This window comes from Rattus rattus, chromosome 11 (genome assembly GCF_011064425.1).
Source record: "Rattus rattus isolate New Zealand chromosome 11, Rrattus_CSIRO_v1, whole genome shotgun sequence".
In the NCBI taxonomy this organism is placed as follows: Eukaryota; Metazoa; Chordata; class Mammalia; order Rodentia; family Muridae; genus Rattus; species Rattus rattus.
This window is the reverse complement of record NC_046164.1, coordinates 21,914,007-21,985,572: the sequence shown is the minus strand read 5'-3', so window position 1 is coordinate 21,985,572 and position 71,566 is coordinate 21,914,007. Positions and strand designations below refer to the sequence as shown.

Below are 71,566 nucleotides of genomic sequence, written 5' to 3'. Positions count from 1 at the left end.
CATTCACAACAGGCTGCAGCTGGCTATTAAAACCTAATACTCCACAACAGGCGGGCCCAGAAGACACGCCCTTCACTAAAACTGTAAGATACAACACGGTGGGAGGGGCGGCAGCACTTTGGAAGGGCTTTACCACTGCCCTTCTCCTTTACAACCTCAGGGTTCAAGACACTGCTGCTCAATTGCATGAATTAAATGTAATGGGTTTAATTGGGCCCAGAGCGGCTTGGTCCCCAGAGTAGCATTGAATCACCGATGGCCAGGTGAGCTGGAGGTCGTTACTGTAACAGGCAGTGGAGACAACAGTTTCTATGGTGGCATGCATGACTCTATGGACATTGGTATGGCTAGTCAATCAGATACCTGCTAAGTATTTATTCTTTCTGTCTTTGTCTAATACATTGTTTTGCTAACACATTTAAGGTCCAGGAAAAACCATCACTTCTTCATTCGTTGTCTCCCACCTAGATTTAATATTTCTTCTGAATTCCCAGAAGGCTTTGCTTCTGCTTCATCTTGGACAAACAACTATCTGAATAAAGTTACTTGAGATATTCTTCTTATTATACTGAAAATCCAAGGGAGACAAGGATCTTGGCTATATGTAAAATATTATATTAAGTATGATTTTCTCAATTATCAATGCATTATAATATATTAACATGTGTATTACACATGTGTTTCAGTATATATTAGAAAGCTCAAGAAACATGTTCAACACTTAAGACCACACAGAGAAGGCCTTATGGCAGGTAGTTTCAAATGACACTATGATGAGACAATCCTTCCCATCTCAGATGTGCTCTGCCACTATAATGAATTCCTGAGATAGTCAGTCTGTGGAGATGAAAGGGTTACTTTGAGTCACACCTTGGGAGGTCTGTGCCCAGTTAGTCCCTAACTTTGGAGTGAGGTCTCACACTTGTAACAGGAAAGAATGTCATTCTGGGGCTGGTACCTCTCACTTCCCAGTCAGGAAGCAAACAGATGAACTGGGTCTCGCTCTCCAGCGACTGGTGTTCCTCCTCCTGGGTCTCACCTCTGAAGTTCCCACCTCCCTCAGTGCCAACTTAGGGACTAAGCTATAAGTACATGGGCCTTGGGAGGAAACTCTGCCTATAAATTCTAAAATTAAGTTAGAATATCTCCTTTTAAACCGAAGTTGGGATGTCAACACTCCTGAAAGCAAGTCTACAGCTGGGAAAGCCAAAGGTTGTTCATGCTGCTCTGACTGGTGTCTGAGACCTAAGGCAGTCAGTGTTGGGTGTGGGAGATCAAGGAGTCGGTCCAAAACCCTGCTGAAGCAGTAAAGATGGCTCTGGGCTGAGAGAGGATATTATGTTGGGTTAAGGGAGCAAAATGGAACGGACTGGACATCAGGGAACACTTGCAAAGTTATTGTCAGTGGGGAGCCAATAACAAGAACTTCTCTGTGAGTTGGGCCTGGCAAAGTACAACCTGCTGGTCAAATCTTGCCCTTTGCCCTTCTGTGCCTGGGCAAATAAAATTTTATTGAACGTAAGTGAGCCTTTCTGTTCACATGCAGTCATTACTTCTCGATAATGGCGGACCATTGAAGAGGCCACATGGACCATGTGCCTGTAAAGCCGCAGACACAGAAATACTTACTGCCTAAGCTAGCACACGGACTGATATCTAGCCCCAGAGTGGGCTCCCAAAGAGTGAGAAAGATCTTTCTTACTCTTGTCTTCTTGCCTGATCTTCCAGATATAACCTAGAGATCCAGAAGAAACAGCAAGCACATCCACACATCAACATCATTTTTATCTCTGATTTTGTTTGTTTTATTTTGGTTTTGTCAACTACAGGTAGTCATAGACCTTATCTGATACTTTGATTTCTTTTTAAACTAATTTGAATATCCTTATTATTAATCTGGATAGTTAAGAAGCTCCAAGCAATTTTTTTTTTTTGAGACAGGGTCATACTACGTAGACTGGCCTAGAACTTCCTTTGTAAACCAGGCTAGTCTCAAACTCACAGAGATCTGCCCACTTCTGCCTCCTGAGTGCTGGGATTAAAGACATATCCCTGTACAGCAATTTGACCTTTCTGTTAGCAGGGATATAGATAAACATTTGTGGGCAAACCACATACTTCCATGATTATAACACTCACAGGTATTCTAACATACCTAGCATCTAGCATGTGTCATATGACCTAGTGCATGTTAATATATTTTCACTTGTACCTTACAATGACTGGCTAATATCTATGTGGCTCAGCCCAGGCACACAATCTCAGAGGTGTTTAATAAGCGTTCCCGGTTTATCACTGGGTGTCTACCCTTTGAGAGGTCTCAGCCGTCATCCTCTTGGATGGATGTTTTAGGGTTTTTAGGTTATGGCAAATTGCATAAGCCTGGGTCAAAATTTATTTCCACATGGCATGGCAAGTCCTTAAGACATGTGCTTCCAATAGACACAATGCCCTGGTGTCCTCTGTCTTTTATGTCCAGGGTCTGAGATTGTATCAAGGCCAACAGCCCATGGTCCTTCGGGCTGGATTTTTCTCTAGCTTCTTGCTGACTGCCGAACTCTAAAACCTGAAGTTAGCTGGGCACAAGCTCAGCCCTGGCTCTGTGTACAGGCCTAAAAGGATGATGGGCGAGGACCGCAGGCTTCCAGGGACAGGTTATAACCAAACCTGACTGCACGCATGTGCGTAAGTAAGCATTCGGCAGAAGCCCAGGGAGACGCGTGGGAGGTCTCAGAGGGAAGCAGCAGAGAGCAGGAGCTCCAGCCGGCCGCTACCTCTGGTGGCCAAATGTCCGTCAGTTAGTTCACCTTAAGTACAGAAAGACGTAGACTGGCCTAGAACTTAGGTCTCCTCTTGCTGTCTGTGTTGTATTCAACCAATAGCAAAAACCAGCCCTTCAGAAGCGAAGAATCATCCGTAAGGCATTCAAAATGCCTACACTGCACAAAGACCAACATGATTATGGGGATGAGGCCTGTTTTAACTTCTAGTTATATTCCTAATCATATTCATTTAATTATTTTAATCTTTTCTGTTTTCTGTTACAGGTCTGATTTTTCTCCAGTACCTACCAAAACAAAGTCCAAAACAATAATCCTCCCCCTTTTTCTTTCTTTTTTTGTTTTTGTTTTTAAAAGATGGGATGTCATTTAGCCTAGGCTGGCCATCTATATAGCCAAGGATGACCCTGCACCTTTGACTCTCCTGTGGTCACCACCAGAGTGTTCAGATTACAGGCATTCACCAACACTCCTGTTTTACGCACTGCTGTGGATGCAACTGGGACTTCAGATATTCTAGGCAAGCACTCTGACAACTGACCGACATCCCAAGCCCCTCTGTCTGTTTGTTCTGACAGACCTTCACTGGTTCTGGATGATACCGTGATGGAGAACATGTCATTGGTTTTAAGACTGTGCCTTTATGTCTGTCACCACCAGAAACTGTGTTCTAAATGGACAGCTGTTTCTGAGCAGGGACCAGGGCAGGGCATGGGGACTCAGTGAGCACCATGTGTCCTGGATAGGTTCTGCTCATCCAGTCTGCACAGTTAGAGGTCTTTTCCGCTTTGGGTTTGGAACACTGATCTCTGCAGCCGTGTCGGTGGCTTTGACCCACAGAAACAAGGAAGCTGCTTCAGAAAACTCCAAGGAGAGGAGGGGGGGGTGCATAATGAAGCCATTGTGGGTTGGGAATAAGTTAGTTTTTCACGAGCAAATTTATTCATCATCTAAAATGCCCTGAGAACCATTGGAGCAGCTATATCATGGCACCCCAAGTAAGTGCATAGGGACTGCATTTCGGAAATGAGAAATGCGTGATATGCTAGGACAGAACTATTAAAAAGCCATCCAGGGATGGTGTGTGGCTCAGTCAGAGAGTGCTTGCCTAACATGCACAAGGCACTGGGTTTGATACCTGACACTGAAAAAAAATTAAATTAGTAGAAGGAAGGAAAACTAGAGAGCTAACTAGGCAAACCAGCGTAATAACAACGCCCTGAACCAGAGCAAGGGAGACTCCTGACCATCCCTTTGGCATGAGTATTCAGGCTGGTGAGAATATGTGCAAATACCTAACATCAGAAATGAGCTCTAGATGTCAGGATGCACATCCGTGTGTCTGAGACCAGCGGCTGCACAGAGAAACAGTGAGTAGAAGTCTGAGGTGGAACGCCCAAACAGCGGCCTCTGGGCCTGGCTGCAGTGTCTTTTTGTAGGCAAACAGCTCACTCATTCTCACTGGGCTTCCAGCTCCCTCCTCTGGGAAGCTCCAATGGATGACCTGATCTGGAAACTTTGTTCCCAAGTCCTGACTGCAGAGGAAAATGAGGAGAGGGTTTCAAGGTTTCCATAAGTCTAAATTTATTGGAAGTAAAGCTCCTCCTTCGTTGGGCCACTTAGCACCTGTGCTTTTCTTGGTGTTAAAATGTCATGAAAACTCAGTGACAGTTGATGGCTTACTTTCTAAGTGGCCTCACTTGGCGAGATACAAACGTGGTCACATGATATCCGTCCCAGATTGCCTTTCTTACTTTACAAAAGTGTGACTCAGAGAAGAACCAGGGTAAACCCACAGAGGCACCCAGGTCTGTCCAGTTTTCACAGCGCACACACTCAGACCCCAGGCCTGCGTTTACACCTGGCAGGTATTTTTGGAAGCACAGATAAGAACTGTATAAACTAAGTGGGGGCTAGAGAGATGGTTCAGTGGTTAAGAGTACAGGCTGCTCTTCCAGAGGACTTGTGTGGGTTGGGTTTCCAGCACCCACATAGCAGCTCGAAACTCCAGCCCCGGAAGGAATCAAGCGCCCTCTTCTGGCCTCAGCTGGTACTGCTTGTACATACTCCCCACCTCCACCCCCACACATGCAGGCAAAAACACCCACCCACCCGCCCAAACAAATACTAGCAGGGGTGTTTGTGTGGCCCTTCACAGTCAAAGACCACCCTATCTCTTGCAACTCAACAGTTTTTACACTTTTGTCTCTCCTCACTGGTCCTCAGTCCTCACACTGCTCTGTGGCCCCAGCTCGGTGGCCCAGGCTGGCTGCCTCCACTGACTGATGTTGCCAGGCCAATTCCTGTTCCCGTGGCTACCCAGCATCTAGTGTCATCCTTAATTTTGAAGTTGCTCTTTGTCTACTCCGTATCCTCCTAAGACTTAACTGCTCCTGTGTCTCTTCTGAGATTCATGGACTTCTCTAATGCCTTTAGACGTCTCTACTATGTCACCCTTCAAGCTTATGAACCACGAGACCTTGTTTCGTTCTGACCCACAAATATTTACTCAAATGAAATATACTGTTTGATATTGATCTGAAAGAAAACGGTGTTTCACATCAGCCTGCTCTGATGAAAGAAATAGCTACTTACACCTTTGAACCCCACCCCCCACACCCCAGTTCCTTCTACATCGGCTCACTTGTGCTTCATATCCCATCCCTGGAGTTTCATTCCACCGCTGGCAGCTTTCAATGTACAAAGTTAATCAGACTATTTCAGGATTGATAGCGGAAATAAAGGAGAAAGCGTAGGAATATGGATGGGGAGGAAAGAGCCTCTAGGAAGCCCGGAGGGCTCTCAGGATGGCTCTTATTCTGGTGTCCCAGGGAGGAGTTCAAATGATTTTAAAAGACATCAGCTTCTATCAAGAGGTTCAGGATGGACACTGGAAGTATGGCCCAGATAGTGCTCCCATAGTCTGCCGAAAGTCCTCCTCCTTTAAGAAAAGTCAGTGAAATCCAAGTGCAGACTGACTGATGGCTGGGAAATACTCACCGGAGTGCTTGGAGAAGACAAGCCAGCTGGGTAAAGGGGCTGCCTTTGGGGTGAGTAAGAGGGAGCCCAAGAGGGTCCTGGGAATGCACGAGGTGCTAGCCTAGGATGCTGCAGGGGCAGGAGAGGCGGCATGCTGGGGGACACACCAAGGAGGGATGATAGACCAGGATGGAGGTCAAGTCCTGGAGCTCGGTTTTCCGAGGGTGGGGGCAGGCCCACCCTAGGAATGGAGATCTTTGGCAAGAACTGGATACCTCAGAGCCTCGCGCTGGAAGGACCCTACCGCCCGCCCAGACTTGGGACACTTGGGGAAACTTTTCAGACTGGCTTGTGCGGAGACTCTGGCAGCGGACTCCGCGGAGCTCCAGGCGGGACGAGGGTGCAGACCCGGCGTGCGGGCGTGTGGGTGTGTGCATGAGCGTGGACACAGAGCGACACACACTCACACACACACACTCACACGCCCGCACCCACGCAGGGCCCTCGGCCGCGCCGCCCACGCCTCCCCCGACCTTCGTCCCCAAGCAAGTTCCTTTCTACGGACCATTCTCCTCCGGTGACTTCTCAGGACCCGCAGAAGGCAGGGATGGCTGTGCTCTGGTCCCCTCCCGCCCGGGAAGGGGATGGGGAGAGGGCGCCCCGGGCTCTTACCGCTTGGCTGGCCGAGTGCGCGCCGGAGCCCCGGGTCCCGCCCCGCCACGTCGGCAGGACCAGCGGGGACGCGACCGCAGGGGAGGGACCGGCCGAGCTGCCCCGCCCCGGGCCGCCCTCCTCCGCCCCTGCCCGGCCCCACTGCGCTCTGACCTGCTGCGAACTCCGCGGACCCAGCTCGGTGGTCCGGGTAGAGCGCGGGGTCCCCTGCCTTCCTACGGGGAAGCCTTGCACGTTGTAAGGATTGGGTCCCCTAACCTCACTGTGGGATTCCCGGGTTCTAAGTTAGTTGGAATTCTCTGACACGTCAGCGACAGGAGTGGGGTGTGATTAGAAATAAAAACACAAAGAATTAGTCAAACTAGCCACACTTTCTAGAAGCCCAGCTTGGAAATATGAACCAAAGCCCAAGTGCATTCTCTTTGGCCCGTGAATTCGTTTGTCGTGAAAAAATGTATTTGTCCTAAGCAAACAAATTCATCCCCCGCCCCCTCTCTGTAGCAGGGGGTAGGGTGGGGTGTAGCTTGCGCCACATGGTTTCTCTGTGGAGCCCTGGCTGTCCAAGAACTCACTCCATAGACCAGGCTGGCCTCGAACTCAGAGATCTGCCAGCCTCTGCCTGGGATTAAACGCATGCGCCTCCAAGGCTTGACTGGTCACCATAGACTTCACTGGTCACCATTTCTAATGCCCCCTGCCTTTCTTGTTTTCTCTTTGTAAGCTGCTCTCTCTTTCTTGGGCAGCTTCCATTTGTCTGTGTTTCTTTCCGTTGAGAAGTTGCTTGTGCATTTTTGGGCAGTTGCAAAAATCAAACAAGCAAAACTGTTAGAATAGAACGTTGTGTGTTTGGGGGGACTTTTCATCACCCTGGCATTCTTAATTTTAAGGAGACAGCTGTTAGTGTGATGGTTTGTGTATGCTTGGCCCGGGAGTGGCACTATTAGGAGGTGTGGCCTTGTTGGAGTAGGCGTGTCACTGTGGGATGGGCTTTGCCTTAGACACCTGGAAGCCAGCCTCCTCTAGCAGCCTTCAGATGAAGATGTAGAACTCTCAGCTCCTCCTGCACCATGTCTGCCTGGACGTTGCCGTGCTCCCACCTTGATGATAATGGACTGAACCTCTGAACCTGAAAGCCAGCCCCAATTAAATGTTGTCCTCTTAAGAGTTGCTGTGGTCATGGCATCTGTTCACAGCAGTAAACCCTAAGACAGTTGGCTTTTGCAAGGAAGTTTGTTACTCCCCCCCCCCTTCTTTTTAGGAAAATGAAAAAGAACTTTCAGAGTGGGAGGGGCTCTGAGTGGGAACATTCGAGACTGATACCTTTGGATTTCTAAGCTAGTTAAGGTATTTCCATTTGCTTCCATTAACTCCGTTTGTTTGTTTCCCTCTGATATTGAGACCACTAAGTGGGGCTGAGAGTCATACCTGGTCCACCTTGCTGCTGGTATTGAGTGTTCTGAGCCCTTAGACCCAGTTCCCATTGGTTGCTGACAAGCTGTATTGGTTGCTAACTATTGTGTATTGCTTCTAAATCCTCTGAAGTGCACCTTTGTGTGGGGCAGCAAGTTTAACTTTATTTTTAATCATATAATGAGCCAGTTTTAAAATCTCTTTCTACTAAAAAGCCATTAATTTTCTAGTCTGATTTTCACAGAACTACGCCAACTTCTTTCAAAATTTTTTGTGAGACTATATCATTTCTTTGAATTTTAAAACATTCAAATAATGTATGATGTGGTATAGCCTACAGTTTTTTTCTGGATTTTTATGCCCATTAGTGAATTTGAACACATTAATATGTATTCAGTGTCAACTGAATAAAGAATTCCTTCACCTAGAAATTAAATAAATTATGAATTCAGAATTAAAGAAAATGGCAATGACCTCATTCTTAACCCTTTAACGTCACTGTCATAATCACCATCACCCACATCATCATCATGTTGTCAGGACTAGGGGTCAGCACAGGGCTTTATGCATGCTAAACGTAAGCTACATTCCTAGCCCTTTTTTAATTTTTCATCTTATTTGGAGACAGGGCCTTGCCAGGCTGTCCTTGAATTGGTTTGTAGCTTCGGCAGTCCTTGAACTTGTCAGTAGGATCGCAGGGGTATGCCATTGAATCACCACCGGTTTTCAGTGTGGGATTCTCTTGTGGTTCCTCTTCATGTACACACACACACACACACACACACACACACACAGACACACACACACACACACACACACACAGATGGTTCTTTTCATTAAAATGGCAGGATACTGAAGGTGGGCATGATGGGCAAGCCCATAAAGCCAGAACTCAGAAGACTGAGGCAGAAGAATTGCAACTTTGAGACCAGCCGAGCCACAAAACAAATTTGAGGCCAGCATGAGCTGCACAGTGACACCTAGTGTCGAAAGTTAAAAAAAATAAAAATAAGGCAAGATTATGACTTTTTTTTCTTACTGGTACTCATTGTTCTTGGTCAACATGGATCAAAGCACTCTACTACAATCTACATCATTGTTTATATAACAATGTATCTGACTACTCTACAATTAGGTCACTTTGGGTTCCTTCCTTTTATTTTCCCTCTGGAATAAAGCAATTGAAGCTATTTATTTATTTATTTGCTTTGTTTTGCAAGACAGAGTTTTACTGTATAGTCCTGGCTGTCCTGGGACTGTTTCTGTAGACCAGGCTGGCCTCAAACTCACAGAGATCTACCCGCCTCTGCCTCCCAAGTGCTGGAATCAAGCGCGTGTCCACCACTACACAGCTTTTTATTTTTATATTCATAGGAAAACTGGAAAGTCATGGATGTGACTGGGGTAGAAACCACTTTAATTCAAGGTTGGTGGAGGTAGAAACTTCAATCCCCACGAGGGTTTTCTACCCTGCCTTTGACCATTTAGTTTCCAGATAAAAGACACAAACAACGTTACATTTACACTAAGCCTTAATCTCACAATAGCTGGGCAGGTATCTACCCTCCAAGCTGTTAGAGTCTCCTTTCCTATCGACAACACGGAGTCATTACTTACTATGTTCCAGCTGAGCTGCTCTCAACTCCTATTGGCTAGCTATCATCTCGTGGTTCTCCTCTGATCCCAAGCCAGGAAAACATAAACCCTACCTATGTCTCTTCTGCCCAGCTATTGGCTGTTGGCATCTTTATTTACCAATCAGAAATAACTTGAGGGCAGGGTCACTTAGGTCTACGCAGACTCCCGGGCCTTGGGGCCCGGAATTTAGCATTACAGTGGACAGGAAGAGACAAAACCTCAACGGCTGGTCTTTGTGAATTGAGCCAGAATTTAAAACCTAATCTAAGGCTTGTCTCCTGTACCCCACTTTCTACTTCAAAAATAGAGGACAGACACCCTGACCCCACCCCGCTCTCTCCAGTCCTGAAACTGTGACTCTTACTAAACTGTGCCGCAGGTGGAACAGGTGTGTTTCAGTGAAGCACTGAGGTCAGCGTCCTAGAGTCAGCCATTGATCGCCTCTGCTGTAGCTGCCGCTCTGCTGAGGGCAACAGCCCAGTCAGACAGGGAGTGTTTCCCTTTTCCCTTTTGACCTAAACATCCTGACTACGCAGCAATAACGATCACCCAAGCAATCCTAGCAACACCGTTGCCGGTGCTTCTGCCAAACTAAATTATGCCCTTATGTTCAAAGGCAGCTACATCCATGCCAACCTGGTCTTTTAAAGATGGTTTATGTTCTTTTTTTACTTCATTGATTTAAAATATCTTGAACAGTTTAAAACATACAGAATAGTCAAAGGTAACAGGATAAATATTTGTGGGCACAAAAGGGAAATAGTGCCATGGCAATGCTAAGATTATTAGGTTTTAAAATTTTTGACATTTATTTTAGAATCTTTATTTCAAAAGAAAAAATGTTAAGGATCTGCATGAAAGCCCTTTCCTTTCTTCCCCTGCTTTCTCTGAAGGTCATCACTGCCTTGAGGTAGATAGTTGTGAGTCTCTTCAACCATATTGGTGTGGGTTTATTGCTGACATCCTTACCTATAAATGTATAACAATTATTTAAAATGCTACAAGTGACTTAAATAATGACTAAAGAAATCGTAAACCACTTAGAAATTTACAAGTAACAATAGATACTTGCTAATTCAACATTAAATTCTTTGTTTATTTGAGATAAGGTCTCAGGTGTCCCCGGCTAGCCTCGAACTTGTGGTGTAGACAAAGATGAGCTTAAACCCCTGATTCTCCCTACCCTCTCCCCAAGGGCTGGGTTTCAGGAATTCTCCACTATACGCAAGTTATAAGTGCTGGGAGTCAAATCCAGAGCATCCTGCGTGCTAGGCGATCTCTCTACCAACCGGGCTACATCCGCAGTCTGAGAATCAATCATGTTCATACATGTAACTCTAGAACACTCATTTTTCATGTCCTTTAGTCGTCTAGTCTACGTCACAATGTAGTAATTTCCTGGTTAGGGGATATTTTGTGTGCTTTGTGCTTTACTCATTTATAGAGAGTTCTGCAGTAACTGCCTTTGTATAGATTCTCCTCTAAAGGGTTAGAAGTAGAATAGTTTGGCTGCCTTTATCCAACATATCCCAGTTGCTACCCATTGTGATTCAGCATGGTCAAACAATCTACTCGACAGTTTTCTTTTTTTCATGTGTGTATATGATGTGTGTGTGTGTGTGTGTGTGTGTGTGTGTGCATTTGCACATGTGTGGGAGCATGCATACGTGTGGGTACACGTGATACACAAGTACAAGGCAGATGTTGGGAACCATCCTCAAATGCTCTTAGTCAAAGAGACAGGATCTATTGTTCAAACTGAGAGCTCACCGATGTGTCCGGTCTCAACATCCGGCTTCCTCAGAATCCCATCTCTGCCTTTCAAGGATAGAATTACAGGTGGGCTGCCAAGCCTACCCAGTATTTACTTGGACTCTGGGAATCTAAACTCCAGTCCTCATGCTTCCGTAGCAAGCACTTTAACCACTGAGCGATTCCCCCCAGGCTTTCAACACAACTTTTCAAAAGCATGTATTATGTAGCAAGTAATGCTGCTTCTACTCTGGAGGCCCTAACTTGATAACATACTAGGAGGAATAAAGGTTTCGTAGAGCCTATAAGGCCTAGAGGGTGATGGGTAAGAAGCACTGGGGTCCATTATGCTTTTGAGTAGAAGGAAAGTCTTCTCGTGTTTGAATAGAAGAGTCTTGGGGTAGGGGAGGTCTGAGTCCAGTCGGGTTGGGGTGGATAGAGCTGAATGAGCAGAGATAAATGGAAAGACCAAATGTTCACTCATCCTTGTGAACCAGTAATGATGCCCTAGACCTTGACCATCTCATCACTGAAACAGAAGATCTGAGACAGAAAGGACCCAAGAGAGCGGGAAGGAATATCAGTGAGCTCACAGAGAACCCAAGAAAAGGGGTGGGAAGATGGGTGACCAGAACACCGAGAAAGAAAACTTTATAAGATGTTTCAACCAAGGTGGGTGGTAGTGGTGCACACCTTTAATCCCAGCACTCAGGAGGCAGAGGCAGGTGGATCTCTATGGATTCAAGGGCAGCCTGGCCTACAAAGAGACTTCAGGACATCCAGGGCTACATAATTAGCCTTGAACTCCCTTCCCCAAAAAGATGTTTCGACTGCGTACAATGTTGCTTGATAATTTAAATGAGACGAAAAGTGAAACCTGACCTTTTTATTGGGCACTATGATAGTCTATTAATGAGCTATCTCTCTTGAGCAGCAGAGAATGAGAATAATTAGTGACAGCAAATGGGGAAAAGTTAGCCATGTTATGGTGTGAGGAAGAACAAAGATGAGGGGACTGTGCATTCAAGGAAGGGTTTTGCTTTTTAGAGATGGAAAAAATTGCAACATTGTGTGTAGGTCTGAAATCCTATACACCAAGGTCATGACTAGCTTTTAGAACTTCTAAACTTATACAGATTGTGATCCCTGAGGCACAGTCCCAAGAAGTATTAGGAGTACTAACATATGTAATGTTACATCATTTGTAATAGAAATCAAACCTATTCCCACACCTATCCCGATGGAACCCAGGGCAAACATGTTGAGTGTCCCTCTAGGTCCCGGCTCTCAGACCCAACAGCTAGTACACGGCTGGTGAGGGCTGAGAATTGACAGCTGTCAGGGTGGTCAGCAGTACCAGGTACGGTCCTTTCCAGCAAGGCTCGAGTGTCTGGGCTCCGTGTCGTTATATGTAGCTGTAGTCTCTGACCTGGAACTGATGAGATTTCTCGAGGGTCCCTGGGGTATAGGCTGCTACCAGCTGTGACCAGACTTCTTTCTGTATCACCTGTAGGTCTTTTAGCCTGGCATATAAATCATTATTACTATGACATGTTGGTTCAGTAACATCATCTAATACAGTCAGGGGGCTGAGGCCCCATATAAGATCTCAAAGGGGGTAAGGCTGAATCTGGAAGGGGTATTTCTTGCTCTGAAGAGAGCAAGAGGGAAGGAGTGCCACCCAGTCTGTGCCAGTCTCCATGGTCAATTTAATTTGGTCAGGGTCTCTTTTAGAGTTTTATTTATTTACTCTATCTGTCCTGAACTTTGAGGTCTGTAAATATAATGTAATTTCCAATCAACCTCTAAATACTTGGCCACACCCTGGCTTACCTTGGCAACGAAAGTAGGGCCGTTGTCTGACCAGATTACCTTGGGCATTCCAGACCTGGGGAAGATTTCTTCCAATATCTTCTTGATGACTACCGAGGCCGTCTCTTGCTTGGTGAGGAAAGCTTCTATCTATTCAGTTGTTGGCTTCATCAGGGCATCCAAGAGATGGTAAAGGCATCTGCAGCGCTGATGTGCTGGGGGGTAGAAGTTCAGCCATCCCAGATGACATTGTGTTGTCCACCATGGCAGCACCCACTTATCTCTGACCTTCATTTATGAAGAGAACTGTTCCCGTCTGTGGACAAGGTCCTCGGCTTTCAGCAGGGGTCAATCAGCCAGTCGCAGAGGTCTTTTCCTCCACCCATGGGCTTCTGCCAGTGCTTGACACTCATGTTGCAGTGGCTCCAGGTCTGGATTGGGCAGCAAGGTGACCAGATTGCCCCCAACAGGTGGAGAATCTAGTCCATGGCAGCTGACCAGTGGTCCCATCTTTTGGGACATTCTATTCAAAGGCAAAACATCAGCCACTCTATCACAGCTTAAGTCCTGGGTTGGGTGATAATTGTTAGTGTCCAGCTGGCAGGAACGGTGTGTTCTAGGCAGAACGGCATTAAGCCACACATCTCCCAGCATCAGGTACTGGTGCACTGAGACAGGTCTTAAGCTCCACATACACAGTCTGCAGATATGCATACACATGGTCTCACCCAGCCATTTCAGCCCACGCAAGCCATTTTGGAGAGCAAATTTCTCAGGAGCAAGGGATGGGGCAGTCAGGGATGACCATGAACTAGTGGGTTACCCAGCCCACGCCAAGGTCCACTGCTCTTCGGGCAGTCCATAAGTATTGTTTGTTGCCAGTAGCCCCTTGTACTCAAGGTCTTTGGATATTGGCCCACTGTGGGGGGGCCATAGGAGCACAGAGCATTGGGTCCCTGTATCCACACTTCCCTTCTATCTCTGTGCATAGCCAGCACTCTAGGACCAAGAGGCTCTCCAGTGGCCCCTCTTGTTCTTTCTTGGGCAGTCTCTGACTCAGTGTCCTTTTTCTTTGCATTAGGCACACTGATTTTTAGCCAGGAATTCTCTTCTCTTGCCAGGTACTATCTTCCTAGGTTCCCTAACTACTGTGGCCAGTATATGGTCCTCTTTTGTCTTTTATCTCTCTTTAGTTCTCTAATTTCCTCTTCTTTTTGTCTCTTTTTCCCTAGCTTCCTGCTCTTTTTACCTTCTTTTCTCTTTCAACCTTACTTTCTCTGTAACTTATACTAACTCTCAGCAACTTAGCTTAACCCTTCAAATTTCTGTAACTTTCTCTTCATATCCTTTTCTTATCTTAGCCAGATTGGTGGGGCATTTTCCAGCCCCTCAGAGACCCACCCTTGGAGCCTGGCGGCAGACCTGGAGCACTCCCTACCTTCAGGCGTATTGAATCCAACAGGCAGAAGTGAGGGCCTTCCATCCGTGTCTGGAACATTCTTTCTGGCCTCTAGCAGGATTCTGTCTTTCCTCAGTGGTAAAGAAGACCTGTAACAGTTACTAACAAGCATCTCAAATGGGATGGTGAGAAAACAAGAGAATCTTGAGAATAGAGGTCCACTGAAGAGGGCAAATAGCATTTAGTCACACAGCTAAGCCAGGAGGCTTTCTTGGGACAAAAAGGCCTTGTGTCTGTGAAACAGAAAAATGAGCAGAGGGGCAGCCTATCTGTTACTGGCTGTCTCTCTGGACTTAGATTTTCCCTCAAGGAGTATCTCTCTTCAGTGTCAGCTTGGTGGCTTTGCCTCTCAAGAGAACCAGCCTCCAAATGACACTAGGCTTCTAGTAACAACTAATAACAAAAGGATGGAGAGATGGTTAGAATCTGGGTGCTAGATGCCAAGCGGCTGACAAAAGAATTGTAACCAGTTCACCTGCGGCTATCAGGACCTCAGTAGCAGCCCTTTACCAAACTGTCTCACTGGGTTAAAGGCCCATTGGAAAAGAAAAACATTAATCCTGACCTTGGCCACAGCCAAAGCCTGAATTTTAAATTTTGACTGGCAAAACAAAACAAAGTTCTTTACAGTTTGTTGTAGGTTCTTTTTGAAACTATTTTAGGGGCTTCTCTGCCCCCCAACCTGGGGCATTTCGACCACAGGGGCAGGAACTGGCTGCTGTGGGGATAGGATCAAAGGCATTCTCCATGTCAATGATGACCAACGAGAAAAGTAATTTAATGCTGGAGACTGACTCCTCCCTTGGAATAAGGCCAACAGATAAGGCAGGCTTCCTTAAAGAACTTTTCTTAATGAGCACTCTCCTTCTGTGAGCAAATGTTGAAGGTCAGGCCACTAAAGGCAGAAATTCCTTTCTTGTTCTTGTTTTCTTTAGAGTCTTCCCCTGCCTCACTCTCAGCCTTTTCATATCATTCCTCCTGTAGCATTTCTAATGTAGCCTGTCCCTTTAAGGTTTCTTGCTCCCAAGCAAAATTTAAATCTTTCCCAGCTTGTCACAGCTGTCCACCGTGAGATTTCTAGAGATAGCGAACCAAGGTGTAGCAATTTACTAAGAAATCTCTCTATAGAGTTTCTTTTTATCTTAAGTCTTTTTCTTTTAAACAGCTCTTGAAGAGCCAGAAAAATTGGGTGAGACTGAGAAGTCTCCATGCTTTCTATAGCGACTCCGCGGCTAATTTCACTCCCCCCACTGTGTGGGCTGTGAGCACAAGCACAGATAAAACACTATGCTTCAAAAAATTACGTTGGCTATCAACCAACACACCGCCACTAGAGCGGGGTCCACAAAATTAAATTTCCTACTCACTACACTTGTTCCATACCGGAGGTCTTATCTGGGGGAACTTTTATTTAAGAGCGGTTTTTTTCCTCAAGGTTCTTGTTAATGTCTGTTTCAGACAGGGTCACTCACTAACCTGGAGTTCTTTATACACAACTGTTAACAGCAGCTAGACTGGACAAGGGGTAAAGGGAGGGGCATCTCTCCTTGGAGAGGAGGCTCAAGAGAGAAAGATAAAACTCCCCGGCAGAAAACAATTTCTCTCAAGCAAATTATTTTCAACTTTTAACTTAAGCACCAAGATGACCAAGTAAAACTCTTTGACGAACAAAGCAAACAGTTCCATGATTTCAAACACAATCGTCAGTCCAAGATTTTAAAACGAAACAAAAGCCAAAAAGACACTCGACAATACCACAGAAAACAAACCAGACAAACAAGACTAAGACAAAGCATCCTGTAACCAATTCCCACAGATGCCTGGTACCTTCAGTACCTTGTCCAAACTGCTGCTTAACCTTAGCTGCTTCTGGGATGAGACGGACCATCTGATTCTACCTCCCAACAGAATTACAGAGTATCCTCTTGCCCTAACATCTATCCAGTGTTCCACCATCAAAGACAAAGGGGTTATCACAGTCTGCCCCATGGCAAAGAAAAAGAACACCAAACACATAAACAGAATACAAACAACAGACACTAACGAGTCCAAGCACACTTGTCCGTGCCTATACTTAAATAGGCAGCCGAACGCGACCTCTGACGGAGTGAGATTTTTCGTCCGCTCCCGCCTCGGTAAAAGGAGCACTCCGTCTCCCTGATTCCGGAAAGTCACAGTCAGATCTCTTTGACTGTCAGTCTCCGGGTCCTCCTGACAATACTCGGCTCTTGGAACGTCTTCCAGAGCAGCAGCCTGCGGCGCCGGGGCGTCCCCCCTTCCGCTGCCCGAAAAATTTAAAAAGGGTGGCTGCTTAGAGCAGGAATCCTGCATCTGCTCCCAGAGTAGGAATCCTGCATCTACTCCCAGGCGCCTATACGGGGTGGGAATCCTTCATCCACCCCCCCCCCGAGTGCACTCTCAACTCAAACCGGTACCAAAACACAATGCACAGTACACAATACACACAACACACACAGCGTGGCCGCACTCAACACTCACACTAATGTACCTCCAAGGGGCCTTCGGGTCTCCGGGGGCTACACCAGATCCCGGACGAGCCCCCAAATGAAAGAACCCCAAGTTGGGGAGACTCTCGCTCCAGTCTCGGGATGGTGTGCCCCAGGAAACACGAGTAGCCGATCTTGATGTAACAGCAAGAGGCAGTTTTATTAACGAGATCTCGGGCCAACACGTATCTCTCGCAGGAGATCGAGGAGTCGACCTCGAGCCTCTAAAGGCAGGGGTTTATATAGGGAAAGCCAGGGGATTTCTCGCTGTTACACACAATTGGCTGATTCAAATGGTGCACAGTTACTTTTGGAGCGGAGGTACATCAGCAAAGAATATGTGCAATCCAGCATCTCAGCAATGTGGGTGGGTGACTCATCTCACTCAGCAGGGGGATGACCCATCCTCAGGGAGTGAGGGAAGGGGAGGAGGTGGCTCCAGATGGCCAGTGTCCTTGGGGGGCTGATAGCTGGGCCGGTGAGCCCGATCTCAAATTCCCTCAGGCATGTCCGGACTTTGTTTGTGACTAACTTTTTGAAATTTAACTCTTCAGGCCTACGCCTGGTTCTCAATACTGTGATGCGGTGCGGGCGCTGTCACACAGTGACCAAGGCAACTCTTATAAAGAACAACATTGAATTGGAGCTGGCTACAGTTTTAGAGTTTTAGTCAATTATCATCATGGCAAGAAGCATGACAGTGTTCAGGCAGACATGAGGCTGGAGGAACTTTGAGTTCTACATCTTGATCTCAAAGCAACCAGAAGGAGACTTGGGTTCCACACTGGGCAGAGCTTGAGAATATATACAAGACCTCAAAACCCGCCTCCACAATGACACACTTCCTCCAACAAAGCCACACCTCTTCTCACAAGGCCTAATGTGCCATTCCCTACGGGCCAAGCATTCAAAAAGATGAATCTATGAGGAGCGAACCTATTCAAACCACCACATTCCACTCTCTGGCCCCCATAGGCTTGTAGCCATAACATAATGCAAATGCATTTAGTCTAACTTCAAATATCCCCATAGTTTGTCACAATCTCAACTGTGTTTCAAAGACCAAAGTTTCTTCTGAGCTTCATGACATCTCTAAACTTCAATCCCCTATACAATTAAAATAACAACAACAACAACAACAACAACAACAAAAACCAGATCACATCCTTTCAATATATCATGGCACAGGACATACATTATTGTTCCTAAACATAGGAAAGGAAGCACAGTGAGGAAATACTGGACCAAAGTAAAAACAAAACCAGCTGGGCAGACTATAAATTCTACATCTCCATGTTTGATGTCAAAATGCTCTTCCCATCTTGCCGGGTCCAAAATGGTCTTGGTAGGACAGAATGACATGGCTCCTGCTCCTGGGAGAGGGACAGAGCCAGCAGGTATGAGCCTCCACAAGTGTTGATGGTTACTATGGGCATAAGCCTTGTTTCTATAATAATATACATACTATTTTATGTTCCTGCTTCAAGGAATGTCAGGTTAACCCTGTTAACCTTAATGACGCTGTGATAATCAGAAACAGCACAGGTCCGAGGGCAAAGGTGTGGTTAATGTCTCATCAAAATGGTAAATGCTGGGACTGTCAGGATAGCCCTTAAGTCTGTGGAAAAGAACTCTAAAAGCATGGGCTCAAAAATATATAATTTCTCAAAAAATATAAGGATGCAATATAAATTATATAAGGGATTTCGTAGATCCAAAGGAACAGAAACAGCTATACTGTAACAGCTATACTGTAACAGCTATACTGTAACAGCTATACTGTAACAGCTATACTGTAACAGCTATACTGTAAGCCAACTTGTCAGAAAGATACTAAGGAAGGAGATAAAGAGATTTAGGGAGTAGTGATCATAGGAGACCACCCAGCTAAGGTTTTTGTTGTTGTTGTTGTTGTTGTTGTTGTTGTTGTTGTTTATGCTTACAAAGACAGATTCCTGAGTTCAGGGTCGGCCTGGGTTAGGCCCAGGTGTGGTAAAAATGGTAATTTCAGGATGGGATCTCATGGGGCTAGTTTATCATCTATGTTTAACAGAATTCTTTTGCAATGCTAAAAAAAGAAAAAGTGTTTGCTGTCTCGTAAGAATAGAGGGGCTGGGTCACGGAATGCTGATGCATAGGATAATCAAAGGGAACCTTTAAATATGTAAATTAAAGAGATGAGCTTTCCAGAGAATTAGAATAACTAGAGAACTGCTTGGAAAACTGAAAAAAGCAGAAAATAGAGAGAGCTGCTTGGGGATCTCCAGAGAAAGCAGAACAGAGAGAGACTGAAAGCTGACTCCGTCAGAACATAGGCCACTAGCTTGGACCCTCAATTTCGTTGACATTTCTTTTCTCTGCTCCCAGAAACCCTCTCTCGGAACCCCTCTCCAAGCTGAGGCTGGTCCTTGGCAAGATCTGCAACTCCTTTCAATCTTGTTGACTGCATACATGTCTTCCCCTTGAACTGGTTTCACTCCCTGTTAGCAGCTTCCTTGGCAGATATCCCACAGCTCTGGCATCTAAGGTCTTAAGACAATGAAGGCTTCACCTTCACAGTTTCACATAATGGCCTCCATGAGTCTCCATACGGGAACACTTAGTTCTGGAGGGAGATTTTTTGACTAAAACCAGAGAACCACATGGCTGAAGCTGTCAAGTTCTGCTGCTTGTTGGGGCTAAAACATGACTCCCTTGCTCAATCACATTCACCAGATTTCTGTTTTGGATGATTTCCTCCACTGCCTAAACTTGGTTGTCTTGGAACTTTTCTGTAGACCAGTCTGGCCTTGAATGCGGAGATCTGCATGTCTCTTTCTCCTAAGTACTGGGATTAAAAGCATGTAACATCACACCTAGACCTAAGCTTTTTCTTTAATTCCTTTTTATTATAGATCGTTATAAACATGGTCACTATGCATCAAGATCTGAATTAAAGGTGGATCAATAGTGCGTGTCATTCTACCACAAGATCCAGATCAAAAGCCTGTATCTTCCAGCCTCGAGATCTGGATCAGGTGTACCCTCCATTTCTGGATTGTACTTCATTCCAAATAAGTCTAATTGACAACAGAGAATAGCCATCCCATCCCTTGCCAATTTGACACACAATTATATCTCCTTATGTCCAAATGAAAACAATAACTAGGTCATAATAACATCTAACATGATACAACTATTCCTTCTACAATCACAAACAATGATCTGCAAATTCGTTGTAAATTTAGAATAGATGGCAATGTCCCTTTGAGGACATCACAAGATGCTGGGTGAGATCTTGCCCTGAGGTTACCTCTCCCTTAATTCCACTTAATACATCTAATCTCCTGGAACACAACATTTAGCTCCATTCTGCTTCCTGGTGCCCCTTTATTTCTTGAACTATACACTTTGTATTTTTCCTTTCTCAGGTTGCTATATTTGATCAAAATTCTCTTTATAAGCGTGAAGCACAGGACAGAGTCTATACTAGGCTGTTTTGAGATTTTCTTTCCTAGTGCAATTAATCTAAATCTATTCACTTTAGCCTCAGGCAGATTCTACAGACAAGGGCAAAAAACAGCCACATTCTTCACCAAAATATCACAAACACAATCTCTAGGCAACATACTAAAATTCTTTGCCTCTGAAACCCCTTGAGCTAGTCCCCCATAGTTCAAATTACACCCACAACCCAGCACCACTGTCTTCCATGCTCCTACTACTATGGCCCATTAAGCCCCACTTAAAGCATTCGACTGCTTTCCTAATCCAACATCCACAAATCCACATTCCTCCAAACAAAAGCACAGTCAGACCTATCAAATTAATATCCCAGTTCCTGGTACCAACTTCTGTCTTAGTTTGGATTTTATTGCTGTGAAGAAACAGCATGGCCAAGGCAACTCTTATAAAGGCAAACATTGAATTAAGGCTGGTTTACAGTTTCAGAGGTTCAGTCCATTATCATCGTGGCATGAAGCATAGCAGTGTTCAGACAGACATAGGCTTGGGGAGCCTAGAGTTCTATATCTTGATCTCAAGGCAGCCAGGAGGAGACTGGGCTTCTACATTGGGCAAAATTTGCCTGCCTCCACAGTGACACACTTCCTTCAACAAAGGCACACCAGCTCCAACAAGGCCACACCTCCTAATAGTTTCACTCCTCGTGGCCCAGCCATTCCTATTCAAACCACTAAAAGTGGAGAAAGGCTATTTCTTGAACCATACACTTTGTATTTTTCCTTTCTCAGGTTGTTATGTTTGATCAAAATTCTCTTCACAAGCGTGAGCCATAGGACAGAGTCTATACTAGACTGTTTTGAGGGTTTTTTTTTTTTTTTTTTTGATAATTGCAAGAGAGATGTACTGAGTAGACAAGGCAAAAGTGAATCTTCTGGTCTGCAAGGGAGGGACAGAGCTGTTCAGAGCTTGACAGACTATAAAGCACTGCTCTTCTGGAGAGGTCAATTTTCTTTATGAATATGAAGCATCATCAGCTAAGAAGGGAGAGTGATGTCAGACAAGTAGCAGAGGACAAGAGTGGGCATGAGAAAAGGTAGGAGAGCGTTGGGTCAGGGGAGGGGGGTGGAAGGCTGGTAGAATGGCATTCCCTTTAGGTCAGGACACAGTATACAGTCCATATGAGACCACCCTGGGTAGTGTGAATATTTACTGGCAACTCTGTTAAGCACTGCGGCTCTGTGTCCGGGGAAGACAGTGACTTAATTTGGGTTGAGGAGAGAGGTGTAAGGCATCTGAGTATGAACGCAGAGGCACAATGAAGGGGTGGCCATGATGTTTCTGGTCAGTGCGGTGAGGCCGGGGAAAGACTTGAGACGGAAATAGAAATCAGAATGCTGACAGGCCAGATCGTGATTGCAGCATAGCCGCTGGTGTCAACAGCATCTGGGATGTAATCACTGGTGTTCTGCACAACTACCCAGAACCAAATCGCTGAAGGGCTGGCACTCTATCGGTGAACCAAACACGGCATCTGAAACATCTGGCAGAACGGCAGAGATCCACAGGCGACTGATTTCAAGTGCTGTTCTCAAATGCTGGAGGGAAAGACAGAGATGGGGAAATAAGAAAGTCAAGGACAGACACCGCCGGGACCTTGTAAGGGTCCAGTTAGGAATCCAGACACCAGGCTGGCATGCAGGTCTCAGTGCCTAGATCCTCCTGTGGCACCAAAAGAGTCATGAGAAAAACTTCAAAAATGGTGTTAATGTCTGACCATTCGTTATAAACAAATTGGGAGCCCTGAAGTGTTGGTAGCTCCTGTCTCCTCCTAACATTCAGACCCTCACTTGGTATCTCAGCGTCCTCTTCTTTGCCTGTCTTGGGAGTGTGCGTTGTATAGTGTCTGAATCTATATTTTCCCACAGGCAGTGAGAGTGCTTGGCTGTGTATTTTTTCATTTTAGAACTCTACCCCCATCCATCTGTTTATATCTTTGACTTACTTTGCCCCCGCCTTTGGGTTTCACAGACACATTTTTATTGCTTTGTCGTAAACCTCATATATTCTGGATACTATTATATGCTTGTATGTACTACAAATACCATTTTTTATTCAGCCCATGGTTTGTCTCCCCCCTTGAATTCAACAGCTAATGTCAGCTTTAATATCGATATTTAATAATGTTTTGCTTCTTTCTGAACTGGGACAGGATATTAGCTAGCTTTAGGCTATATTACCTTATTTTTCTCACCGTGACATTAAAAAAATTAGAATAGCATAACATACAAAATTGGATAGGGTGGCAAATGCCTGCAGTGTCAGCACTGCAGAGCTGAAGCAGGAGGATATGAGACTCACCTGTAAGATGCTATCTCATAAAATATGGCATGTAGGTTTTAAACAACAGGGATAAAATGGTGAATGGGAATCTCTCTTAGTTATGCTGGAAGAGAAGAGTTCTGAAGAAAAGCACTGCATGTGTTTCAACATATGTATGCAACAGTGCTATTAGTCTCCTTTAGACATGTGGCTAACACAACACAGCCATTTGTTCTTCTTATGACCCCAGAAGTCAGAAAATTGGAGTGAAGGCAGGGGGTGCTCCCTCAACCTTCTGGCTGCAGGCATCCATCAGCTCTTAGCTCTGAATGTCAGTTCCGGCTTCTGAGTCAAGTGGCTGCCTCTCTGTGTCTTCTTTTTTTTTTTTTTTTTTTAAGATTTTTTCACTTATTATATATAAGTACACTGTAGCTTTCTTCAGATACACCAGAAGAGGGCATCGATCTCTTTACAGATGGTTGTGAGTCACCACGTGGTTGCTGGGAATTGAGCTCAGGACCTCTGAAAGAGTAGTCGGGTGCTCCTAACCGCTGAGCCATCTCTCCAGCCCTCTCTGCGTCTTCTTATGTGAGACTTGGAACCTGGCACACTGCGGCACTGAAAACACAGTCTTGGGGCTGCCCGCACCCCGACCGGGTCCATTTCTTAGCTGCTCCCCTGAAGCAGTGTGAGGTGGGGGTACTGGAAACCCTTATCTCAGAGCTCCTTTATGAGTGTTGGTAAGTGCTGGTAAAGTGCCCAGCGTAAAGCTGGCAGGAAGATGTGCCCCATGGACGCCAGGCAATGGTTTCGCATCCTGCTTTGCTTCCCGTGGTCTCGACGTCCTATGATCTTTCTACTTTCCATGTAAAAACATGACTTTCACAGAATTCAAATCTCCCACTCTTCTGGCTTATCTTTTGTCGGTCATCATTCCAGCCACTTGGTATTCATTATCATCCCTAAAAAAAAAATAAAATCACAACTCTGACCATCCTGTAGATAAAAATAATCTCAGTGAGGTTACACAACTTGCCCGAACTTGCTACACAGTTAGCCAGTGGCTAAGCAAGGAGCTCAGCCCAATGTGTTCCCTTTTCTGCCCGTTTCCTGTCAGTCATGTGATCCCTTCCATGTGAGTGACATGAAGTAGGTTGGTTTTACCTTCCCCTTAAAAGCGTCTCTTAGAGTTGTGACAGTCTCAACAAGAATGACGCCTGCATTCCCAAACGTCATCATTATGCAATACAGCTGAGACGGGAGCCATGTGACCCCTGTGAACCATGTGTCCTCTCCGCAGTCCTAGACACATGTACTTGCATGCCTGTGTGAGTGCATGTGTGTTTGCTCAAGCTTGTGTGCATACATCTGTTTCACGTGGTTTCTTAAGAAGTATGTCCAGTGTTCCTGCAATCCCTTGCCCCTCATTGGCTCCTCTCTGCTCTGCGGAGGCCCCAGTCTGGTCTCCCAGTGTCTCCCCTCACGCCCTCTGCTCACAAACTGCCAGCTTTGCCCCATCACTGCTTGCTAAGCCTCCCTGCTGAGAAGACTTCCTCTTATGCTTGATGAGCAAAGACGAACAGTAACATGGCGTTCTCCTTTTCCTGAAAGCAGAAGTGATTTCTCCCCAGGCTTATCATAGACCAACGCACAGTCTTGTTAGGTCTTTTGTAAAGGCAAGAGGATGGCGGCCAGAAAGATCAATTAGAGGATGATCACCTAACTAAACAAGGAGAAGCCTGGTGCAGGGACAACTGGTCCAGGGATGCCTGCTTGACGTATCTACCCTTCATTCTCTTTACCCTTCAGAGTCAAATAAAAGTATTTCTCAAATTCTAGACAGTCTTTGGAAACCCAAGTTCTAAGCTGTTCTAGAAGAACCTCAGTGTTTCTTGCTCTTCTGGGATTAAGAATTGAAGCACCCGATGGTAGCGAATGTTGATAAGCTGTGCAGGCTGGCTAAATGTGTATTAATACCAAAACTTCTCTTGAAAACTGACTTTTTCAAAAAGAGAACCATGAGCACAAGCCTATTTCATTTTTAAAGCATCTCTGTCAGCCCTAGGATGCTGAAACCCTGCTCAAATGACAGTGGTGATTTTGTGGGAGAAATATGAAGGATTGTTACAGCACAGAACCGAATCTCCTAACTCTATCCTGGTGGCAATTTCAGTTCAGCCTGAAATTCAAAACACAAACAACAAAAGGAAACAAACAAAAAATAAAAACAAAAAACCCAGACAAAGCATACATTAAATAAATATTTCTAGTAACACCAAAATGTTCACAATCTGATTGCTTACATGAATCTAAAGATTTATACACTGTAGCAAGGATTTACAGACTGCGGCTCAGAGTCTCTCTGCTTTGGAAAGGTTTTCTACATGGGGTAATTCCATCGAAGGCCAGGAGATGGCGCCAAACCACTCCTAAGTACCGTTGTTTCCAGGTTAAGGACTAGGGTTGGTCAAGCACTTGATTTTTCAGAGTATTTCGGAGACTTCGGAAGTCTTGGTAAGTAAGAAGGCTTTTCTGGATTTTTCAAATTACTGTGTTGACGTTTCAAACGAGAAAGAAAATGGTAACGTCAGTGCAGGGAATGGGTAACCTTTCTTTGAAATTTTTACAAAACGATTTTGTGGTGGTGTTTTAAAGTGTGACCGTCATTTGGACTACCTAATGACAAATAGTATGACTTTACGGTAGACAGACAGCAGCCGGCATTTCAGTGGTAGCCAAGAAAGTGAGCCGACTCCTTGACTTTTCCCGCCCTCCTGGCTTGGGCTGTTTTCTCCTTTCACGAAGTTTGTGGTTGTTTGTGGTTGTGATAGTACATTGTCTGAGCTAGGTGTGTGGACACAGTGTTCCATTTCCTTGTCATGTGGTACTATAATCTTTTATTGGTCTGTCTGTACCTCTCACTAATTCATGAGCATTTTGGAGGAAGGACTTGCTTCAATCACTCCTATGTGAATTTGTTTCCTCTGCTTTAGTTTCTGCCGTGCCCATTGTCCAAAGAGGAGTCTGAATGAACATTTGGTAGAAGAGACTGAGATCAGATTTCCACACTCTTTGTCACTTTGAATCCGGCCGGGAGCTGGCACTGGCCTTCCTCCAGCCAAAGTTTGACAGAGCCAGGTTTCTCTTGCGTTTGTGTTGACTTGATTACAACACCCTTCCTTGCTCGCCCAAGCTTACTGTTATTCCCTACCCCTCCCTTTCTCGTAGCTTTAATTTTTACAGTGCTGCCTCCACCCGCCACCTTTTTTGGTTTTGTGATCAACCGTTCTTTTTCCTTTCACTTTCAGTTTGACGTTTTAAGCAAATTCTTGCTCTTGTCTCCTCACACTTCCTTTTAAAAATAAAAACTTTTGGATTTTCCAGCGTCGCCTCCACTTTTTCTCACCCCCTTGACCTTTCTCAGAATGTACGGACTACTTGAGGTTTTGAACATCCTCCAGGACTCATGTGTGTCATGGCGGCTGAATGACAGACACACAAGCTGTCCCAGGAATTTGTAGGATGGGACCTCATCCATGAATGTCAATTCTCTGCCATCTTGTTGAAGAGGTTGGCCCTCTTTATGTGTGTATTAATATCATAAATAATACAAGCATGCTTACTTACATATAAAATTTTATTTTGGATATATTTTTGAAAACAGAGACCCTGCATTGGCCAGGAATCAAACCCAGGTCTCCTGGGTGGGAGGGGAGAATTCCACCACTGAACCACCTATGCTCCTTTGGATATATTTAAAGATTGCTTTAATTTATTAGTTCTTTGAGAATTCCAGACACTGTGTTTTGATTGTCTTCACCCCTTCCTAACCCTTCCTCACCCACCCACCTGAGTACCCCCCACACACACTCCAATCCCATCAAATCCAACTTGTGCTCTCAGGTACTCTCGGGTACTTTACCTTTTACTGGAGTGAGCTAGACTTACCAAGGGCTTCATTCACCCCAAAAGAAAACGGACGTCTCCTCTCCCAGAAACCATCAGTTGCCTCAGCTTGGGGTGGGACATTATGCCCACCTTTTCTCTCGAAAGTTAAAGACAACTTTCCCCCATTTATTTGTTTGTTTGTTTGTTCATTCACATTACATCCCAATATCAGCTCCCTCTCCTACTAGTCCCCACTCATACAGCTCCTCTTCCAACCTCTTCCTCCTTCTCTGAGATGGGGGAGCACCCCCATATCACTTCACCCTGGCACATCAAGTAAAGATAACTTTTTACAAGATTGTGGTCTGAGACCACAGAAGCTGTTAAAAGGTTTGAAATTTTAGAAATACTTGAAACTGTAAGAAAGAAAATTAAATTAAGCTCTGCTATTAGCATTTAGCATTTTTTTTCACATTCTTCCCCACCTCTCCCCTCCCTCACAGGTTTTATGTATGTTCTAATCTGTATTTTATTTTATTTTTTACAAATTAGAGTCTTGGTACGTGTGCAGTTTGGTAACCTTCCTTCCGTTCACTTAATGTCATATCGCTGGATTTTTTTTTTTTTAATGCAGTAACTGAGGCTGGGTGTTGCACCCCGTTGTGAATGAGCCCTCATTTTCTTCCCTAGCCACTCTGATCCTTCCAGTTTTCATCACAGCGTGAGCATCCCCATGACTTCACTGTCCTTTGGCCCTCTACCATCCCTTCAGTGGTCGCTCAGCAGTGGGACTACTAAAGTAAAGAGCACTGTACTTTAAAGGAATTTACATAAATTACCAAATTACTCATTGGGACTGTGCTAATTTTTTCTTTCCTACTTGCATAGTTAGTAGTAACTGAGACTCATTCTCTTAGTTCCCACACTTAACTTTATAATTTTCTTTTTTTAAAAGAATTATTTGTTTATTTTACGTATATGAGTACATTGCAGCTGTCTTCAGACACACCAGAAGAGGGCATCACATTACAGATGGTTGTGAGCCACCATGTGGTTGCTGGGATTTGAACTCAGGACCTCTGGAAGAGCAGTTGGTGCTCTGAACCGCTGAGCCATCTCTCCAGCCCAGCTTTATAATTTTCTAACACCTTGAATTCACTGATACCTGGAGCTTCCTCTTGATCAAGCAAGGACCCCAGCATGCTTCTGGCTACATTCTTTTTTTGATCTCCCAGCATCTATCAATTCCCTTGTAAGCCTTGGCAATTTAAGTCCCAGTTTCTTTTAAAAATATTTATCATCAATATTTATTATGGCTCAGCAATAAACATTAGCACTTTTTTTTTTTTACTAATTATTTGTTCTTTTTCTTTTAAGAAAAGATCTGTTTACTTATTGTTATGTGTACGAGCATTTTGTCAGCCATATCTGGTGCTGGGAGTGGAGTGTAAGAATGGCACAGGTGTTCATAACCACTGAACCATCTCTCCATTCCCTGCATTGCATCTTTCTTTTCTGGCAGTCCTAGGGCTCGAACACAGAACCTCATGCATGCCAGACAAGTCCTCTATCACTTAAGCCACTAGGAGTTCATTCTTGAAGCTCCTTTCCAGGGATTTGATTTCTCTGAGGATTGGACCCATTCTCCCAGAGTGTAATCACAGATCTGTTCTCTACATCTTTTAGTATATCTTTTGTGGTTTCTGTCTCTGTGGTCTCCTGGAGTGGGCCTTAGGGAACATTCCCTCTCTTGATCTTCTGCCTCACTCAGTGGGGCTATTTTGCAATTCAGCTCTTCCAAAGAGTTCTCCATTTTGATCACTGAAGTTTTCTCGAGTCTTCTCCATTCTGTTAGACTCTTACCTTGTTCTGAGGACAGACAGCATGCCTATCCTATCCTTTTATCTGTTTCCAGGGTTTGAGTTTGAGTCCTTGCTACCATGAAGTTTGTTCTTTGTTCTTTGCAGTGTTGTGAGTCTAGTTGTACAATCCAAGTGTTGGGGGTCCTAGTGAAAATGCTTACTAAACCTGATTAATGAAAAGGACAGCTCAACACAGTCTGTTCTGTTGCTGCTGTAACAAACCATTGACAACTCCGTGCCTCAACACGAGGAGCATTTATTGCTTTACAGTTCCATGGAGGGGTCTGACACATCCTGTAGGTCTTTAATCAAGGCATCAATAAGGCTGAATTCTGTCTACGTGCTGTTGAGGTTCAAGCAATCCATCTGTCACTTTCCATTTCTAGAAGCTGCCTGCATTCATGGCCTTTCCTATGGCTTAAATATCAATCTATAGGATTCACCTGCTAGAAACTTAATCACCAAAGTCATATGTGAATGACTTTTGGAGGCAGGATCTCTATCCCTAACAAAAACTCTATCCCTCTAGAGAGTCCTTTAGGAAGCCCCAAGACTAATCAAAGCACATAATCACAGTACTTGGATTAACAGTTCATATTTCCCTGTGGCTGCAGGCTGAGACAGTAAGTATCACATTTAAAAACAATGGGGATGGTGATGAGTATGAGGTGGGAGAAAAAAGCTCTCAGGATGCTGGGAAATGGAAGCTTAAAACTCACCACTTAATCTTTATTCACTGTAAAGTCTGTCTTATTTCAGAGCTTGAAGACAAGTAAAAATGCTGTGAAGAATGGTAAAATCCCTCTGGGATAGCCTCTGCAACATGTCCCAAGACAGAGAACCCATCGTGGAGAGTTTCCATTTTGTTTGCACCCTGGCCTTAATAGTCGGAAGCATGACCCAATTCTCTGATGAATTTGAGTCTGTAGTAGACTATTCAAACAAGAACCTTACTCATATCCCAAAAGACCTGTCACCAAGAACAAAATCCTTGAGTCTGTCTCAAAACTCCATATCTGATCTTCGGATGTCTGATATCAGCTTTCTGTCAGAGCTGAGAGTTCTGAGACTCTCCCACAACAGAATACGGAGACTTGACTTCGGTGTGTTCTTGCTCAATCGGGACTTAGAATACCTGGATGTCTCTCACAATCGGTTACAAAACATCTCTTGCTGTCCTATGGTGAACTTGAAACATCTAGACCTCTCATTCAATGACTTTGAAGTGCTGCCCGTGTATAAGGAATTTGGCAACTTGAGGAAGCTGAGTTTCTTGGGATTAAGTGCTGCAAAGTTCCGACAACTGGATCTGCTCCCAATTTCTCACTTGCACCTGAGCTATGTTCTTCTGGACTTGGTGAATTATCAGATAAAAGATGGTGAAACAGAAAGTCTTCAGGTTCCAAATACCAACGTTCTCCATTTGGTCTTTCATCCAAATAGCCTGTTCTCTGTGCAAGTGAAAATATCTGTAAATGCTTTAGGATGCTTACAACTGAGTAATATTAAATTGAATGATGAAAACTGTCAAAGCTTAATTATATTTTTATCAGAACTCACCAGAGGTCCAACCTTATTGAATCTGACCCTCCAGCACATAGAAACAAACTGGAAGTGCTTTGTTAGACTTTTACAATTCCTTTGGCCCCGACCTGTGGAGCATCTCAATATTTACAACTTAACGATAACTGAGAGCATAAGCAGGGAGACATTTATTTACGTGGAGACGGTGCTGAAGTCACTGAAGATAGAGCATGTCACAAACCAAGTGTTCCTCTTTGCGAAGGATGCACTATATTCCGTGTTTGCGGAAATGAACATCAGGATGCTCACGCTCTCAGACACGCCATTCATCCACATGGTGTGCCCTGAGTTCCCAAGCACATTTGTGCTTCTGAACTTTACCCAGAACGTTTTTACTGACAGCATTTTTCAAGGCTGTTCCACCTTGAAGAGATTGGAGACACTTATCTTGCAAAGGAATGGTTTAAAGAACCTTTTTAAGGTAGCTCTCATGACCAAGACTATGTCCTCTCTGGAAACATTGGATGTCAGTTTGAATTCTTTGAACTCTCATGTGTATGACAGAACATGTGCTTGGGCCGAGAGCATACGGGTGTTGAATTTGTCTTCGAATGTACTTTCGGACTCTGTCTTCAGGTGCTTACCTCCCAAGGTCAAGGTCCTTGACCTTCACAACAACAGGATAGTGAGCATCCCTAAAGATGTCACCCACTTGCAAGCTTTGCAGGAACTCAATGTAGCATCCAATTTTTTAACTGACCTTCCTGGATGTGGAGCCTTCAGTAGCCTTTCTGTGCTGGTCATCGACCATAACTCAGTTTCCCACCCCTCCTCTGATTTCTTCCAGAGCTGTCAGAATATCAGGTCCATAACAGCGGGGAACAACCCATTCCGATGCACATGTGAGCTGAGGGAGTTTGTCAAAAACATAGGTCAGGCATCAAGAGCAGTGGTGGAGGGCTGGCCTGACTCTTACAGGTGTGACCACCCAGACAGCATTAAGGGAACCCCACTGCAGGACTTCCACATGTCTCCGCTGTCCTGCGATACCATTCTACTGACTGTCACCATTGGGGCCACTCTGCTGCTGCTGGCTGCCATTGGGACTTTCCTCTGTCTCTACTTTGATCTGCCCTGGTATCTCAGGATGCTATGCCAGTGGACCCAGACCAGGCACAGGGCCAGGAACATCCCCTTAGAGGAACTGCAGAGGAATCTCCAGTTCCATGCTTTTGTCTCATACAGTGAGCATGATTCTGCCTGGGTGAAGAACGAATTACTACCAAACCTAGAGAAAGATGACATCCGGGTTTGCCTCCATGAGAGAAACTTTGTCCCTGGCAAGAGCATTGTGGAGAACATCATACACTTCATTGAGAAGAGTTACAAGTCCATCTTTGTGTTGTCTCCCCACTTCATCCAGAGTGAGTGGTGCCATTATGAACTCTACTTTGCCCATCACAATCTCTTCCACGAAGGGTCTGATAACTTAATCCTGATCTTGCTGGAACCCATCCAACAGAACAACATTCCCAGTAGATACCACAAGCTGAGGGCTCTCATGGCACAGCGGACTTACTTGGAATGGCCTACTGAGAAGGGTAAACGTGGGCTGTTTTGGGCCAACCTTAGAGCTTCTTTTATTATGAAGCTAGCCTTAGTTAATGAGGATGATGTGAAAACTTGAAGCTTGGCTTTCCAACATAATAAACTGTCAATCTGGACTCCATTAAGCATTGTGCTTTTAAGTTTCTACCTGGAGGTGCTTCTGTTGTGGTGTCTTAGTTTGCTCTCTGTGCTTATGATAAACAACATGTTTAGAAGTAGTTTATGAAGGTGCTAACTTCATTCGTGGACTTGCCCACTTGCTGAGTTCACAGCTGAATGGACATTTAGGAAGAGGCCCTGATTGGAGGAAGTCCATCACTGGGGCATGTCTTTGAAGGCTGTATTTTTTTTTCAAGGCTCATTTTTCTTGTTCTTTTTTCAGGGTCTCACCATATATTGCCCAGATTGTCCCTGAGTGCAAAGTATCCCTTATGCCTCAGCCTCTCAAGAGCCAGAATTACAGAGATCAACCACCACAATTAGCTTAGAAGTATGTTCTCTCCCCCACCCTGACCTCTTTCTCAGTTTCTTTACCACCTTGAGGTGAACAATGCCTCCATCACATGCCCCCGCTGCCATGACACATTGCATGATCTCAGGTCCCAAACCCAGGAATTTAGGACATGGACTGAAACTGTGACCACTTTCTCCTTTGTTTATATCAGGTCTTCCAACATGGAGGCACAAAGTTGACAGTTCTGGCTTCTAGTTCCCTCATATCTTTGACAGAGACTTGATGAAAGCCTTGAATCCACTGAGCCATGGGATGAGGCTGGGGGATGGATACGGCGTTTGTCTTGTGAGACAGAGGCAGCTCAGTCCCATCTGGCATAGCCGTTCAGTTCATGCTGACACAGCCTTTTTTGAGTAAATTGTCCATCATTCAGAGACAGTTCCCTCTTGCTCCTCCTTTCCCAGATGGATTCAGTGTGAGCAGGAGTCTACCTGGCTTCATGTTAGCAAGAAAGAAGGCAACCTCAACTGTATGTGTCAGTCCTCGGGGACTGCTGTAAGTCCTTGTTGGCCTCCTGAGCGTGTATAGCTTAGTAAAAGTTTCTCAACAACAGTTTGTCAGTAGGCATCAAGAGCTGAAACATGTCCATGTGTTTAGTGAAGAAAACAAACAAACAAACAAAATCTCCATTGATGCTACAACAATGTGGTGGATTATTGTTGACTTCAGTTTTTTCTTTTCACTTACTCGTGTGATCTGAGTTTTCTTAATAAACATTTATTAATTTATAATTAATTAAAATAATAATAAATGCAGGGAATGAAAAGCTCAATGCCTCAAAGGGAAACTCAGTGGAAGGTGTCAACCAAAGCAGGCAAGAATGTCCTCAAAGGTGAAGGACACAGGATTGCACCACAGTGTCCATATGAAAAAATGAGCTTGCCTACACTCCCTGATGCGTGCAGAGACACAGCTAAGAGAGCAGCCTGGGAATCCTCGGCATAGAAAAGGGGCTGAGGGAGACAACAAAGGCCCAGAGGACCTACTCAGTGAAGTCATAGCAAGAATTCTACACTGGGACACAAGAAGCATATTAAACCCCAAGCACACATGACCCGGAAAGGCCTTTCCCATCAAATCTTACAGTAAACATGTCAATAAAACAAAGCAAAGAAGCCATACTCGAGCTGCAAGGGGAAACCACATAAAGGCAAATGTCAGAATAATACGAAATTCTTGTCACTCTGAGATCCAGACAAGCAGAAACTGACACAGTTCCTGATCCTAGTCTGGTACTGTAGAAGAGATATAAGGGATTAAACAGAAGGGAAAATACAGTCTGAGGATTTTTGATTGCATGGGGCAGTTTGAGCACTGGCACTAGGTCTTCTTTAACTGTTTGGGAGATTTTCCAGTTCATTGGTTTTTCAATCATGAGTTTTTGTAGTTTTCCCTGATGGGGATGAGGAGGCAGAGAGATGGTTCAGTGGGCAAAGCTCTTGCTTTACAAGAGTTTATGGAGTTGAATGTGGGTCGAATTACCCATGTAAAGGCCAGGTAAGTGTGATGGCTGCCCTTTAATACCAGTGCTGGGGAAGCAGAAACAAGGAATCCCTGGGGTAAGCAGACCAGTGAGATTAGATGAATCCAAGAGCTCTGGGTTCAAGTGAGAGACCTTGCCTCACTCTACAAAGTAAAGCATAATTACACAAGACACACATCAGCCTTACACCCATGTATATACATGCATATAGCACACACACATGAACATATACAAGTGTGAACATGAATACACACACATACACAAAGACAAAAATTATTTATCAATAATTCTCTGGATTTCATTGCAGTCTATTATAATCTTTCCTTTTGTTTCTTTTCTAACTTTATTAATATAGGTTTTCTCTTTTTCTTGTGATCAGTATGGCTAGCATTTTGTCTATCTCATATGATTTCCAAAAAAAAAACCCAAAAAACCAAAAACAAAAAAAAAAAAAAACAAAACCAAAAAAAAAAAAAACAAAAAACAAAAACAAAAAAAACACCCAAACACCTCTTTGAGTGATTCTAGTATGGTTATTTTATTTTTTCTCTTTTAGTCTATGCTTTATTCATTCAAGAACACTTCTAGAAGATCATACACTATAACCAAGTTGATTTCAATATGGTTCAAGAAACACAAAGCATTAATTGTAATATGGTGTGCCGCCATGTCCAGCTCAGATTCCTACTTTTTTTTAAGTGAAGTTGTCAAAAACATGCATTGGAGACCACCATAGTGATGCATAGCTTTAACCTCAGAACTCTGGAGGAAGAGGCAGCCTCATCTCTATGAGTTTGAAGTCAATCTGGCCTATGTAGTAAGTTCCAGGTCAGCCAAGTCTTCTTGTAAGACTCTGTCTTCAAAACCAAAACCAAAACCAAACAAAAACTCAAAAATCCAAAACACCAAAACTAAAAACTAAACCCCACAAAAACATACTTTGGAGAGAGGCAGCATCTCCAACAATTGGTGTAGGGAAAACTGGATGTCCACATGTAGAAGAATGAAACTAAATTCTTACCTCCCACCTTACACACAAATAAATTCAGAATGCTTTAAAGACCTGAAGGTAAGGTGAAATCTTGAGACTGCTAGAGGAAAACATAAAAAACATTTCAAGACACAGACATAGAAAAGGGTTCCAACAGGAAGGAAGTAATCCCAAGAACCAACAAATGGAAATGCATGAAATCAGACACACACACACACACACACACACACACACAGAGAGAGAGAGAGAGAGAGAGAGAGAGAGAGAGAGAGAGAGAGAGAGAGAAGAGCAAGTAATCACCATAGTGAAGAGACAGCTTACAGAATGGGGGAAAAAAACCCATTTGCCAACTACACATCTGACAGGGAATTTAATAGCTAGAATTTTTAAAGAGCCACAAAAATTAAACATTAAGGAGCCAAATCAATAATCTACTAAATGAGCTAACAAACTGAACAGACAATTCTCAGCAGAAGAAATATAAGTAGCCAATAAATTCCTGAAAAGTGTTCAAACAACGTTAGGCATTAGGAAAACACAAACCGAGATTGTGTTAGGATTCAGCCCACTTTAATCAGGAAGACTGTAATCAAGAAACCAAATGACAGCAAATGCTGGCAAGGGGGTGGAAAGGGGACCTCTGTACAGCATGGGTGTGAGTGGGAACTTGTGCAACCACAACAGAAGTCAGAATGGAGCTTGATCAAAAGGCTAAAAATGAACTGTCATATTGTTGTAACTCGTTAATAAGGTTGTAGCCTACCGTGTCCCACAGCTTTCCTGGGCTTGGTACAAAATAGAGGACTCCTTCTCTTAGCAGGGCTTCCTCTTCACCTTATCTGGGGAGCCCGACCCCCCAGTCTTCTACATGAGGAATGTCACATAATCTTTAGAAAATTACAGGTTCAACTTCTTGGAATGCCTGCCCATGTAAATGAGGTATTCCCAGCCTCAGCCAATGAAACTTCACCCTAAGAGGCCATTCCCATTTTCCAAGGTTCGTATATATAGCCTTGGTTCACCCCAAATAAAGTGTATGTGTACAAGCCCATGCTGAATAAAGGTATATGCAAACGCTAAGATTGTCTCAGACCCCACATGTTCCGGACTCCGCTTCATCCTTCCAGTCTGATGTGCAGTGGCATCTCCCTGAGAGGGAGGAAAGAGAGGACAAGGAACCACAGCTGGACCCAGCAGTCATGCCACACATATGACCCAGTTACCCAATTCAAATTATATTTGAGTTCTATGTTCAAATTGGGATGAACGTGAAGACGTTGCACAAATGTCGTGATGAAGCCCATTAAAGCGTATGATCAATATTGCTTATCAACTTGACAGGATACAGGACCACCTAAGAGACATGCCTGGGAGTGGATTTCTAGATTAGACTGAAGTGGAAAGATACAAAAAGGCAAATGTCATGTTTTCTCTCATAGATAGAACCTATGTTTAAAATGATATTTGAATTATATGTTTAAATTGGGACAAGGTCTAATGGCGCACATGCAAATCCATAAGAAAGCTCATTACTTTGTAGGCTGACTTTAAAAATCAACTTTAAAAAGAAAGAAAATATGTTTCCCAGTGAAGTGGTGAACCCTTATAATCCCAGCACGCAGGAGTGAAGTCAGAGGATGTGACTTCGTGTGACACAAGGAATAGGACTTATGGATAGTTGTGAGCTGACCTGTGGGTGCTGGGAATTGAACTTGTGTCCTCTGGAAGAGTAGCTAATGCTCTTAACCACTGAGCCATCTCTCCAGCCACTATATAGTCTTGTAGTGAGTTTTAAAATAAGAAAAGTACAAGTCCTTCTTTCTCATCTCACGTTGACTATTCAGGGTCTATCTAAAAGATGAATTTTAGTGCCAGATGCAGCCTAATGCCAGGCAGTGGTGTTGACACTTGCTTTGATTATGTGAACACAAGTCTTTCTGTGTAGATCTGGCTGGCTTTGAACTCAATCCTCTGACTTCACTCCTGTGTGCTGGGATTATAAAGATTCAACACCCACATGTCAGCTCAAAATTGTACCTCCTATTCCAAGGGATCTGACACCCTCTACAGACATACATGCACATAAAATAGAATGCATTAATTAAAAATTTAAAAAGACTGTAGTGGCAACACAAGGATAAACAAGCTAATTAACAATTTAGAGTCTAGAGGTGAGCCTGTGTGTCTACAGTCAACTGACCTCTAACAATGGTGTCAAGACTATTCCTCTGTGGGGTGCGGGGTCTTTTCAATCACGGGGCTGAGACAATTAGATATTGTCTTAGTTAGGGTTTTGCTGCTATGAACAGACACTATGACGAAAGGAATTCTTCTAAGATTTAATTGGGGCTGGCTTACAGGTTCAGAGGTTCAGTCCATTATCATCAAGGCAGGAACATGGCAGTGTCCAGGCAGGCATGGTGCAGGAGGAGCTGAGACTTCTACATCTTCATCTGAAGGCTGCTAGCAGAATACTCACTTCCAGCAGCTAGGACTAGGGTATTAAAGCCCACACTCACAGTGACACACCTTCTAATAATGCCAGTCCCTGGGCTGAGCATATACAAACCATCACAGATATCCACATGTGAAAACAGTTTGATCCCTGACTCACGCCAGGTACAAAAGATGAAAGGTCATCAAATGCTGAAGGACTAAGTTTACCTCAGTAATAGAGCTCTTGCCTAGCATGCATAAAGATCTGGGTTTGCGATCCATCACAGGACAAATGAAACAAATAGACCAGACATAGGTGCATACCTATAATTCCAGCAGTTAGGAGACTAAGACAGAAGGATTGTGAGTTCTAGGCCAGCCTAGGCTATACAGCAATATTCTTCTTCAATAATAATATCAAAGACCTAAAGAGTTAAAACAATCTTCCAAGAGAGGACATAAGTACACTGAATTTCCAACTATATAAACACAAAAGGAAAATGAAGGTAAATGAAATATAATAAAACACTAAAGTCTTTGTGTTTCAAGAAAGAGAAAATTACTCCAAGATAGGGAAAAATCTACAATTTATGTATCTAATAAGGAATTTATATGTGGAGTATGTGTAAAAAAACTATTACAACTCAATAATTAAAAAGACAGATAAGGGGCTGCCAAGAGGGCTCAGCATGTAGAGCGCTTGCTGCACAAGCTTAGGAATCTGAGTTCAATCCTTGGAACCCACATAAATGTGGAAGGAAAGAATTGACTCTACAAAGCTGTCCTGTGCCCTCCGTGTATGCACCTTCTCCTCCAACACATCATACGCACATGAATGCATAATAATAAATAATAATGATATTAATAATAGTAATAATAATAAAATTTAAAAGACAGATAGGACCTAGGATACAGTCTAACGGCAGAGCACCTCTATTTTGTTTCTTAATTTTATTCTCTCATATGTGTGTCACTCTGGGTGTGGGCTTTAAGACCCTCATCCTTGTTGCCTGGAAGTCAGTCTTCTCCTAGCAGCATTCAGATGAAGATGTAGGACTCTCAGCTCTTCCTGCATCAGGCCTGCCTGAATGCTGTCATGCTCCTGCCTTGGTGATAATAGACTGAACCTCTGAGTCTGTAAGCCATCCCCAGTTAAATATAATCCTTATAAGAGTTTCCTTGGTCATGGTGTCTGTTCATAGTGGTTAAACCCTCATTGAGCCTCAAGGGTGAGAATGGGAAAGCTGGTTCTGACTCTCGTCTGCTATGTGGTGGTTTCAGTGAGGGAGAGATCCCATCCCCTCCCTTTGTCCTTGCTCCATTGGGTCATCAGAGCAGAAGAGCTGGTCCTGCCCCTCACCAGCACAGTAAAGCTGACTCTGATGGTGGGGTGTGGGTGAGTGGCCCTGAGGGTGAGTTTGAAGATAGCTGGTCTCGACAATTGTCCACTGTATGGAGACATTGGTGAGAGAGATGTGCTTCCCTTTACCCTTTACCACTAATGTCAGGCAGGACATTTACAGTTCAATAAAGCTCTTTAAAAAACAAAACTAATCACGAACCAACCTTGACAGTTGATTTACACTGTCCTGGATCCAAAAAGACATGCCTGGACATGGGACATGAGTGACAGAGAAGTGGCTGTGATGAAAAGTTGGGACTTAGGCTTGTATGTGTTTTCACAGCTCTGACAGTGTCAGCTAGCTTGGTGCTATACAATATGGTGGCCGTTAGCCACATATGATCATTGAGCACTTGAAATGTGGGTGGCCCAAATGAGATAACTAGAGCACACTCCAGACTGTGAAGATTTGCAATTACTTACTCTCCCTTTCTCTGTCTGTCTAATTGATAGTTTTGTGTTAGGTATACCTTTTTATATTATAAAATAAATAATGTTAATACTTTAATTACTTTAACAACTTTAAAAAGCCATATTCTCTGAGAGTTAAAGGTTTCCTTGGGAGAGGTGGCTGTATTGAAACATGGGTACGCCAGGGTTGATCTAAATGTCCTTTGTAGGGTCCTTTTAGGGCTGAGCATTCAGTAGTCACTTACTCAGCACTTTGACAAGCTAGGAGTCTCTTCATTAAGTGATGACCACTTCAGACAGAGGCTCCTCTGCCCAAGGTTGAAGGCACTGCTAGTCTATGTTGATAAACACTAAAGTTCAGAAGGCAGATTGCCAGTGGTAAATTCCCCCTCCAGGGCTTGTAACCTCCTGATTCACGGTAGTTTAACCAGGTTTACAGTACTAGGTACCAGGAAGATTTCCTTCCTGTTGACCAGATCTGACTCGAGAGCGGTTGATTACCTCATCACCTTTGTGCTACTACTGTACCAGTGAGTACATCCTCAGGCGTTTCTTTAGATCTGGGATTATAGAGCCTGTGCCTTTGAGCACTGTGGTAGATATTCTTGCTTGTTAACTACAGCTGGAATTAACTGAAAACCCAACCTGCTTTGGGGTTTTTAGTTAATTGAATCTTTTGAGGTAGGAATCCAATCATTTGAGATCAGAAATCCCACCCTAAATCTGGGCCACATCTTCTCGTGGCAGCCTATTTAAGGGACAAGGAACAGGGGAGATTTTGCTCTTTGCCTGTTTGTCCTTGCTCTAGCTGGAATGTCCATTGCTTCGCTGTTACTACAGCCTACTTCTTTAAGATCCCAATGTTCACTCCAGACCAGCCGAGATACCCATCCTCATGGACTGAAAACTACCGGACCCTTGTAGATAGCCACTGTTGAGCTAGCAGGAGCACGGCTTGTAAACCACTCTAATAAACCACCTGTGTGTAAACACAGGGCCCTTTAGTCAGTTCTGCTCCTCTAGAGAACCCTGACTAATACAGAAGCCAAGGGCTGAATTCTCAGACATGCCCCGTCCCCAGTTAAGAGTTTAAAGGAAGAAGTAGTGGTGGGGGAACCAGCAAGTGCTGGTTTTTTTTTTTTTTTTTTTTTTGGTCAGTTCCAGAACGATATCTAAGCACACATTTTCTGATTAAACAAATTCTGAGTTGGGGACGGGATAGTCAGGATCTGTGCTGGCTGTCCTTGTTGTTGACTACTGGAACGGAATATTCTCCGCTAAACAAATTCAGAGTCAGGAATCAAAGAAAGGTCAAAATGAAATCCCAGTGTTTTGAGTTTGGGGGAAGTGAACCTCATTGTCTGTAGAAGGTGGAGGGAGAGGAGGGGGTTCTGTGACCTCCACAATCACAGCATGACTGGGCACCGGGCTGAGGACAAGCATGGAAACAGTTGTCACTTTTTAGCTGTAACTGATCTTTTGTTGTTTGACCCCCCAGCACAGATCCCTTAAGATGACTGGCCAAAACCAAGCTACAAGAAGCATCTTGGATCTTCTCTGAGAAAACAGAGCTTTGGTGGCATTTAAAAACAAAAGAAAGCAAAACAAAAAACCCCAGAGTTTTAAAAAGTGATGTCTTGAAGAAAGTTGGAAAATATCTGTGGAAAAGTTTTGCTCCAAATCTCATCTGAAAACTACTGACCCAAAAGACATGACTAGTGTTTGTCCCCAGGCCTCTCACAAGTCATCTTTCCTCTTAAAGAGAAAAGAAATCTTCTGCAAAACTTTGATCTTGACCCCTGACTTCTACTGCTCAGGCATGAGACACTGAGCTGATCAAAAGGCCAGAGGAAAAGCAAACTAAATGAGACTCCCCAGAACCACTATCCAGCACTCACAGCTACCGTGGTGAGCGGGTTGGATTCAGCCAATAACAATCTAGGAGTTCACTCCATTCATGGGGACAGCAATGAGCCTACTGTTGTCAAATGTAGAACCATAAAGATACAACTCTATATGTGTACAAATCTGCAAATTAGTTTTCTTTAAACTGTGGTGTAATTCCAGTGATTAACAGTAGGTGGCAGTAAAGAGTCCTTTCTGTCTGTGCAGAAAACAGTTACCAATTAAGTGTGGGAGGAAGTAGGTGCTTGAACTTCTTACTGCTCTGTCGGACAGGCAGGTTGTCTTGGTAAGTAAAAGAAATTACTCTATTTTTAAAAACAAGTAGAAATGGAAAACATCTCTACGATCAAGTTGTGGATGTTTCTCTAAGTAGCACAATTACTTATTGTGACTCTGTGACTTGAAACTAGTATTTATCCAACCTTCAGAGAAAAGCTTCCCTCTGTGTGATTTGTTTTCAAGACCTTGTGTGTTCCTGTGTGTGCACGTGTGCCTGCATACGTGTGTGTGTGTGTGTGTGCCTTTGCCTTTGTATGTGTGTGTGTGTTTGTGTGTGTGCCTTTGCCTTTGTATGTGTGTGTGTGTGTTTGTGTGAGTGTGTGTGTGTGTGTGTGTGTGTGTGTGTGTGTGTGTGTAAGGTGATGAGTACTTAGTTACAGGTGTTTTTGGTTTTTTAGGACAGAGCTGTTTTGATTTTAGATGACCTTCCTAACCTCTCTTTCTCCCCCATTCATATTCCTCTCAGTGAAATGTTCAGGAAGACCCAACATGCTGTGACCCACATACACTCGAGTGTGTTTACCAAGAGTCCATGAGTTGGATGTGATATCTTCTCTGAGGCGAAGAGAGCGGAAGCTCAGTCTATCTATGCATTTGGAGGTGGTCCTTCGGGAGGAAACTAGGGTTGGGCTCCATCAGATCATCAGAGTAGAAGCCCATGAATAAATGCTGGAAGCTTAATTGAAGCAGGGTGCGACCGGAATGCACACAGATGTCCCCATCTCTGGCCATGTGCTGCCATGGGGTTCTTCTATCAAGGTCATCACAGGATGTGACTGACCCCTTGACTGTGGAGCAGAGCTGTAAGTAAAATGAACTCCTTCCCCCCCCCCCACAGAGCTGGGGACTGAACCCAGGGCCTTCCACTTGGTAGGCAAGCGCTCTACCACTGAGCTAAATCCCCAACCCCTGAAGTCCTTTTCTTTATCAAGCTTCTGTCTCAGGCATTTCCTTATGCCAACCAAGGAGACTATTGAATAGTTCGTTTCTCCTGGAGAAGCACTGGGTTCTCCTTACTAGACGTTCTTGTCTGTCTCCTCAGACTATTGACCCTGTTCTGGGGGTCTGGAAGTCAAGGCGAAATTTAAGTTTTGAAAATGTTCTCCAAGCTACATCCAAGTTGATCAGTGCAGAAGTTTCCAGAGTCATATGGGAAGTGGAGTGAGAGCACTCTTGCCCTCTGTTGGGGCCTTCCAGGGCGGTTAACAGTTTACTCTGGCACAGGGAAAGCTTTTCATGCCCATTTGCAGAACTGAACTCAGAGAGCAAAGTTCATTATGTAGGTGTTGCCACTTAAAGCCAGTCCAACCCTGATTTGATGCTCCCAGAGTTTCTAAGCAGAGGTAACGCAAACATATCACTTCCTTATGTCATTTGGTGGCAGCTAAGTTTGTTCTGGATCATACAAAAACGGACATAAATCTATTTGAAGGTTTTTCATGCTTTTAAAGTTTCCTTTCAGGTTTTTCTTTCGTTCAATTAATGAATCATCCTTTTTGTGCATGTTTAAGTGGTTTGGGGTTCTAAAATGGGTGGGGGTCAGTGACTGTCAGTAAGACTGTGATCCTAAATCATAGGAACTGATTAGTGCAGAATAGAATCAAGAACACTGTTCACACAGTGGGTCAGGCTGTTCACACAGTGGGTCAGGCTATTCACACAGTGGGTCAGGCTGTTCACACAGTGGGTCAGGCTGTTCACACAGTGGGTCAGGCTATTCACACAGTGGGTCAGGCTGTTTCATTACACACCTGGCTGTAGGCAGCTTCTAACCCTTTGAGGTTACTGATGTTAAGGGAACAAAGACACTGCATCTTGCTCATGGAGACCTCTCCACATTTTATGCCCAGCAGGGCTGACTACTGCCTCATTGAAGTCTGGGCTTGACTTTGGGGAAAATCTCTGATTTAGTCGCACTCGTGGTGGCAACAACTAGGTAAGTCCAAGTCTTTTAAGCCCAGTATTGTTTACTCTGACCTGATTATATCATGTGGTTCTGTCCTAGAGTCCTGAGCCCTGGGCAGTACCCAGGAATTACCCAGCAGGTAACTGGGTATTATTCTGACTCTCATTGTCTTCTTAACAATTGTCTCATTGCCCTAATGACAATGGTAGTGGCCTTTACATGACAGGATCCTGGTGCTAGGGGTGTAGCTCAGGGTAGACAGCTTGCCTGGCATGTTCTGAGTCTTGAGTCTGATCCCTGGAACTACACACACACACACACACACACACACACACACACACACACACACTCCAAAGCAAGAGAAATCTATCCTAGTAGTGTTATAAGCTGGAAGTATATGTTGAGGGTTCCCTATGCTTGGGGCCTGGCAGAAGATCTCTTATTGAGCATGGCCAACATCTCGTGTCTTCTTGCAAAAAACAGGCAGAGAGCCCTATAAAGTCCTTTTTATAGGGACCTTTATTCCATTCTCAAGACTTCTGTCTCCATGACCTCTACCTTCCCAGGGACCTGTGCCCTAATCCTACCCCCTTGAAGATTCAAATTCAGACGTTTCAAAGGGGCCCATTCGGCCCCACAACACCCACTTAAACATGGCTCCTTGTGTGAGTAGCTCTTTGCGGAGCTGGACTAGGGTAAGTGGAACATTTAGGCCTTTGCAAGGGTAATCAATGCCACAAAAAGGCCGGCCTAGCTTTTACCATGAACTTTGATGCTCTGTCATCTTTCTTACTTGGAGTGCGTGTGAATGCTGCTGGTGAAGAACTCAGGCGAGCGTGGGCAAGTGTGCACACCCTTACAGAAACTAAGTCCAGGGATGGTTCTGGAAAGCAGAGAGGTCTGCATGTGTAGCCAGGAACTTCTATAGCACAGGTTTATTTCTGAGAATTGAATTCTTTAGGTCTGCCTAGGCCATCTGATGTATGGTGGAGACATGTGGGCAGGAATCTGGCTCTCTGTTGGTCCTGATGTCTTGTTTTTCTACTGACATTCTAGGGAGTTTTAAAATTCATGGAGACAGCTGCACAACTATGCAGCCTTCATTTAAAGCACCTCTAAGGTTCATCTTTCCCAACACAGCTCCCTTTGTTCTCATATGCCACTGGACAGGTGACAACAGGGCAGTATCTGAGGTAGGGTGGATCGATAACTTGAACAATGGGAATGACCCCAAACAATATCTCACGCTTGAGAGGAGGAAAATATCCTTTTGATGAATAAATGAGTGAAAGATTTTCTGAAACTTTTCTACCCTTAAATTCCACCAGTATTGGCTGGATAAATGGATGGATGGATGCATACAAGTGCCCTCATAGGCTCCTGTATTTGACCATTGGGTCCCAGTGGGTGGTGCTGTTTGGGGAAGCTATGGAGTTTTTAGGTTGTGGAACCTTCTGGAAGAAGTATGTGTCACCGTGGGGGTGGGTTTTAAGGATTTATACCCTTGCCTCATGTCTTAGGGACACCATGACCAATGAATGTTTTATAAAGGACAGTAGTTAATTGGGGCTGGCTTACAGGTTCAGAGGTTCAGTCCATTATCATCAAGGTGGGATGGTGCATGAGGAGTTTTACATCTTCACTGAAGGAAACCAGGACAGACAGCATCCTCAGGTGGCTAGGAGGAGGGTCTCCAAGCCCACTCCCTACAGTGACACACTTCCTCCAACAAGGCCACACCTTCTAATAGTGCAACTCCCTGGGCCAAACATATGCACACTATCACACCTCAGCCTTCCCCCACCACTCCAGTGTATGGATGAAATGTGATTATCCAGCTCCAGCTGCCATGCCTTGTACACTATAATGGACTCTGTCTCCCTAGAACGGAAAAACTAAATACACCCCTTCTTCCTCACCTTGCTTTTATCACAGCAGAAAAACGTGACCAGTATGGAATCTAACCCTAATTCCTTGCCATGACCCACAAGGCCTTGAGTGATCTTGGCCCTAAGTCTCTTGTGTTTGCTTTACCCAAGGCTATCCCTGACTTCCCTGTTCCTCAGACCAGCTCACCTCAGCTTCACCCCAAGACTTTGTATTGGCCTTTTCTTTTGTAAGATGAGCTTTTCCTTTAGTTCTTTGGATTCATTCTGTGTCTTCCTCAGGGTCATCTCAGAAAGGCTTTCTCTAGCCGATCAATCAAAACGAATTACTCAGCATTGCCTCAGTGATCGTTGTAACTCTGATTCCTCTCTCTCTCTCTCTCTCTCTCTCTCTCTCTCTCTCTCTCTCTCTCTCTCTCTGGTTTATTTATTTCATGTATGTGGATACACTGTCGTTGTCTTCAGACACACCAGAAGAGGGCATCAGATCCCATTACAGATGGTTGTGAGCCACCATGTGGTTGCTGGGAATTGAACTCAGGACCTCTGGAAGAGCAGTCAGTGCTCTTAACCACTGAGCCATCTCTCCAGCCCCTGATTTGTTTCTCTAGATTACACTTAATCACTCCATGAAATTAAAATTAGTTATTTATTAACAGGTCTTTGTCTTGAGGGTTAGACTCTGTCTTCTTCTGTCTAGGCCCTGTGTTCTGTGTCTAGGCCCTAAAACATGGCTAGTGGATGAGTAATGTATATTGGCTGGATGAATAATGGACAAATGAATGAATGAATGAATGAATGAATGAATGAATGAACGAACGAACAAATGACCGTTTACTGCGATCTTTATCAGCTTTTGAGTAAGACCAAAATTAGTCCCCAAAACCTGTACAGGTGACAATGAGTGATAGCAGGGAGGTCATGACACAGTGACCCAGGGGTCTCTTAGGAAAGTTGTGGGACACCTGAGCTTCTCTTGCCAAAGCATAAAAGGTCATGAAGTGAGTGTCGGCCTGGCTTCTAAATGAGTTTAAGAGGGTCAGAGAATGTTTAGCTAGGGTTACTATTTGTGTAATAAAACACCGTGACAAAGAAGGTTGGGGAGGAAAGAACTCATTTGGCTTACACTTCCATACCATAGTCCATTACTGAAGGAAGTCAGGACAGGAACTCAAACAAGGCAGGAACCTGGAGACAGGAGCTGATACAGAGGCTATGGAGGGTGCTTCTTACTGGATTGCTTCTGGCTTGCTCAGCCTGCTTTCTTATAGAACCCAGGACCGCCAGCCCAGAGATGGCACCACCTATGTGAACTGGGCCCTCTCCCATGAATCACTAATTAATGGATACCTTACAGCTGGCTCTTAGGGAGGCATTTTCTCAATTGTGATTTCCTCCTTTCCGATAACTCTAGTTTGCATCAAGTTAACATTAAATTATCCAGGAGGAGGAGTTTCCATGGATCATTTGTGTTCCAACCCTACAGATCCTGCCATAGATCATCATGAGTGTACTGGCTTAAAGCAATGGCAATTTATTCTAGAGGCTGAAAACACAGAGCCAGGCAGTGGCAGGGCTGTGTTGTCTCCGGAGCCTCCTCCAGTTCCTGCCATATCAAAAGTGGTTTGGGGCTAGCAAGATGGTAGAGTTGCTAAAGGCGCATGCTGCCAAACCTGAGAAGCTAGGTTCAATCCCTGGGTCTCGCACAGTGGAATAGGGCAACTGACTCTTCCCCTCTTCCCACAAGTTGTCCTCCACACATGAACTGTGGCACGAACACATACACACATTTACATATATATGTGTGTGTGTGCCACAGTGTCTACATATGTATATCTAATCATCTATCTATATCTACATTTATATCTAATCCAGATCTATTTCCCTATCTATCTGTCTGTCTGTCTGTCCATCAATCTATCCATCCACCCATCCATCTAGTCTGTCTGTCCATCTATCCATCCATCCACTATCTATCTATCTATCTATCTATCTATCTATCTATCTATCTATCTAGTCGGTCTGTCTATCTGATTAGAGTTTTTATACTATCTATTGTTTATCCACCCCCCATCTAATTTATCAATCTTCCTGGTTTTGGATTGTATTAACCCTAAAGAATGTAGCCTCTATTTAATGAATCTCTAATAAGAAAAAACATTAATGCCTAATTTAATATATCCATGTTATGTCCTTTTTTTCCTAGGCTTATACCCATCTGGAGATGCTCTGATGAATAGCAGCAGCCTCAGGCATGTCTATTGCCACACAATGACTAAAACACAGTCCACCATCTTCTATTGTATTGTCGTCTTAGGGCTGATACTTATCAAAATCCAGTTATCTGAGGAAAGTGAGTTGATCGTTAAGAGGCCAAATGCAAACCTTACCAGAGTGCCCAAGGACCTACCCTTGCAAACAACTACTTTAGATGTATCACAAAACAATATATCTGAGCTTCAGACTTCTGACATACTCTTGTTGTCCAAACTGAGGGTCTTCATTATGTCCTACAACAGACTCCAGTATCTTAATATCAGTGTTTTCAAATTCAACACGGAACTGGAATATTTGGATTTGTCCCACAATGAATTAAGGCTGATCTCTTGCCACGCAACAGCCGACCTCAAACATTTAGACCTCTCCTTTAATGCGTTTGATGCCCTGCCCATATGCAAAGAGTTTGGCAACCTGTCCCAACTACAGTTTCTGGGATTGAGCGGTTCTCAGATACAAAATTCAAGTGTGCAGCTGATTGCTCATCTGAACATCAGTAAGGTTTTGCTGGTGTTAGGAGACACTTACGGGGAAAAAGAAGACCCCAAGTGTCTTCAGCACATTAGCACGGAGACTCTGCATATCGTTTTCCCTTCCAAAAGAGAATTCCATTTTCTTCTGGACATGTCTGTCAGCACGGCCGTCAGTCTGGAACTGTCTAACATCAAGTGCGTGCTTGAGGACAAGAACTGCTCTTACTTCCTAGGAACCTTAGAAAGACTTAGAGAGACTCGGAGGCTCGCAAATCTTACCCTGAACAACGTGGACACAACATGGAATTCCTTCATTAACATCCTTCAGCTGGTTTGGCATACACCAGTCAAGTCTTTCTCAATTTCAAACGTGAAACTAAAAGGTCATCTTAACTTCAGAAGATTCCATTATTCTGACACTTCTCTGAGGGCTTTGTCGATACATCAAGTTGTCACTGATGTGTTCGGCTTTCCCCAAAGTAACATATACAGCATCTTCTCCAATATGAACATCCAAAGTTTTACAGTATCTGGAACACACATGGTCCACATGCTTTGCCCAGCCCAAATTAGCCCATTTCTGTATTTGGACTTTACAGATAACCTTTTAACAGACATGGTTTTTGAAGACTGTAGAAATTTAATTAGATTGAAAACACTTAGTTTGCAAAAGAATCAGTTAAAAACACTTGAAAATATAATTCTTATGTCTATGGAGATGATATCTCTACAAAAACTAGACATTAGCCAGAATTCTCTAAGGTACAGTGATGCGGGAAGCCCATGCTCCTGGACCCAGAGTTTGTTAGTTTTAAATTTGTCTTCAAACATGCTTATGGACTCTGTTTTCAGGTGCTTACCTCCCAAGGTCAAGGTCCTTGACCTTCACAACAACAGGATAGTGAGCATCCCTAAAGATGTCACCCACCTGCAAGCTTTGCAGGAACTCAATGTAGCATCCAATTTTTTAACTGACCTTCCTGGATGTGGAGCCTTCAGTAGCCTTTCTGTGCTGGTCATCGACCATAACTCAGTTTCCCACCCCTCCTCTGATTTCTTCCAGAGCTGTCAGAATATCAGGTCCATAACAGCGGGGAACAACCCATTCCGATGCACATGTGAGCTGAGGGAGTTTGTCAAAAACATAGGTCAGGCATCAAGAGCAGTGGTGGAGGGCTGGCCTGACTCTTACAGGTGTGACTACCCAGGCAGCATTAAGGGAACCCCACTGCAGGACTTCCACATGTCTCCGCTGTCCTGCGATACCATTCTACTGACTGTCACCATTGGGGCCACTCTGCTGCTGCTGGCTGCCATTGGGACTTTCCTCTGTCTCTACTTTGATCTGCCCTGGTATCTCAGGATGCTATGCCAGTGGACCCAGACCAGGCACAGGGCCAGGAACATCCCCTTAGAGGAACTGCAGAGGAATCTCCAGTTCCATGCTTTTGTCTCATACAGTGGGCATGATTCTGCCTGGGTGAAGAGCGAATTACTACCAAACCTAGAGAAAGATGACATCCGGGTTTGCCTCCATGAGAGAAACTTTGTCCCTGGCAAGAGCATTGTGGAGAACATCATACACTTCATTGAGAAGAGTTACAAGTCCATCTTTGTGCTGTCTCCCCACTTTATCCAGAGTGAGTGGTGCCATTATGAACTCTACTTTGCCCATCACAATCTCTTCCACGAAGGGTCTGATAACTTAATCCTGATCTTGCTGGAACCAATTCCACAGTACTCCATCCCTACCAATTACCACAAGCTCAAAACTCTCATGGCACGGAGGACCTATTTGGAATGGCCCACAGAAAAGAGCAAGCATGGACTCTTTTGGGCAAATCTAAGAGCATCCATTAATGTTAAGCTGGTCAACCAGGCAGAAGCAACATGTTACACACAGCAATAAGAATACCCACCTCATCAGTGTTGCTGCTTTGGGGAGCAACAACACTGGGGAGTTCTGGTAATGGTACCATTCACATCAGCAAGAAGCAAAAGATGTTTCTGACTTTATGATGTGGGAATTTGTGCTTTTTAGCCCAACTGTGCCACTAGTGTTTGCTAATAAAAAGTAGCGGGGTACTATAATTTGGGTTAAAATCATTCATTTCTCTTTTTCTTTTTTCTGGTTTTTCAAGACAGGGTTTCTTTGTGTAGTCTTCACTGTCCTGGAACTTGCTCTGTAGAGCAGGCTGTCCTTAGGCTCACAGAGATTCACCTATGTCTGCCTCCTGAGTACTGGCATTTAAATTTTTTTTTATTGTTCTATGTTTATAGTGCTTTGCCTGCATGTATGCCTGTGCTTTCAGAGTGCCTTCAGAGGCCAGCAGAGGGCATTAGAGCCATTAGAACTGAAGTCATGGACAGCTGTTAGCTGCCATGAGGGTGCAGGGAATTGAACCTGGGTCTTCTGCAAGAGTAGCCAGTATTCTTAATTGCTGAGCCACCTCTCCAGCTCCCAAACTGCTAATTTCAAACACTTAGGGGATACATTTGTTCCTTTGCTGTAGCCACATTTGTTGAATTTATCACAAAAATCAGAAGGCCTTCCCTTTGCAGATATCTGTGTCTGGACAGCGGTAGAAAACTCCAATCCACTTTTGGTTGACTTCCCCATTATTCTTTCTGGGTTCACCATGAATCCCTTCACTTTTAGACCTGGATGTTACTTTTCCACATAAATTGCCTGGATATAAAGCTCTTGTCTCGGTTTCCACGAAATGGCAGGATTGAAAGGACTATCAATTCAGTCTTTCAAGAAACCATCAGGGAATCAGGTCTATATGTCTCCAGACATAGAAAGAGTAATGAAATAAGAACATACAGTGATGTCCAGCGATTATTTATGTGGCCATCTTAGAAATAATAGGTTATTAATCTCAGTACCTGGGTGGCAGAGGTAGGTGGATCTCTATGAGCGCAAGGCCACACTGGTCTACATATCCAGTTTCAGAACGGCCAGGGCTCTGTAGAGAGACCCTGCCTCAAAACAAACCAAGAAACCGCAGTAGTTTAGGCTTGTCACTGAGTCTTTAAGGGAGCCTCATGGTGAAAAATGGAAAGGCTATATAAAAAGAGAGAGCAAAGGCTGGTTCCTCAGCATGGTTGGGTATGAGGATTATGACAAATGAGACTAGTATATGGCTGTCAACAATGAAATAAAACCACATTACAGGCAGACATGGTGGTGCATACCTGCAACTCCAGCAACTTCCAGGCTGAGGTAGGAGGTTGCAGAATTCCAGGCCAGCCTGGGGTATATAATTAGATCCTATCTCGAGGAGGAGGAGGAGGAGGAGGCGGAGGAGGAGGAAGAGGAGGAGGAGGAGGAAGAGGAGGAAGAGGAAGAGGAGGAGGAGGAGGAAGAGGAGGAGGAGGAGGAAGAAACAGAGTGGGGGCATATTGTTGATGGTCTGCACTAGACTACTGAGACTATTGAACTGGGAACTCATGAAACACAACTTATTGTCTATGGGACTCAACAGGAAGTGGCGATAAAGCATGAAGCGAGGAAACTGGTATTCTGAAACGGAGTTGCAACAGTCCTTCTAACTGACGTCTTCCGTTTCCTCCCGGTCTGCTACACTTCCCAAATTACACTTCTAGATTTTGCAATCCAGTTTCAACTCCTTAGCAAACAATTTTATGGTAGTTTTGGGGATTTTGGTGCAGAGACCACTTTTGCACAGACAGAACTATTGAAGTTTGTCGGCTTCCTGTTCTGGTCGGAATGTTCACAATCATGGTGTAAGCAAGCTGGCTCCTTGTGAAAGCGGAGAGGGAAGTTCCTGCTCCCTGCTTCCTCTTGATTTGCGTCTGGCTGTTTGTTCCCTCGCTTTTCATCGTGTCTGCGTATCTGCCTGTCTGCACTTCTCCCTTTGCATGTCTGTTTCTGCATGCTCATTCCCATATTCATGTAGACGTCTATGGCCTGGCCTCTGCTTAATACTAACGTTCCTCTCTTAATTTCACCTGCAATGCTCCCATCTTGGAGAAGGGCTCCATTCTGAAATACTGAGGTTCAGGGGTACAACCTGTTGGTTGGTGCAGTTCCACCCCCAACACTTCATAAGTCTAAAGAGAGGACCCTCTTAGAGATTATCCAACAAAGTCAGGATTTTGAGACATCAGATCAGTCCTGTATACGCACAGCTCAACTCCTGAGCAGCTGGAGGAGGTGGCAAAGAGGCTGCGACTGTAGCCAAGCTTTTTCCTAAGGGAGAGCAGGAACTGACTAGGCCGTGGCACTAATGACACAGGGGTCCACTTGCTTGTGGGACCATCACCAACAGAGGCTGACATAATTCCGTTTTATCAGATTGCCACACTAGAGAGGGGCAGTAGAATGGCTGCTTTATGCAGGGACAGTAAGAGGGGACAGTGACTGGGTGATATGTTGAGACCTGTGATATATTAGTGATCTAGTGATCACACTTCTGGGAAACTACCCCAGAGAAATGAGTCGAGACATGGACAAATATTTCTTTACAAGTTTGTTAAATTTAAACACTCCAGCTGGAAAGTGAGGGACAAATACATTGTGTTCATTTAAGGACATACTGGGAAGCCATTTAAAGTAGTAGAGTGAACAGGCTGGTGGGAAGGCTCTGTGGGTAAAGGGGTTCATTGCCAAACCTGAGGACTTCAGTTCAGTCTCTGGGAGTCACATATTATAAAGTAATAGGTGACTTCCTCAAGTTGCACCCTGGCCTCCAAATGCGTGCCGTGGCACAAGTGTGTGTGTATGTACAAAACAAATGATGATAATAAGCTGTTACAGGTTGAGATGGAGAGTTTTGCGTTAAGTATTTTTACCATATTTTTTTACTCATAGAGGAAGCATTTTATCAGTAGAGAAGAATGCTTATACAACCATGACGTTAAGCTCAGAACTGCAAGTACACCTCGGCTCAGTTTTAAGATGTGCATAGAAAGAAGACCAGCTGAAATATGTAAGCAACATTATTGCTGCTTGACCACACCTGCAGCTGAGTGTCCGTTTCGTTTCTACACTCTTCTGTACATGGAAAGTTTCCAATTAGCAAATAAATAAAATGAGGTGGAGAAGGAAGTTATAAATCTCTGCTCTCTTAAAAAATGCACTCTGGGAGTTTCTTTTTTCTTGTCATTAAAGTTGATACACTAGTATTTCCTTGTTAAATGGACTCCAATTATATATATATATATATATGGTTTTAGCTGTGTCAGTGCTGCCCAAGTGTCCCCAAGGCTTATTTTTTGGGATTACCACTCTTTTTTCTTTTCCTTGAGACAAGACCTCATGTAGCCCAGGTTGGCTTCAAAGTCACTGTACAGCAGAGATACCCTTCTGATTTCCCTGTCTTCTCCACCTCCCAGGTGTGTAGTTACAGGTGTGAACTGCTTCAGGTGGGGCTGAGGACAGGAGTCAGAGCTTGGTCCACACTAGGCAAGCACTCTCCCAACTGAGTGAAGACCTCAACCCTCTGTTTTCTTTTATTAGTAAGTAAAATGTCCCAGTTCCTAGTTTTCGTGGTTATAGGAAAGCAACTTCTGTGAGAATTCAGAAATGAGCTGGGTTCACTGGCCCACTCACATTCTCCCTGCCAATCATCCCCTCTGATGCCTCCTGTGATGGTTTGTATATGCTTGGCCCAGGGAATGGCGCTACTAGGAGGTGTGGCCTTGTTGGAGTGGGTGTGTCACTGTGGGCATGGACCTTAAGACCCTCCTCCTAGCTGCTCAGGAGTCAGTCTTCTCTTAGCGGCCTTCAAATAAAGATGTAGAACTCTCAGCCCTTCCTGCAACATTCCTGCCTGGATGCTGCCATGCTTCCACCTTGATGATACTGGACTGAACCTCTGAACCTGTAAGCCAGCCCCAGTTAAATGTCCTTATAAGAGTTGCCTTGGTCATTGTGCCTGGTCACAGCAGTAAAACCCTAAGACAGCTTCGCATTACTTCAGAGCACTTTCCCTATGTTCTGTGGTTGTGCCAGAGTTTGTGATGGACAGCATCTTAAAGCTGAGATAGGACCCCTTAAAATCAAACAAACAAACAAACAAACAAACTCTTTGGTAAGAATGTCCAAACAAATGGGTAATGAGGCTTAATTAAAAAAACAAATAAACAAACAACCCCTGCCCCCCCCAAAAAAAAAATCAAAGCAAGTCAAGAAGATACTAGCAAACACTGTGCCTTGGAGCATGAGGAAGCAGACACTACCTGCTGATGACTTAGTCATAGGCTGGCCCAGAGGATGTGTCTCTTCTCTCAAGACACCTTAGAGTTATAAGTGTCTGCTAAACTTGAAAAGGTAGATAGCATTGTGGTGGTTGGAATAGGAATACCCCACAGACTCAAATATTTGAATGCTAGGCAGGGTTCATAGGAGCTCGCGGAGACTGGAGAGAGAATCGTCATGCCTGCAGAGGTCTGCACTGGGTCCTCTGTACATATGTTGTAGCTATGTAGGCTGTGTTCTTGTGGGACTTCTGACAGTGGACTGAGGGTTGCCTCTGACTCTTTTGCCTGTTGTTGGGACCCTTTTCCTCCCACTGGGTTGCCTTGTCCAGCCTTGGTATGAATATTTGTGCCTAGTATTATTGTAACTTACGCTATAGTTCAGATGCTATCCTTGGGAGACCTGCACTTTCCTGAAGGAAAATGGAGGAGAAGTGGATCTAAAAGAGAGGGTAGGTGGGGGTAACTGGAAGTGGAGGGAGGGGAATCTGGTAGGAATGTATTATATGAAAGAAGAATAAAGGAGAAACAAAACTCCCAACTTTAAAAAATAGATGGCACTGTGGTGGTTTGAACAAGAATGGCCCTCATAGGTTCATATATTTGAATGCTTGGTCATCATTAGGAGATGTGGCCTTGTTGGAGGAAGTGTGTCACTGGGTGGGCTTTGTGGTTTCAAATGCTCAAGCCAGGCCCAGTGTTTCTCTTTTCCTGTGTATCTGAATGTGAACTACGTCTGCCTGTATGCTGTTGTACTACCTGCTGTTCTGATATTGGACTAAAGCTCTGAAACCATAAGCAAGTGCCAATTAGATGTTTTCCTTTGTACGAGTTGCCATGGTCATGGTGTCTCTTCACAGCACTAGAACTTTGACTAATGACAGAAGTTGGTACCAGGGACTTGGGTTTTGCTATGTCAGAATTGATCATGTTTCTTGGTGGAATGTGGGCTTTGGGATTTCGGATTAGGAAAGCAGTTGAGTTCTGGCCTTAATGGGTCATTCTAGTAGAAGCATGGGAGATGGTGGTGCTGAGAGAAATGTAAGATCATGACAGCCTGGCTCCAGAGAGTTCAGAAGAGAAGGATGTGATATTTTAGTGAAGAGGGTGGTTGATGTTTGCCCTTGTCTGTAAAGTCTGCTGAGGCTAAATTGAAGAGTTTTGGATTAATGGCGTTGACAGAGGAGATTTCAAAACAGCTTGGTATTGACTGTATTGTGTGGTTATTAGTGGGCAGATCTATAGGAGCAAGCTGGGCAAGGAAAAAATGCAAAATGTACAGTTTGAGGAGAAAAGGGACACCAGGAAATATAATGGAGCTATGTCCTGTGTTCAAGGAGATTAAAGAAACAGATTAAAGAAAAACCTGATACTGATATATATGAAGGGAGTGGTGACTTCAGGGAAAGACCCCACCCAGCTAAGATTCCAACTTGTGAAAAGGAGTTGAAGAAAGGTCTAAATAGTGAAGGAAACTATCAAAACCAGGAAGCTGAAGCAGATATAACTGAAGGAGAGGCCATGATCCAGCCCCATCAAGCAGTAGAACATGGCGGCTTCAGCCACAAGGTTCTGGCTTAGAGTCAAAGATACAGGAAAGGAGTTATGGAATCTCCCTCAGAGACTAAAGAAAGTCACCAAGGCCAGGCCTGAGTCAGGAGAGCTCAACTGGATTCACAGAGGCTATTTCATGAAGCTGTGAAAGTAAAGTCTGGATTTTGTTGGAGACCCCAAGATGTTGGAGATGCCAGGGACACGGAAGGTCTGCCAAGGAGAGCAGAAAATAGTGTGGAAGTAGCCCCAGGAGAACGAAGCGTGGTGCAGTCAATATGAAAGGAGTTGGAGGCCTGAAGAGCCCGTTGGCGTCCGATACGGAGAGGCAGCGTTTGGAGTTTGCCTGGCTGGGTTTTGGTCTTGCCTTGGACCAGTATTTCCTTACCATGCTCTTTCCCTCCCTTCTGGAATGGCTATACATACCCTGTGATGTTGTATGTTAGAAGTATGTGACCTGCATCCCATCTTGACTTTACAGGGGTTACAGATCCGAGAGTGCCCGAGTCTCAGAAGAGTGTTTGGATTTTAAATATCGTCCAGACTGTCATAGACTATAAGACTTTTGAAGATGGACTGAATGCACTTTTGCATTATGATATGGCTAACAAGCCTATGGGGGGGTAGGGAATAGATGTGGTGGTTTGAATAAGAATGGCCCCCACAGGCTCATATATTTAAATGCTTGGTCACCAGGAAATGGTGCTAATTTAGCGGGATTAGGAGTAGGTGTGGTGTTGACAGAGAAAGTGTATTGCAGGGCCAATGGGCTCTCTCTTCCCGCTATCTATGGATCTGAATATAGAATTCTCAGCTACCAAGTTTGCTGGATGCTGCCGTGTCCCCTACCATGATGACAATGAACTGAACCTCTGAACTGTAAGCCAGACCCAACTGTGGATGCCTTTATAAGAGTTGCCTTGGTCATGGTGTCTCCTCACAGAAATAGAACAGTGACTAAGATGCTAGTCTAAAATGGCAGGGACGAGAGTGTGATGAATGTTATCTCAAATACAACATCTACATAGAAAAATGGCCAAATGAAATGAAAACTAAGAAGTGTGACAGTAGATTGCCAGAGTGCGTGATGTTGCAGTTGGCTACGTATCGGGATTTATATAGAACATAATGTAAACCCTAAACAAATAACCAAAAGTCAATAGGCCCCATAGGACTCCTGACAGTGTTGCTGTGCAAAAAGTGACCCACTGAGTTATAGAAATGCTATCTTTTTGTTAATACTTATCTATTTGTGTGTATGTGGCGGGGTGGAGTGGGGTGACAATGACATAGTGTGTGTGTGTGTGTGTGTGTGTGTGTGTGTGTGTGTGTGTGTGTGTTGGAGGGCAACTTTGTGGGTTGGCTTTCCCCTTCACTTTTACATGCACTCTGGAGACTGAACTTGGGTCTTCAGGCTTGTATGACAAGTGCCTTTATCATCTGAGCCATCTACCAGCCTTCATTTTGAACTTGAGAGAGTCTTATGTATTCTAGTCTGCCTTTGAACTCATTACGTAATTGAGGATGACCCTCTTGCCTCAACCTCCCCTCTACCAGGATTACAGCCGTGTGCTACTAAGCCTGGGTGTCTTCCCTTTTCCATGGCAGATATGAACAGGTGTGGCAGTGTCCTGATAAACTCCTGACAATAGGTAGATTCCAAAGAGGGAAAAGCTTTGAAAAGTCATTAACATTCTCTTCAATATTTATGTCGGATATAGACATTTCTTGTAGAAATTTAATAAAACGATAAATAGAATTCTGATTTTCTGACTGGTGTTTGTCAATTTTGTGATAAAGACAGACAGACAGATACACACACACACACACACACACACACACACACACACACACAGTCCCTTTCATGGCCAATTTCAAGGTGTTAATGTGACAGTGTGACATCATTGAAGGTGGAGTTGGACAGAGATGGGCATGAGTATTCCAAAGCAGTGTTTTTATCATGCAGTAGACAGAAAGGCTGTCTAGGGCACAGCCATGGTGAGTATGCAGTAGAATGATCAGGAAGTAAAGAGTTTGAGTGCTTACTATTTTTGGTTTTAAGGCCATTTATTCAGACACGAAGTATCTGAACTCAGTTTTTAGTGTTGGTTGCTTTTAACTGTCTCACAAAACCCTTAGCAGTTAGAAACTGGCTCTCATAAGGGAAAATGTGATCTGAAGTGTTAGAAAAGCTCTTAGTAAGCATGATTCAGTGTGTGCTGGGTTTTTTTCCACCTTCAGTGAAAGCAATGGCATGTGGCTTCCATGCAAACTAGGGAATCTCGAGGGAAACCCTTGAGCTGAAGTGTGTGACAAGATGTTTATCACATGCATGACCTCTGTAATTCAGCCTCGGATCTACAGGAACTTCTGACTACAGTCACAAAAATAGCTATAGTAGGTGTTGGGTGTAGCTGAGTGGTATGGACATGTGGATGGTCTTTGGTGTAACTGAGTGATGCGGACAGACATGCTTACCTTGCACATGACCTTGGCTTCCATCCCAGCATCACGAACAAGAATAAATTGCTGGAGCTGAGCAGACATGGAGCACACCCCTGAAATTCTAGAGCTCAGGAAACTAAAGCAGAGAATTGTAAGTCTGAGAAAACCCAGGGCTACAGGCTAGACCTTACGCCAAGAAGCAGGTGGGAGATGACTCCGTGGGCAAAGTGCTTGCTGCAGTGTGAGGACCTGAGTCTGGGTCCTCAGCACCCACATATAAGCTGGGTGTGTGGCAGCCCAGTGCTGGGTGTCAGGTGACAAACAGATCACCTAAGCTCGCTGACCAGCCAATGGATCAGCAACAGGTCCAAGGAGAGACTCTATCCTAAAAAAAAATAACTTGGAGAGTGATTTAGGAAGACACTTGAATGGACCTCTGGCCTCCTCGCTCATTCACACTGGTGTGCACGGCCATACCCACACCCCACACCCACACAAACTCTCCAAAACCAAAACAAAATGGGAAAGTATACATTTAGTGAGAGATAAAGACTTACAGACTTTCTCTTTTTCCTTTCTCCCCTTTGTCAATCCCTTATTCACTGTTATTAAAATTATTTTATTTCATATTTATGAGTGTTGCCTGCCCTTGAAAGATGTATTTGTCTCTAGCCCTTTCCTCTGATACCTTTTCTCCGATCTCCCCCCCACCCCCTCCCTCCTTCATTTTCCTCCCCTCCTCTCTCATCTCCTCCTCCCCCCTGCTTCACGGGTACCACAAGGTGATTAACTTTGCTACATAATTTGTTCCGTGCCATGGTGTTCTGCTTCACCAAAGGCCCCAGGTGACAGGGTGACATGAGCATGGACAGTCATCTCTATAAAACAGAATGAAGTCCTTCTCATGTTCTTGCAAGACCACGGCTGGAGTTACTCTCTTCCTATCATTTTCCCACTCTATCTAATTCCAGGGGCAGAGTAACTGACCTGGGCCTGGAAGGAAGGCAAGCCCAAGGTGCTCCAAGAAGCCCGCATGGCAGCTCTGTTAAGCACATAATTAAGTAAACATGAAATATCTGAGGATCCAACAACTTTATGTGAAGGAATATACATGTCTGGTCTCCCTTCTCATAGCATCCATTTTCCCAAGAGTCCTAAGGTGACATAGATGTCTGATGAGGAGAGGTGTCCTGTGCACTTAGTGGGTATTATTCAGCCTTAAAAAAGGGGGGGTTATTCGGAGGCATGCTGGAACATAGAAGAAACAAAAATAAGGAAGGTACTAAGTAAAATAAGCCTATAAGAAAAAAAGAATAAATAATGTCTGGTTTCACTTACAAATGGTGCCTAAAACCATCGTACTCTGAGACAGCAGATACCAGAGGGTGCAAAGGGCAAAGTGGAGAGGCAGTGTTTGTTGATGGGCACTGAGCTTTGTGACGATGGATGAGGAAAAAGTTCTGGAAGTGGAGAGAACTGAACAAACACAGGGATGTCCTTAACACCGCAGAATCACTGTCTGACAAAGGCAAGTTTAATTTGTATTTTACTACAATTAAAAACAAAAAGGTGTTCTTCCGTGTTAGCTGATGTAACGTTCAATGCCACCAGCACCCAGTAGAGGGGAAGCGCTGAGTCAAACTGTTCCCGCAGCCACTTCTGACTTTGTCAAGAAGTCATCCACCTACCTGCACCTCTATAGAGATCCGGAGGCTTCAAGCTGGCTAAGATCTGCTGAGACACTCCAAAAAAAGAAATCTTTCCAAAAGAGCCAGTACAGAGGAGAACTCACAGACCTAGGATCCCGAAGATGAACAATTAGTGAGCACGGAGCTATTGGTCTGAGCAGTTACCTTTCAGGAGCTTCAGGCTTTGGGGGATTTGGGTTTTTTGTTTTGTCTTCCTTTCCCTTCCTTCCTTCCTTCCTTCCTTCCTCCCTCCCTCCCTCCCTCCCTCCTTCCCTCCCTCCCTCTCTCTCTTCCTTCCTTCCTTCCTTCCTTCCTTCCTTCCTTCCTTCCTTCCTTCCTTCCTTCCTTCACTCATTTCGTTGCAGACTGCATCAGGCCAGCTCTTCTACCCCCTGTGGATGATCCTAGGAGTCACGGTGAGTTTTTCTGGTTTTTATCTCTCAGCGGTACGTGTTGACAACCTAAAACTCCATGCTGTGTGAAAGTTCTGCGTCTCGTTGTCTAAAGAGTGGGACAGGTCGGAAGGGTCTTCAATGCTATAGAACTTGTTCCCAGGGAAGCTCCAGGAGTCTGATGTGGCCCAAGATGCCTGAAGGTTTGCCATAGTATTTGGGTTACCTTGAGGGATTTGGGGCTACAAAAGCATCCTCGTTGAGCACCTAGGCTGGGCTTGTAAACGAATAACGATTTGTTTGCATGCAGGCAGAGTCTGCCTGATGTGTGACACCTAGCAGAGTCCCATTGGGGCAGCATGCTGAAGCTGAGAAAGACATTGGGGTGAGGGGAAGGAGCCTTGGCCAGGTGAGTGGTGCCCACCTCACTCAGCACAGCCTACGCTGCTGCTTTAGAGTTTAAGAGCACTCTGGGCTGGGATTTGACTGCCACCCAGAAGGGACCAGACAAATAGGGATTCAAACCTCTACTCACTATTACTTTCTAGGCTGGCCTGGGCAAGTTATGTAATCTCTGAGTTTTAGCTTCTAGATCTGAAAAATAGGAGTAATAGTGACCACCACTTTGTTGAGTTGTTGTAAAGACTGAATAAGATGTTATATGGAAAACACAAGGCGCCATGTCAGACATATAGAAACACTAAAAAGAAAAAGGTCTTTCTTACTCTTATATTACCAGATCGCTCAACCTTTGGTGGGCTTTTAAGCCTTTCTCCATTTACTGGAATTCTTAAAGAAAAATGACTCAGGATAAGATCTCTGGCAAACTACCAACTGTTGTTATGCAGTGTCTTTGGGTTTGGACTTTTACATCATAAGCTGTGAGTGGAGAACTTTCTCTGCTTTTCAACTGCTCTCAACATAGTAGCGACAGCGTCAACACAGTAACAATATACACTGCATACTTACTGGATCCATCTGTGATGAAGCCCTATGCTGAGGTAAATGCCAGAGTTCAGTGGTCCAGTGTGTGCTTAGCACACCTATGGTCCTGATTTAATCCTCCATACGACAGCAGCACTAATGTAACGTTTATCCCTTACTCTTAAAGTGTTTTAATGAGATGCCACGGCACATCCGCATTGCCTGAGAGACAAGAGCTTTTTATGTCTTAAATTAAGAGAAGTTCAGTGGGATCTGCTTCCTCTCTCACTATAGCTCATCAGGTTGTGGTCCTGAGCAGGAGGAACCATAATGTGAGAGATAGAAACCCTGACATCCCAGCCAAGGGATTGCAAATAAAGAAGCAGGATGGGAGTTCCTCTCTCTCTCTCTCTCTCTCTCTCTCTCTCTCTCTCTCTCTCTCTCTCTCTCTCTCTGTGTGTGTGTGTGTGTGTGTGTTTAGGGCCAGGGGTCTCAAATCTAGAAGCTTAAAGTAAGTAATGCGTTCTGGGAGACAGAAAGCCACACGTGACCTCTTTCATCCCAGTGACCTTGCCAACCAAACCAAGCATGAGGGCTTCCAGGAAACCAGAGTGTCAACTCCGTCTTTGTGAAAAGTTTCGATACCTATTTAATGTAGATTTCCCATTCATCTCCATTTAAACATTATTCATCTTGATGACTGAGTTATTTCTCAATCCCGTAAAAGTGGTACCTCGTGTGCCTCAGGCCACTCTTGTCTACGGTAATCTGTAAGAGAACAAAACTTCAGAAGAGATACTGAGTGTGTGGAACTAGTGGCATGACTAATCCTTTAAAAAATGTATTTTCCACTTATTTATTATGTATGTGTTTTGTGCCAAAGTACACACATGGAGGTGAAATTAGAGACTCTGGAGTTCGAACTCAGGTCTTCAGGCTAGGCAGCACAGGGTTTCGCTTAATAAACCATCTTGCTAGCCTGAGAGATCTTCCAATACTTAACGGAAGTGGAAAGAAAGTGAAACTTCAGAGTTGCACACTAGATGTCACAGACACAACGATTTGAGCAATAGTTGTTTCTTTAGGCAAGTCAGGAACTGCCGGCCCGGGGATGTTTTGAAGTAGAAGCAGAAAACTTACCCTTACATATACAATGGTTTGAAAGTCTGTCAGGAACTAAATTGACTTTTAAAGACAATCAAAGCATTAAAGATAGTAAAGTACATATTAACATACCATAATACTTCACTGTAAACAGCACCCTGAAGGCATCTTAGCTCATTGGCAGGCTTGTGTTTAAGAAATGGAGACTTCACCAGAATTAATTTTCCCTCCAAGACATTTGAGAAGTCTTACCAGGAACAAAAGCATATAGAATATAAGAATTATATCATCAATACGAGTAATTAATTATTTTTTTGTACAATGTAGGAATTATTCAGCTAGAAGACTACCTGAACCTCACAGCTGTATAGAAAATCCATGACTTCCTGACTCCCTTCCTTTGGATCCCTTCCCCTTCCTCTTTTCTCTTTTTCCCTCCCCTCCTTTGTGTGAAGCAGAAAGAACCCCCACTAGGAGACAGACAGCCCGTCCTCATCCTGTCTTCTTACAACTGTGAGGAGAAACCACTTGTTGTATGAGGTGTCTCCTTAGCCTTGGTGAATTATTACAGCAACATGGACTAAAACAACAAAGAGCTCTTATTTTTAAGTTACTCTGGAAGGTTGCCCTGTGGACATACTTTCTATTTTTAGAATTTCTCCACTGCAGAGGGTTGGGGGGGGACGGGGGGAAGACACTTGAAAAGAAAAAGAGAAATTTGTAGGAATGTGGTCGCATTTAAAGTGCCTTGTATTTCAAGTGACGCATTGCATTATTTCCCCGCCATACCTACCTGAACGTGTTACAGACGCACTGATACCTCCGAGGTAATAACCCCTGCCACGACTCCATATCAGCGCCCAGTGTATTCACACATTACTGTGTTTGCTGCATCTCTCCTTCCCTAGGAGGTGTACTGTGTAGGAACAGACACCGCAGGATGCCACGCACATCCCACGCACTGCTCTTCCCCAGGGTCTTTACAAATCCCTGGCAGCACAATAGCTGATGCCTGTCTTAAGCAGTAATAAGATATGGTGAAAATGTCAGTTCTCTTGCCACCTCTGCTCTGTGTCAGTCCAACAACTGAAAGCCTCATCTAGTTCAAAATCTTCATGATTCTCTCAATCCACGGGTGCTAGCACCTGCAGAACAGAATCAACCCCACAGTTCACAGTCCTGGGATAACAAATGAGATCACGTCTACAGATAGATGAGCCTGCTCCAGGGAAGAAGTGCCCTTAGTTTGCGTCTGGCACAATGCACACTAAGAAAGGGAGACTGGTTTCTCTCCTGCTTGTTACTATTAGGCAACGATTCAGATTGCTTTTGCTACCAATATGAAAACACGGAAGGGAGAGGGGTGTTTGGGGCCTTCCATACTTAGGTAAGTGTTGTTACAAGTTAAATACTTGTAACATGTAACTTGTAACAAGTACTGAGTCCTGCATAGATTGCTCCAGGAAACCTGACTGAGCACTGGGGGCATGCAGAGAACACACACACACACACACACACACACACACACACACACACACACACACACACACACACACACAGAAACTGGGTCATGCTCACTCCCTCACTCTGATAGAGCAGCATCCACTGAAGAAGTAACAACCCAGAACCTCTGTGTGTGCTCTCTATGAGTTTACTACCGACAAAAGGAGAAGGCAAGGCGGGCTAGTCTCAGTAGGGGGTTCCTGTCAGGGAGTGTCGGAGGTTGCATCCTGTGGGAGAAGGAAGCTGTAGTTGCTACTTTTTGCATACATTTGTCAGTCATTTATAAACACTCACATTTGGACCAGAGAAAGGCTGTGGGAAGTTGCTTCAGAGACTCTCCTGGATGAAGACTTCCATTGGTTTTGGGTCAGAGGCCTTAGTGTTTGTGGCAGGGCTGTGCCCACATCACCAGTACACGTCCATGCTAGACTTTTCTTGGTTTTTACATGTTTATCCTGGACTGCCTCAGCTCCCTGCTACATAGGAACTCTCCATCCACAAAAAGGTTTAATAGTCAACCCTGTGATAGTAACTCAGGAATACAATATTGGATGATAAAAATATTACTATCAATATTTTAAATGATGTATTTGTTTTATGTGTATATGGATGCAGCTGAGTGTAAGTATGCACACTATGTGTGTGCAGGTGCCCTTGGAGGTCGGATGAGGGCATTAGATCCCCCAGTGCTAGCGTAACAGGCTATGAGTCACCCAGATACTGGGAAACAAACCTGTGTCTTTTGCAAGAGCAACTAGTGCTCTTGGCCCCTGAGCCATCTCTGCTGCCTTTCCAAGCTTTTTAAAAGCCTCAGGCTATCAAATGGGACTGAAGGGAAGGTGTGAATTCAGGCCTGACAAGGCAGTTCCTAGACTGAGCAGAGAAGAGCATCTTCCACCCCTGGGGCTTGCTCTGCAGTTCTGGCCTCACTTTGGTGTCTCAGATGTGGCACATGCAGTAACTGGCATCCAGATCTATTAACCAAGGTTCTGAGATGAAGGCAAAGATTCAGTATGGCTTTCAAAGACTGTAGTAGGCTGTTGGAATTTAAAAATAAAAGTCAAAGTCCTCCGGTATTTAAACCAATGAAAACCTACCCTTCTGTGCTGCCTTCTAGGGGTTTAAACTGACATTCTTCCTTCACAGGAGGAAACAAGAGGTAGACACAATGAGACTCGTCAGCAGCATCTATACCCTTTATAACATCATTATGTCAACAGAAGCCTGGGCTCCAAGACCCACAGGTGAAAGGGAACTGATCTCCAACTACTCCAACATGGCTTTAAGGAAGGTTCCCCCAGATGTGACCCCAGCCACAACCATACTGGATTTATCCTACAACCTCCTCTATCAATTCCAGAGCTCAGACTTCCACTCCTTCTCCAAACTGCGTTTTCTGATCCTGTGCCATAACAGCATCCAACAGCTGGACACCAAGATCTTTGACCTTAACAAGGAGCTAAGCTATTTAGATTTGTCTTACAATAGACTACAGTCCATCACTTGGTCTTCCTTGGTAGATCTCAGACATTTAGATCTTTCTTTTAACGACTTCGATACTCTGCCTGCCTGTGAGGAGATTGGCAACATGCGACATCTGGAAACCTTAGGTTTGAGTGGGGCCAAAATCCAAAGATCAGATCTCCAGAAAATTGCTAATTTGCGTCTCAGCACTGTGTTCATAGGGCTGAGTACTCTTTCTCACTATGAAGAAGGCAGCCTGCCTGTCCTAAACACGACAGTGCTTCACATAGTTTTACCAATGGCTACTAACTTCTGGGTGCTTCTGTGTGATGGAATGAAGACTTCAAAGGTAGTCGAAATGTCAAACATAGGTGGCAAGAGCCAGTTTGTAAGTTATGAGACTCCGAGAACTCTTTCTGTGGAGAATACCAAGGCGTCCACTCTGATATTCCATAAAGTTGACCTGCTCTGGGATGAGCTTCTCCACGTTTTCCAGTTTGTGTGGCGGACTTCAGTGGAATGCTTCCAGATTCAGGACCTGACTTTTGGAGGGATAGCTAGTCGGGACCACGGTTCATTTGACTACTCAAATACCGTAATGAAAGCTGTAATCTTGGAGAGAATATATTTCAGAATCTTTTTCATTCCCCAGAATAAAATCTACTTGTTTTTCACCCAAATGGATTTAGAAAACCTGACGATATCAGACGCACAAATGCCACATCTTCTCTTCCCTAGTCACCCCCAAAGTTTCCAACATTTAAATTTTGCCAATAACATCTTAACAGATGACCTGTTTAAAAACCCCATCCAGATGCCTTATCTGAAAACTCTCATTTTGAGGGGCAACCAACTGGAGACTCTTTCTCTAGTGAGTCTCTTTGCCAACCACACGTCCTTGCTTCACTTGGATCTGAGCCAGAACCTATTGCAACATGGAAACGGGGAGAAATGCATGTGGCCCGACACCTTGATCCTCTTGAACTTGTCATCCAATAAATTTGATGGTTCTGTTTTCAGATGTTTGCCTAAAAGTATCCAGACACTTGATCTGAACAATAACAAAATTCGAGCAGTCCCTAAAGAGATTATATACCTAAAATCTTTACGAGAGTTAAGTATTGCTTTTAATTTTCTGACTGACCTCCCTGGGTGTGATCACTTCAAACGGCTCTCTAGTCTGAACATTGAAATGAATTTGATTCTCAGCCCATCTCTGGATTTTTTCCAGAGCTGCCAGGAAGTAAAGACTCTAAACGCAGGGCGAAATCCATTCCGGTGTACCTGTGAATTAAGAGACTTCATTTGGCTTGAGAAACATTCCGAGGGCCTGATGTCTGGATGGCCAGACTCATACGCCTGCGAATACCCTTTGAGTCTAAAGGGGACTCCATTAAAAGATGTTTATCTTCCCGAATTAGCTTGCAACACAACTTTGCTGATTGTCACCATTGTGCTGGTTGTCCTGGTTCTGGGTTTGGTTGTAGCATTCTGCATTCTAAAATTTGACATGCTCTGGTATCTCAGGATGCTTGCCCAGTGCATCCGGACACAGCATAGGGTTAGGAAGACAGTTCGAGAGGAGCGTAAGAGAAGTGTACAGTTCCATGCATTTATCTCCTACGCTGCACATGATTCTGTCTGGGTGAAGAACGAACTGATTCCCAATCTGGAGACAGAAGATGGCTCTGTCTTGCTTTGTTTTCCCGAGAGGAACTTTGACCCTGACAGGAGCATTGCTGAAAATATTATAAGCTGCACTGAGAAAAGCTATAAGTCCATCTTTGTGCTGTCCCCCAACTTTGTGCAGAATGGGTGGTGCCATAATGAACTCTATCTGGCCCACCACAATCCTTTCCGTGACAATTATGATTACATCATTCCCATCTTACTAGAACCCATTCCCTCCTACTGTGTTCCTACCACGTTCCCTAAGCTGAAAGCTCTTTTGGAAAAGAAAATATACTTAGAGTGGCCCAAGGACAGGCGCAAACATGGGCTTTTTTGGGCAAACCTTCGAGCTGCCATTAACATAAATTTATCAGACACAAGGGGAAGGTGTGAACTACAGACATTCACAAAGCCTAACTCGGAATGCCAAGGTTCTACCATCTCTCTGGTAAGAACAGACAGCTTCTAAAATCCACCCTGCCTAGTGAAATTGGGGCCCACACTCACTGCTGAAAGAGAAATGCACATAACCTTTAAGATAGTGATTTTGTTATATCTATTAAAATAAAATGGTTATTCCCTTTGTGTCAATCTCTTGAAAGCTTTCTTAAACTCTGTCCTCAGAAACAAGTTTGTAAAGGTTTATGTGAATAGGTTCCCAGCCTTGTTCATAATCATGAACTTAAACATATCCTGCATATCTGCAGAAGAATCAATGCAACACCTTACAATATATCTACCAACAGAATGATGCATAGCTGTTAAAAAGAATGGCATGGAGACACATTATATTAATATGTTAGTTTATACATTGAAATCAAAGACTGCATCAGCATGCTGTATAGCAATTGTGGTTGGGGTTTGTTTGATCTCAAGGAACATTTGTTTTCTATACTGTGTGTTTCTATGATCTTTGAAAGGATGAATCTGTATCTGTTTTTTTTTCTTAAATAAACAAGAATACACACATACCAAAAAGAAAATAAACCAAACAGAGGACAATTTCTGAAACCTCATGGACCCTACTCATTTTGCTTGGTCCTTCCTTTCCATAATTGTTGGCGCCTGTGCCGCCAGTGTGTGAATATTGGGTGTAGGTCTGCGGGATTGAAAGAAAACACATACACGGGTCACCGTTTTCAGCGAGTGCCACCAAGGCTTTACTGAGATCTCCTTATATACCCGAGGCAAAAGCTGTGGAAAACAACTAGGCAGGTGAAAATCCCCAACCAGGAAAACAGGAAAAGTCTGTGTAGTGAAAAGTTCTGGGCCCAGTCAGGGGCATAAACAACTTAACAACAAGCTGGAAGGCTCTGTGGGGAGGAAGGGTGCCATAGAAAGCCCCAGCCCCAAATCAGGGGCTAAGAGCAGCTGCCAAGGGTGTAAACAACTTCTAGCTATAGCAGGCTAAAAGGCTCAAGGGGAAGGGAAACACCAAGGTAGGGCCCAACACATAATTTCTGACAATTATGTTTAAAGAGACAACCATTACTGGCTGGGGCCGTGTGTGTTGTGTGTGTGTGTGTGTGTGTGTGTGTGTGTGTGTGTGTGTGTGTGTGTGTGAGAGAGAGAGAGAGAGAGAGAGAATGATAGAGGTGCACTTGCCTAGCACTTGTGAAGACCTGGGTTCGATTCCCCTGCATTGCCATAAATTAGCAAACAAACAAACAAACAAACAAACAAAAAACATCACTATTCCTCAGTTCAAAAATTTCTTTTAGCTTTCTCACATGATAACGGGGATGAGGGAGTTAAAGATGTGACCCCATCTCTTCTTTTTTTTTTTTTTTTCGGAGCTGGGGACCAACCCAGGGCCTTGCGCTTTGCTAGGCAAGCGCTCTACCACTGAGCCAAATCCCCAACCCCGACACCATCTCTTCTTATCTACATACATCTTGTCATGAGCTCCATCCATTATTGGTCCTTCCCCCAGAACATCCTTTAAGGTCCTGTCCTTACATTTGACATCCTGTTTGTCTGTCTGTTCCCCCACGGCCCAGCACAGAGGTCAACTCTTCTCTGAAAGTTCTTGTATCCCTCCCTCTAAGCTCGATGCTCCCTTGTTTTTAACCACTTTGCACATATTTCTGTCACCGGACTGCATATACCCATTACAAAAGTTTCCCTGCCTCACTATACCATGAGCTCCCAAAGGGTGAGAGTCTCTTTTTAGCAGCAGTTTGCACTGTTCCGGGTCAGGAGAACTACTTGTGGCTTGTGGATCACTTGTGGGTTGGCTGATGGCTGAGTGGGACTTGGCTGGCTTCGAGGCAGGAGTTATAATTTGAAGGCAAATTCTGAGGAGTGAGGGAAGAACACAAATAGATTAAATTCTGATGAGAAGATAGAGAATCTGGAATTGAGGAATTCTTAAGGTTAGCAGCCTTCCTGCAGTGGAAGGACAGTGAGACTGCCATGTAGTTTGGTCTCTGCCAGAATGGTTCTATGAGATCTTGGTAGTTCTCCTAAGCAACCTGCCCTTTCTCATTTCAGCTGGGTCGTTTTTAACTTTGTATTGATTCTTTGTGGATTTTACATCATCACCCCAGTCCCACGCCTCTCCCCATCCACTCATATCTGCACTTTGTTCTTGCAACCTCCCCCTCCCCCAAAAAACCATGCAAACAACAAAACCAAAACAAAGCATAGAAAGCATCTCATTGTGGAAGCTGTAATGTGTCACAGTGTGTCCCACAGTAGATCCCTCTGTCCACACATCTTCACTTGTGAATGTTCATTGTAAGGAGTCACTGGTGTGGTTTGAGATCAATATTGGATCCTCATGGGGACTCCTCCCAGTTATCCTTTTGTTGCCTTGTGTCATGGAGATCCTGCAGCTTTGGATCAGCAGGACTGGCCCTTTTAGGTGTCCCAACCATTTGAGGATGGCATTTTGGGCTGGGCCAACTCAGAGCCCTGAATCTGAGTCTATTGGTAGCTGAGCTGGTCCGCATATGGGCTCTCCCTTTTCCACACCACCAGGGAGCGCTCTCTAGCACTGATCAAGCTAGGCTGCCCAGTGTTGCTCTCATGCCCTTGGGCCTGGCTCACCTGCACACACCTCCAGAGCCAGCTCCACTGTGCTGCCCAGGTGAGGTGCAGGTCCCCCACCCTCAACTGCAGCTGGGGAGTGGCAGGGCCAGCTCGCCTGCTCTCATAACCCCAGGGTCAGTTCTGCCGACTGCCTCAGGTGTTTCAGCCATCTTTTTCATCTTTTTTTGTGGGTTTTTTGTTTGTTTGTTTGTTTGGTTGGTTGGTTGGTTTTTGTTTGGTTTGGGTTTTTTTTTTTTTTTTTAAGATTTTTTTGTTATTTGTAAGTACACTGTAGTTGTCAGAACAGGACATTGGATCTGGTGGCTCATCAGATGGTTGTGAGCCACCATGTGGTTGCTGGGAATTGAACTCAGGACCTCTGGAAGAACAGTCAGTGCTCTTAACCACTGAGCCATCTCTCCAGCCTCAGCTATCGTTTTTTAAAAATCCCACCCTACGATTTTAAAATAGCCCATAGAATTGCATTGCTGTGCATGGAACACAAGAAAGCAGAAGATTGTGTCCTTGGGGCTTGGTTCTTCTGAACAGAAGTTCAGCAAAGTTTGTGCTAGCGTGATTAAAAGCTGTCCCCCCTCCACCCAGGGTTTTGGGGTGTGGGGAATCTCTGGAAAGATGGCTTAGTGGTTAAGAGCAGTGGTTGCTCTTTCAGAGGTCCTGAGTTCAATTCTCATTACTTATATGGTGGCTCACAACCATCTGTAATGAATCCAATGTCCTCTTTGGGTATGCAGACACTTTGTGAGAGAGAGAGAGAGAGAGAGAGAGAGAGAGAGAGAGAGAGAGAGAGAAACATTGTTCTCATGTCTGCTTGTCCAAATGCCCAGGACAGTACCCTAAATCATATAAAAACTGCCAAAATTTGGTTGTCTCTACCTAGTCATAGCCATCTATGTTCCACCCCATTTAATCTAAACAAACAACAACAAAAAACCCTCATAACATTAAAACTAGATTTTGTATCTACTTCTGTTTCTTATGTTTTGTAGTTTATAAACATCTCATACTAGTAATTTTGTTTTTGTTTGATTCTTTTTTCTTTTTTGCTACTTATTTATTTATAGGCAGGTTTCATGTAGCCCAAGGTATCCCTAAACTCACTATGTAGCCAAACATGACCCTGCACTTCTACCCTCCACTTCCCAGGTGGCCTCCATACTTGGTTTAGTATGGGGTTTTGTTTTGTTTTGAGACTTCCAGCCCGAGGACCTTGGGTCTAGAAGCCAGGTCTTGCTAACATCTTGCCAGAGCTAGAACTGAGGAATTGCCTTGCAGTCCAGGGTTCCTTTGTCCCTTCTCTGGAGACTTCGGCAGAAGAGAAAGCCCAAAGAAATCACAGTGGGGTGGGGCAGAGGCAGAGCTGGGAACCAATACACTATAGCTTTTGGCTTTTGGGGAAGTGAAATGGCCGCTATAGGAGAGGCTGCAAACCTTGAGTGAATTACTCCACACGAGACACCCTCCTTCCAAGATGAACTGCTGAGCCCTGAGCTCACCGGACTCAGCTATTTCATGGTAGTATCCTCACTTTGGGAACACTTTTAAAAACACATATGGTTCATAAATTTTATTATTACTGTGTATCTGTGCATGATAGAGGGGGTGTGGTATGTGCTGTGGTGTATGCATAGAGGTCTAAAGACGACTCTGTGGAGTTGAGCCTCTCCTATTTTTGTGAGCTTGAATGGAACTCAGGTTGTGAGGCAAGTTGGACAAGTGCTTTCCCCACTGAGCCATCTCCCTGGCCCCTGGATAGGTTTTATTACAATTAAAACAACAACACATCAGACGAGCTCTCAGCCCCTTCTTGACTCCACAGCTGGGTAGACTAAACAATTAGAAAGTTCTTCCTCAGAGCTATCCTGATTCACTAAAATGCCTGGCAGTGATTGTCATGGCTCACGGCTAGACAAGAGGAATTGTATGTGAGG

At 44.3% G+C, this 71,566-nt stretch overlaps 4 protein-coding genes and 1 long non-coding RNA gene across 5 annotated transcripts in view; 4 read left to right on the top strand and 1 right to left on the bottom strand.

Moving 5' to 3' along the window:
* The window catches only part of Fam114a1 (family with sequence similarity 114 member A1), a 71,578-nt gene extending 65,065 nt beyond the window's left edge, over positions 1-6,513 (bottom strand). Inside the window, exon 1 of the mRNA XM_032916526.1 lies at positions 6,432-6,513. The gene's annotated coding sequence lies outside the window, so the exon portion shown is untranslated. The remainder of the gene's footprint in view (positions 1-6,431) is intronic.
* Positions 6,514-25,229: 18,716 nt separating this feature from the next.
* Positions 25,230-32,769, top strand: Tlr6 (toll like receptor 6). Its single transcript, XM_032916647.1, has 2 exons — positions 25,230-25,286; positions 29,282-32,769. Exon 2 carries the CDS (start codon positions 29,313-29,315, stop codon positions 31,731-31,733), a length of 2,421 nt encoding a protein of 806 aa, XP_032772538.1. The 5' UTR covers positions 25,230-25,286; positions 29,282-29,312; the 3' UTR covers positions 31,734-32,769.
* Positions 32,770-41,015: 8,246 nt separating this feature from the next.
* LOC116912546 lies at positions 41,016-43,012 on the top strand. The gene is made up of 3 exons (XR_004389467.1): positions 41,016-41,082; positions 41,542-41,878; positions 42,929-43,012. It is a non-coding gene; the product is annotated as an uncharacterized LOC116912546 (long non-coding RNA).
* Positions 43,013-47,075: 4,063 nt separating this feature from the next.
* Positions 47,076-49,704, top strand: Tlr1 (toll like receptor 1). Its single transcript, XM_032916646.1, has one exon. It carries the CDS (start codon positions 47,100-47,102, stop codon positions 49,524-49,526), a length of 2,427 nt encoding a protein of 808 aa, XP_032772537.1. The 5' UTR covers positions 47,076-47,099; the 3' UTR covers positions 49,527-49,704.
* Positions 49,705-53,453: 3,749 nt separating this feature from the next.
* Positions 53,454-67,076, top strand: Tlr10 (toll like receptor 10). Its single transcript, XM_032916508.1, has 2 exons — positions 53,454-53,468; positions 64,596-67,076. Exon 2 carries the CDS (start codon positions 64,618-64,620, stop codon positions 67,051-67,053), a length of 2,436 nt encoding a protein of 811 aa, XP_032772399.1. The 5' UTR covers positions 53,454-53,468; positions 64,596-64,617; the 3' UTR covers positions 67,054-67,076.
* Positions 67,077-71,566: the final 4,490 nt, after the last annotated feature.

Coding starts and splice junctions, on each gene's coding strand:
- Tlr6 (XM_032916647.1), top strand. CDS start 29,313: ATGGTAAAATCCCTCTGGGATAGCCTCTGCAACATGTCCCAAGACAGA.
- Tlr1 (XM_032916646.1), top strand. CDS start 47,100: ATGAATAGCAGCAGCCTCAGGCATGTCTATTGCCACACAATGACTAAA.
- Tlr10 (XM_032916508.1), top strand. CDS start 64,618: ATGAGACTCGTCAGCAGCATCTATACCCTTTATAACATCATTATGTCA.